This window comes from Oncorhynchus clarkii, chromosome 20, assembly GCF_045791955.1.
Source record: "Oncorhynchus clarkii lewisi isolate Uvic-CL-2024 chromosome 20, UVic_Ocla_1.0, whole genome shotgun sequence".
Classification (NCBI taxonomy): domain Eukaryota; kingdom Metazoa; phylum Chordata; class Actinopteri; order Salmoniformes; family Salmonidae; genus Oncorhynchus; species Oncorhynchus clarkii.
The window spans coordinates 61,246,598-61,307,545 of NC_092166.1; the positions used below are offsets into that span (position 1 = coordinate 61,246,598).

Sequence of the window (60,948 nt, forward strand, 5' to 3'; positions counted from 1 at the left end):
CAAGCATTTCTCTATACCCGCAATAGCATCTGCTAAATGTGTGTCTGTGACCAATACAATTTGAGAGACTATGTCTACCTGATATTGAACTTCTATCAGTGTCAGTAAGACCTATCTCCCAAGAGAGTTCCCCCTAATATTTATCCTGGTTGTTTACATTCAGACCAATGCGAAGAAGGCTGCTGATCTTATTTATTCTTTGACACAGAAACTGCAATCTGTGTCTCCTGATACCCTAATATTATTTTACGAGATTTTAATCACTGTAACACAAAGAAAACTCTGAATAACATATTTCAGTATGTCACCTGCCCAACACACTTCAACAAGGACCTGGACTATGTTATGGCTCCATCAGAGGGGGCTACAAGTCTATAGCGAGAGTCCTGCTCGGCTCATCTGACCACAACACAGAACATCTTCTACCTCCCTACAGGACTGTGATGAAGAGCGAGAAAGCGCAAAAGCGGGAAGTGAAGATTTGGACCAATGAAAGCAATCTGGTGTTACAGGGCTGTTTTGACTGCACAGATGTGTTTCAAGACTCTCGCAACAACATCGATCAACTCACTGATGTGGTGTGCAGTTATATCTCCTTCTGTGAAAGTACAGTGATCCCTAGCAAAAATGTTACTATTTATCCCAACAAGCCTTGGGTTACCAAGTCATTGAAGGGCTTATTGTAAAAAAAATAATACTGTTTTCTATGAGGACAATGTGACTGCTAAAACGGAATCTAGAATTAAGGTGAGATCAGAAATCAAGAAGGCCAAACTGAAATATAAGGAGAAGATTTAGGGTGAATTCAGTAGCAATAATCTTAGGGCTGCCTGGAATGGAATGAGAACTATGGTTGGGCTACAAGACAAGGGAAACAAGATGATACACGATGGTTTTAACTCAAGCAAAGGACTGGCTGATGAGCTAAATGGTTTTAATCTCTAATTTGACAATCAGAACAGTCAGAAATTACTGAGATGCGTATGAGGACAATTGCTACTCCCAAGATGGAATTTAGCACCCAGTGTCACCAGCCTATTCAGACACACCAAAGTTAAAAAGCCCAGGACCAGACAACATTGGAGGACAGGTACTTAAGTAATGTGCAGAAAAACTCATTGCCATTTTTCATCACATTTTCATGCTGTCAGTACTTTAGGCTAGTGGCACTGACATCCTTGGTGATGAAATCCTTTGAGAAGCTAATCAAGAAGGATGTACTGATGCTGAGAATTCCATGGACCCCCTGCCGTTTGCTTACAGGGCCAAGCGGTGGGTGGAGGACGCCACTCTAACGCTTCTCAACTTCCTCCTTAAGCACCTGGACAGCCCAAAATCCCATGTGAGGCTTCTGTTCATCATCTGCCATTAATACTATCCAGCCTCACATACTAGCAGAGAAGCTCCTCTCCCACTTCAAGCTGAACATGAGTGTTGGATTGGCTGGATAGTGACTTCCTTACCGACCGGTCCCAGCCAGTTCATGTAAATGGTGTCATGTCAAAGCAGCTATGCTCCTCCACCAGATCCCCACAAGGGTGTGTGCTCTCTCCTGTACATACTATACACTAATGACTGGCGTAGCGAATATGAAAACATGCACATCATCACGTTTTCTGATGACTCTGTCATCGCCAGTCTACTACAACTACAGGATGGAGAGTCTGAGCATGGGCCTCTGGTAGATGACTTTGTGTCATGGTGTGACAACTGCTTCCTCCACTGAATGTCTTCAAAACTAAAGACATGGCCGTTGACTTCAGAAGGCAGCCACTGAACCCCACAGCCACTGTGGTCATGGGAAATTACATTGAGCTGGTGGTACTCGTACCTACGAGTACCTGGGAACAGTGACGGACAACAGGTTGACATTTGAGCAGAACACAGTTAAAAAGGGACAGCAGCTGCTTTTTTTTTTTTGGACTCTTTTAATTTCAGCAAGACAAAGATGACACTGTTTTACGGGAGTTTTATTGAATGTGTATTGATGTTCTCAATGGTGGCGTGGTTTGGCAATCTTAATGTTTGCAACAAAAATAGGTCGGACAGGTTGGTTAAGGTGGCCAGCGACGTCATCGGAGTGCAACAGGCACAGCTCTCAGTGACATTCAGAAAGCAAGTGGTGAGGAGAGCTAACACTATCCTAGACTCTCCGGATCACCCCCTCTTCAACAATTTTGCTCTTCTCCCCTCAGGTTGTCATAGACTTCCCAAACTCAATAGCAACAGATACAACAACTCTGCACTTTCGCACAATAATTACTCCCTTTTATCGATCTCATTGTTTCATGTTATGTGTATATCGGTTGTATGGTTGTCACTGTTTTTAATGTTGTTATTTTATATTGTTGAACCCTGACTGCACAACACATTTCCCAATTGGGACAATAAAGATAACTTGAAAAAATGGCTTCCCACAACAAGTCAAAAACCTCTGGTGGAAAAAAATGGGATTAATAGATACAACAGCTAGAACTTTACAGACGTTTAGTAAAGGCTGGTCAGGTGCAGCCAACGGACATCTCCAAGTGTTCCCTCAACCTCTTCAAATTGTCCTAAGTATGTAGATGAGGTAATTCCACTGCTATTACACATTGAATAAACCTAAAGTTATGAGTCATGATAACACAATTTCTACAATATCAACCGCTCTCAAACATTGTGGTGGTGTCAGGGGACATCCAAGTGTCCCTTCAACCTCTCCAAAGTGTCAGAATTTGGCAATTCCACTGCTAATACACATTGGATAAGCCTAAAAGTTATTGGTCCCACATTAATAAGAACTATTTGCAAGACATTTATAAAAACAGATATATATTAGCAATGTAACCCAGACTCTTGCGAGACGTGGAAGCCATCGTACCCTGCAGTCTCTTTCTTGTCATTCTCCTCATCCTTTTGTGGGTCATGTCGCAATCCCCCCCCCTCCCTCCTGCTTTTTCTAAGCCCGAGTCATCTTGGCTCAGGTCGCTCCCAGCATCTGTGTCTGACTCACTAAGAATTTCCTCCAAAGCCTCTTTCTCAGGATATCTGGATTTTGTCATCTTTTTACCCCCCTGTTGGTTAGTTTGCTTGGTTTTTCGATATCTTTTAACATCCCTGTTAAGCCATTTTTATCCCAAAGCGATGAAAGAATGGTAAGAATACTATGATGCGTTCTGAGTGTGTGCTTTCACAATGCAGGTAGCAATGGACCACATTATGTAAAAAAGCTACTCAAGTCCCAGTTAGTCCCACTTGAGGTGACTGTAAATCTTATCTTATTGACACTTAAGTAAATGCAATATTTGAAGGGTAAACAGTGTGCTTCATACATTATTTTCTCAGGGCGAACATTACATTTTTTTCCAAATCAGAATCCCAGTCACACATTCCAGTCACAAATATCTCCTCTTATCATTACCATTTCATAATAGATTTCAAAGCCAATTAGAAGCCAATGCACAGAATCCCCACAAATATTTTGCCAATGTTTAACAAAATCCAGTAACAAAACACTGTCAGAAAAGAGAAAGGAAGAAAGAAAAGCATTTATCCATCCTATTTGCATGTAGCCTAATTGCATGAAGCCTAATTGATGTAATAAGCGTTTATGAATGGAATTCATGCCCAACAAAACACACAAAATGTCCTGTTTATTTGATTTCATGAGTGTTGGAGGAAAAGAAACATGGTTAAATAGATTCCTAATATCTTTCCCCAGGGCTTTTGTTTGCCTGTTTACTGCTATTTGTTTGTGTGTACAAACAAACCAACACGCACGCGCAACACAGAGACACGTGCGCACACGCGTGCACACACAGAGACACGTGCGCACACGCGTGCTCACATGCAGACAAGCTGGGTTCGCTCCTGGAAGCGTACCATGGAAGCATCCCTGATGCTAATTCCAACCTTCGGGCATTTTGTCTGCATAGTTCTGTAAGAAATGCCACTGTATTTTTCTCCGTATGTCTGTAAGAAGTTGCATCATCTTTCGGTAATGATACACTAAGGTCATGAAAGGTGCGTGGTCTGACGGGAATGGGGTAAAATTATGAAAAGAAAGTACATGCCTTACAAGATCTTTTAATGAAAGCTGGTGTCACAGCAACAAGGTTTTGACCATGACAACCGACCATCATTTTAATCATCTTTAAATCCTTTCATTTCAGTCTTAATGACCCATGTTCACCTCTTCATTGGTCACCAGCCCACCAGATCAAGAAGGGGTGTCGTAGCTCTGCCTGTGTAATCTGTTACGGCTTCTTGATCATGGGTGGGTGGGTGGGATGAAGAGATGGGAATTATTTTGTACCTCACTCCAGTCTCATTGTTATTATCACAGAGTAGGAACCACTGCTTTCGGATTAAACTGTAATTAATGGAGATGACATTAAAAAATATATATTGTGTATCATACTTTTAGAGGCAGAATTACTGTATAAGTAAATGCTTAGCAGGGGCTGGCGTTTGGCTCCACTTGCAGAGATGCCTTTACTTGCCAGCTTGAACTTTGCAACACGCACCACATTATATGTTCTATTTCTAGGCTAACGTGTGAATACGTGGAGATTGCGAATGCACGACATGAAGCATGTTTGCAAACTACTGTGAACAAAATCTGATCTACTAGTCAATTATAATTGACAACCAGAAGAGAAAGCCAGAGTGAGCTCTCACTGTTTAATACCATAGCTTCTCACATTGTCAGTTTCCCCCCAGCAGTCAAACAAGCAATGTATAGATACAGATCTCTGAGGTAACAGTATACCACCAGTACACCAGGATTACAAAGTTACCAGTAATTTACCAAAGTTACCGGAATCTTTGGTCATTTTCGTAGTTAACAGTTCATCAATGTTATCTTGGGTAATAAATATTTCAATACCTTTTTGAAATACATTGCATTCGGATGGTATTCAGACCCCTTGACTTTTTCCACATTTTGTTATTTTACAGACTTATTCTAAAATGAATTACGATGTTTTTTTCCTCATTAATCTACACACAATGCCCCATAATGACAAAGCAAAAACTGGTTTTTAGATATTTTTGCAAATTTATAAAAAAAAATAAAAACATTTACATAAGTATTCAGACCCTTTACTCAGTACTTTGTTGAAGCACCTTTGGCAGTGACTACAGCCTCTAGTCTTCTTGGGTATGACGCTATAAGCTTGGCACACCTGTATTTGGGGAGTTTCTCCAATTCTTCTCTGCAGATCCTCTCTGCACAGCTATCTAAAGGTCTCTCCGGAGATGTTAGATCGGGTTTAAATCAAATTGTATTTGTCACATGCGCCGAATACAACAGGTGTAGACCTTACAGTGAAATGCTTACTTACAAGCCCTTAAAACCTCTTCAGGATTTGCCCCTTTTTTTCCACTTTCGCCTAAAATGACATACCCAAATCTAACTGCCTGTAGCTCAGGCCCTGAAGCAAGGATATGCATATTCTTGATATCATTTGAAAGGAAGCACTTTGAAGTTTGTGGAAATTTTATATTAATGTAGGAGAATATAGCACATTAGATCTGGTAAAAGATAATACAAAGAAAAAAACGTGTTTTTTTTTGTACCATCATCTTTGAAATGCAAGAGAAAGGCCATAATGTGTAATGCCAGCCCACACGCAATTTAGATTTTGGCCACTAGATGGCAACATTTTAGACTGATCCAATTAACCATTGCACGTTTGTTCAAAATGTTCTATCAAGACTGCCCAAATGTGCCTGTTTTAAAGTCACCATTGTCCTCGTGAAATCCCTGAGCGGTTTCCTTCCTCTTTGGCAACTGAGTTGCTGTATCTTTGTAGTGAACGGGTGTATTGATACACCATCCAAAGTGTAATTAATAATGTCACCATACTCAAAGAGAAATTCAATGTCTGCTTTTACATTTTTACCCATCTACCAATAGGTGCCCTTCGTTGCAAGACATTCAAAAACCTTGCTGATCTTTGTGGTTGAATGTTTGCAATTCACTGCTTGACTGATAGACCTTACAGATAATTGTATTTGTGGGCTACAGAGATGAGGTAGTCATTCAAACATCATGTTACTGTAGCATAAAGTAATGAAATGCTATTGTGTTATTTGAAAGAATACATTTTAGGGATTCTAATTATACCCTAGACCTTCATAAACATAAAGGATCATTTTTTCAATAGCATGTATTATATATTATATATTTATTAGACTGTTAAAATGTTGGAGTCAAATGTTTGGGTCCAACGCGGCCAGGCCATCCTAGTGTTAAGGGGGTAAATGCAAAACGAACCTTAGATCAGTCCATAGGAGCAGCTCCATCCTAAAGTATGATGCAAATAGCTGTGCAAACTGCCTCCAGCCTCCCTGTGAGGAGAATAGAATTAGCAGTGGTGTTAATGTGATTGATGTATCCCTGCGAACAGACTGTTCCCCCGGTGTGGACTGTTAAAGTGATTACCTAATACACCTGCTGACCAGGCAGAACATCACCAAGGAGACAGGACCCCGCATGACTCGGGATATAGGGATGGAGAGAGGGAGGGAGGGCTGAGAAGAGAGAGGAGAGAGAGAGTTGACAAGGAGGAATATGAGGTAGATGGTAAGAGAAAGAAAACTAAAGTAGATGAAGAAGAGGAGGAAGTGATAGTGGAAAACAGATTAAGAAAGAGGAACACGTTATTTGTGTGATGAACTTCAAAGTACAGAAGGAATATTTCCAACCCACTGCAGAGCAAATTCATACACACAGAGTACAGTAGAGAAGGATGAAGGTATTTAAATCAACAGCTCACCCACTGTACAGCAACCACTGCTCGCCCGCTATTAAAATAATCGCCTTCATTCCATCTCCATATGTAAGCATTTGAAAAATATAAAATATACATGCTGTACTTGTACTGCTTCACAATGTGGAGCACTTTGAAGCCGGACCTTGTTTGAAGCCTGACCTTGCTCAGTCCTTATCCTACTCTCCTCCTTCCCAAGCTAAAAGTTCAGTCATTAAATGTCAGTTGATTATTTCAACGCATGGCAGAAACTACTCATTACCCATTGAGACAAGTCTCATGTGGAGTGATTATGCAAAAATAATCTTACAACTTCCGTTTGTAGAGCTCCCATTATAGGCCCCGACTTGTTTTCGGACTCACAATAGTTTTCTAGTGTTTAAACTTTTTAAAGCCAGCAGCAGCAAATAATACATACTGAGTTTCTAAAAAAAGAGGCAAAAAAAGTCACTATCTCCCATTGATTTGCTGCCCGAAGCAATGTGTTCACACGATGTGAGAGGTTGAGTCAACACATTGAAGAACTTGTTCAGAAATCCATAGTCTAATCGTCCACTGGAAAGAGATGAATGGTCACCTTAATCATCCAGGCGAATATAACACTTTATGTGACAGTAATAGTGCCATTGAAAGTTGACAGGCATAAGGATTAGATCTAGTCAATTTCACATTAGTTCCACATACTGTGCATCCAGGCTCAGACCAACAGACTCCTAAACAGCTTCTATCCGCTGGCCATAAGACTGTTAAATGGCTAACAACTACAGCTCTCCCTCTCCCACAGACTATTCACACTGACATACCCATCCACATGTCTCTACCCACTCTGACACATACACACACACACACACACACAAACCTTCACTGTCACTCTTACTCACACACACACAGAGACACACACATACTCACATACACACTCATTACTGATGCCACACACTTACACCCACAAACACACACCCTAATGATTATTGATTAGATGTATTACTACCATTATGCTGCTGTTCACTGACTATTGATTGCCATCACCATTACTGTCTATTTATCCTGCTACTGGTCACCATTACTCCTGTTTACATGTATATATTACATTAGTATATTACCATAAGTATTTATATATTCCTGCTACTAGTCATTATCAGCCCTGTTTACATGTATATCCTACTACCTGCACATTGAATAAGGTAATGGCACTGACCTGTATTGTAGCGTATACGCTTGGAGTCAGAAAGCAGGTGCAGAAGGTAAGTTTAATGATAAGAAAAGGCAGATAAACAAAACAGGAGAAGTGTACTGAACGTGAACAAAATCAATGCTGCCTGATGACTGACGCTACTGAGGGCTAAATAAAGGGAGAATAATCAAGGTGATAATGAGGTCCAGGTGTGCGTAATGAAGATTGCCAGGACCGGTGGTTAGTAAACCAGCGACGTGGAACGCAGACCGGGGGAGTAGGTGTGACAGCTCCAGCCGCAGGACGACACCGGCTAGGGGGACGGCCACGAGGTTGAAGAGCGGGCTGGTCCGGACGGCTGGGATGGAAATCCTGGATGATGTTGGGGTCCAGGAATTGACATAGCAGGCAACGTCCTGCGCCAAGGTGGGCCACCAGTACTTTGCGGATATGGATTGAATGGTGCGGGTGATACCTGGGTGTCCAGTGGCAAGGGATGTGTGCGCCCAGGTCAACAACCGATCCCTTACATCCGTGGGGATGTAGGTGCGCTCCGGAGGGTAGGTAACAGGTGTGAGTACCCTCCAGAGTCTGGCCAATGTCCACGTCTACGTCGCAAAGCACGGGGGCAATGATTCGGGAGGGCGGAATAATGGGCGCACTCAGGACAGGATCCTCTCCCGAATTGTGAAGACAGGACAGGGCATCGGCTGTGATATCCTTTGAACCTGGGCGATTTGATACGGTGAAGTTGAATCTGGCGAAGAAAAGGGCCCTGTCCGTATGTACTCCAGTTTCCGATGGTCAGTGAAGATGAGAAATGGATCCTTGGCACCCTCCAGCCAGTGTCTCCACTCCTCTAATGCCAAATTCACCGCCAGGAGCTCCCAGTCACCAACATCATAGTTCCTCTCTGCAGGATACAGTTTCTTAGAGTAGTATGCACATGGATATCATTTATGTGGGTTACCTTGGTGTTGGGACAGGACGGCCCCCATGCCCACTTCTGAGGCGTCCACCTCCACCATGAAGTGCAGCGTAGTATCTTGGTGTTTCAGCATCAAGGCGGAGGTGAAATGCCCCTTCAGTAGGCGGAAGGAGCAAAGTATGAAAACCTGCTCCAGAGCACTCGGGACCTCAGACTGGGACGAAAGTTAATCTTCCAACAGGACAACGACCCTGAGCACACCGCCAAGTCAACACAGGAGTGGCTTCGGAACAAGTCTCTGAATGTCCTTGAGTAGCCCAGCCAAAATCCAGACTTGAACCCTGTGCAGCGACGCTCCCCATCCAACCTGACGGGGCTTCAGAGGATCTGCAGAGAAGAATGGGAGAAACTCTCTCAGATAAAGATGTGCCAAGCTTGTAACGTCATACCCAAGAAGACTCGATGCTGTAATCATTGCAAAAGGTGCTTCAACAAAGTACTGAGTAAAGGGTCTGAATAAACTCAGCAAAAAAGAAACATCCTCTCACTGTCAACTGCATTTACTTTCAGAAAATGTAACGTGTGAATATTTGTATGAACAACACAAGACTCAACCACTGAGATGTAAACTGAACAAGTTCCACAGACATGTGACTAACAGAAATGGAATAATGTGTCCCTGAACAAAGAGGAGGTGTCAAAATCAAAAATAACAGTGTGGCCACCAGCTGCATTAAGTGCTGCAGTGCATCTCCTCCTTATGGACTACACCAGATTTGCCAGTTCTTGCTGTAAGATGTTACCTCACTCATCCACCAAGGCACCTGCAAGTTCCCAGACATTTATGGGGGGAATGGCCCTAGCTCTCACCCTCCAATCCAACAGGTCCCAGACGTGCTCAATGGGATTCAGATCCAGGCTCTTCGCTGGCCATGGCAGAACACTGACATTCCTGTCTTGCAGGAAATCACCCACAGAAGAAGCAGTATGGCTGGTGGCATGGTCATGCTGGAGGGTCATGTCAGGATGAGCCTGCAGGAAGGGTACCACATGAGGGAGAAGGATGTTTTCCCTGTAACGCACAGCATTGAGATTGCCTGCAATGACAAAAAGCTCAGTCCGATGATGCTGTGACACACTGCCCCAGAACATGACGGACCCTCCACCTCCAAATTGATCCGGCTCCAGAGTACAGGCCTCGGTATAATGCTCATTACTTTGACGAGAAACGCGAATCCGACCATCACCCCTGGTGAGACAAAACTGCGACTCGTCAGTGAAGAGCACTTTTTGCCAGTCCTGTCTGGTCCAGCGAGGGTGGGTTTGTGCACATAGGTGACGTTGTTGCCGGTGATGTCTGGTGAAGACCTGCCTTACAACAGGCCTACAAGCCCTCAGTCCAGCCTCTCTCAGCCTATTGCGGAGAGTCTGAGCACTGATGGAGGGATTGTGCGTTCCTGGTGTAACTCAGGCAGCTGTTGTTGCCATCCTGTACCTGTCCCGCAGGTGTGATGTTCGGATGTACCGATCCTGTGCAGGTGTTGTTACACGTCTGCCACTGCGAGGATGATCAGCTGTCCGTCCTGTCTCCCTGTAGCGCTGTCTTAGGCATCTCACAGTACGGACATTGCAATTTATTTCCCTGGCCACATCTGCAGTCCTCATGCCTCCTTGCAGCATGCCTAAGGCACGTTCACGCAGGTGAGCAGGGACCCTGGGCATCTTTCTTTTGGTGCTTTTCAGAGTCAGTAGAAAGGCCTCTTTAGTGTCCTAATTTTTCATAACTGTGACCTTAATTGCCTACCGTCTGTAAGCTGTTAATGTCTTTTTTTATTTTTTTGTCTTGTCTTCCGTCACACCTGGTTCCAATTCCATCAATTACATGTTGTGGATTTAACCCTCTGTTCTCCCCCCATGTCCTTGTCCGTAATTGTTTCTGGTAGTGCTTGTGCAACGGTATGCTGGTATTACCGGGTTTTGTTTGACCCATTTATTGTATTGTTCTGTTGACGGTGGTTTATGGATATTAAACGACACTGTTGTAAATGAGTTTCCGCTCTCCAGCGCCTGACTGCTCTGCCACCAGTATGCACCTCACTACAAAGACATTACAAATGTCCTATTATGTATATATACAGTGTTGTAATGATGTGCAAATGGTTAAAGTACAAAAGAGAAAATAAATCAACATAAATATGGGTTGTATTTACAATGGTGTTTGTTCTTCACTGGTTGCCCTTTTCTTGAGGCAACAGGTCACAAATCTTGCTGCTGTGATGGCACACAGTGGTATCTCTCTCTCTCTCACTCTCTCTCTAACTCCAAAATGTAATTCCTTCATGCGGACAGGATAGAAGAGAGAAGGTCTTCAGGTCCTCTTCAGCTAAGCCCACTGGGCTACAGTATATTGTATGAATCAGAAGGGAGAAGAACGCACTTCATGCACTTGCATTTTTTTTCTTTGAAATGTCGCCTTGAAGAATAATGAAATAAATCTCTAAACTGTCAGGAACAGGAGATCTTGCATGTGTATGTGTGTACAAAAACAGTGTGTGTGAAAACTATGTGGAGTATGATAAAACGTACAGCAAGCACCTCTACTCTCCTCCTTACTTTCCTTCTCGCCTGAATTCCCAAAACAGTCCTAAGCTATGTCATTGTGCTGTCCTTACATCACCCCTACTATCGGCCCTTCATGTATATTAGGGCTACTCAATTGCAGTACTGCGGTTGTCAGTCTCTGGGTTTGTACAACTCTGATTTTTCTACACCCCTAAGTAGTGGTTCCCAAACTTTGTATAGTCCCGTACCCCTTCAATCAACCTCCAGCTGCGTACCCCCTCTAGCACCAGGGTCAGCTCACTCTCAAATGTTTGTTTTTTTGCCATTGTAAGCCTGCCACACACACACTATACAATGCATTTATTAAACATAAGAATGAGTGTGAGTTTTTGTCACAACCCGGCTCATGAGAAGTGACAAAGAGCTCTTATAGGACCAGGGCACAAATAATAACATAATAATAATCAATCATTTTGCTCTTTATTTAACCATCTTACATATTACATATTTTTATCATTGAAAATGTTGAATAACTCACCATAGTTTAATGAGAAAGGTGTGCTTGAAAGGATGCACATAACTCTGCAACACATCTTGACCACCAAAGCCTATTTGATGTCACAAAGCTGTCCAGCACTTTAAAAATATCCTCTCCTGTTGTCCTGGTTTCCAGTGGTTTGCAGAAGAGGATGTCTTCCTTAATTGACCCCTATAAACGTAACGTACATATACCAGGAGCTGTGCCCGGCTGCCACGTCTGTTGACGCATCCAGCTGTAACGCATAGAATTCACTGGCTTGTAGGCGAAGCAAAAATTGTTTCAAAACATCTCCTGCCATGTCACTGATGCGTCGTGAAACAGTGTTGTTTAATGAAGGAATTGTATGTATAGTTTTTTGGCCTTTTCCCCCAGCACGGTCCCAGCCGTATCCACGGCAGCAGGAAGTCCTCCAAAATAGTATGGGGCTTGTCTGTCCTAGCCACTCGGTAGCTCACCATATAAGACGCTTCTAGCCCCTTCTAATTAATGGTATCTGTTGCTTTTATACATGTCTTACTACTCGAAAGTCGTCTTAATTCTCGCTCAAAAAACTCCCATGGCTTATTTTTCAAATTGGCTTGTTTTGTTTTCTAAATGTCTCCACAAGGTTTCATTGAGTTATGAGACAGTACTTTTTCACAGACATGTATAACACACTGTGGCTGAGGAAAGGCACTACTCACAATATAGGTGAACCCCAAATCAATGTAGTTCTCATCATATTGGTGCCTCTTCGATGGTCCAACGTCCCTGTCTGTTGTTCGGTGCTTTCCTGTGTAAGGGGGCAGTAGCTCTTCGGCTGCATCAGATTCACAACTGTCAGTGTCAATGCTTTCTGGGCTAACCACACATGTAGAATTACTGTTGCTAGCATTGGATGTGCTCGTGGAGGTAGAAGAACTTGTGTCATGACAGGTGCCGGTGTAGTACTGCTGGTAGTAGCATTACAACCAATAGAGCTGGTATGTGTTTCTATGGATGTGGGCCTTACTTTTTTAAAACAATTTATAAATTTTCGAATCATTGGAATGAGCAGCAGCTACGTTTGGCTACACATGGACTGTTAGTGGAATTTCTGTGATAGAGTAACGGTTAATGTGATTGGATGTTAATTATTTGACCAGGTTACCTGTATTTGACTTCGCTGAACCCAAATGTATTCCGCTGAACCCAAAAGTATAGCCCTGTTGGAAAATATAAATGGACTGCATGAAAATGTGAAGAATTGTATTTTTATTTTTAAACATGACTCACATTTTTTTCCTACCTGCTGTAGAATAAAAACATTCTGAATGTTCTTTTCAATCTCTGCAAAAAGCTCCCTAGGTTGAAGAGCTGTTATTTCAAAGGTCATGATTTTCAGTAAGAAGTTTAGATTTGTAAAGGCAGGTGAGAAACTTCCTGGGAAGCCTCAGGTGAGAAACTTCCTGGGAAGCCTCAGGTGAGAAACTTCCTGGGAAGCCTCAGGTGAGAAACTTCCTGGGAAGCCTCAGGTGAGAAACTTCCTGGAAAGCCTCAGGTGAGAAACTTCCTGGGAAGCCTCAGGTGAGAAACTTCCTGGAAAGCCTCAGGTGAGAAACTTCCTGGGAAGCCTCAGGTGAGAAACTTCCTGGGAAGCCTCAGGTGAGAAACTTCCTGAGAGAACACGACATGTCCTCCAGCACAGTACAACTAACAGAGTTGTACTATAAGCTCTCTCCACCGCTAGTTTGTAATATCGCAGTTGGAGCTTTCCAACTGGTACCTTTTTTGTATAGCTCAATCGGTTCGCACGTTGTCAAAGAGGGCGTTCACGTGTGTTGTGAAGCAGAGGATCACTGGTTTGAGCCAGGTATGGGGACAGGGACAGTGGAGGAAGTTAAACTGTTAGCAGCACACTAACATCGATTGCACAAGCACTTGACATTCAGATTGTAAAAGGCAGGAAGGCAGCCATGCCAGGCCTCTGCCTGTCTGCGTGTTGTGCTCCTGTAACTGGCTAAGCCTGCCTGATCTCTGGTTTACTGCTAATGATCTTCACAAAGGGTTTCCAACAGGTCGATGGAGATGCTCTCAGCCCACCTAAGAGTAGCTTGCCAAACAGCATGTATTTTTCACGTGTTCCACCACAAACTGACATAAACCAATCTCGCAGGTATCAGACAACTCAAGCTCCCGTCTACTATCCATTCAAATCCACATTGACATTATCCCACCACTAGTTGGGCACAATTGGCTTCAAACGTCAAACGTACCACAATACCTGCCATTTCATTTCCAGCTAAATTGGCACTTTATCTCTGTGTGGTACCGGCATTTGTCTATCATTCACTTTGTGTAGCCAGTTAGCTACACACATTTGTATTTACATTTCAAAATGTTAACTTCAAAGTAGGCTTTGCTGGCAGAATTATATCATGATTATTTATCAATTAAGGTAGGCTTTGTTTAGCAAACTCTGTAATGACGGCAGCAAAAACATCGCTCGCACAAAAGAGATATTACACAAAAAAAGATAAATGTTATAGATATTTTTCTTCCAGCCCTCAAAAATTGTCTTCTGATGTCATTTAAGCATTGACACGGATTCAGAACATCCAAATTCATTGTTTCTCTATGAATAATTGTAATTTAGTAAATACATTCCATAAATAAATCTGGGAAAATAAAACTGAGAACCAGATTTCGGGAAAATACAAAGAGTGCCTATTTGAAAGCTGGGGGGGGGGGGGGTGAGTATGAGAATTTAAAAGTAGCTCTCATGCTAGAAAAGGTTGGAAACCTCTGATCTACACCATGGCTACCTGGTGATTCTGAAAAGGCATTTGCACTTAGTAAAAGCTAGAAGGTTAGATATGAGACATTTCAGTGAATTTTAAAACTCACGCACAGGTACGCGTTCCCACACATGCACACGCACACACTCACACATTCTAGGGTTCCCGAGTGGCGCAGCGGTCTAAGGCACTGCATCTCAGTGCCATAGGCATCCCTACTACTACCCTGGTTTGATCCTGGGCTGTATCCCAACCGGCCGTGATTGGGAGTCCCATAGGGCGGCGCACAATTGTCCCAGCGTCGTTAGGATTTGGCCGGGGTAGACCGTCATAAATAAGAATTTGTTCTTAACTGACTTGCCTAGTTAAATAAAGGTAAAATAAAAATCACAGAACATTTATTCTGAGACTGTTATCATTAAGCTGATTTCATCTTCATCTCCCCTCTCTCCCTCCCTATCCTTTTTTCTTACCACTTTAGTAGCGAGAAACCGTGAGGACTGTGCAAATTTAAATGTAATTATCTCTATTATGAAGATCAGTAAGGTCGCTTAGTCATTTTCCATATTGCATATTAATGGAGGCAGATGTAACAGTGCATTTTGGGAAAAAATGGCATACAACCATAGGAAAAGCATAGCGTTAAAATGTAAAAACAAATCAATTAGGTAAATGTTCATTCCAGTCTGACCGCTGCATGTGGTTGATAACAGATCTCCATAACATCCACAGGCTTCATATACTGTAGGTATCACGTACCTGATATACAAAAGTGGAGGCTGTTATAGCAGCAAAGGGAGACCAACTCCATAATAATGCCCATGACTTTGGAATGAGATGTTTGATGAGTAGGTATTCACGTCATATAGTAAGCCTTTTAGCTACGTCAAAAACTTCAAAGAACACAACAAAAAAACAACACTCAGGTAACCTTGACTCTCTGTCTGACTCATCTCATTTCAACATCTAGATGAATAAATACAAAACAATGCCCACAAACCATGTGTAAGCGAAATACATCTGACAACTCTAGGGGCATAGGAAGATGAAAAGAAACTGCTCGATATGCACCAATAACAACACGTGCGGACACGTGAGTAAACTAGATGAGAACACAGAGGGGGAGTGCAAAGCATGCTCTGTACAAGTCACTGCTCCTCAATATTCCTGAACAGTCAGCTAGCTACATGCAGAACTGATAGAGAATCAGAAAATGACAGATCATATACACTGGGTGTAAAAAAAAAGCACCTTCCTAATATTGAGTTGTACCCCCTTTTGCCCTCAGTACCGCCTCAATTCGTCGGGGCACGGGAAACTGTTGAGCGTGAAAAACCTAGCAACATTGGAGTTCTTGACACACTCAAACCTTACCCAATTGAAGGGCACTAAAATATTTTGTCTTGCCCATTCGCTCTCTGTAAGGCACACATACACAATCCATGTCTCTCTCAATTGTCTCAAGGCTTACACGTTGTTCGTTAACTGGTCTCTTCCCCTTCATCTACACTGATTGAAGTGGATTTAACAAGTGACATCAAGAAAGGATCATAGACTTACCAGGTGAAAGCTATGTCATGGAAAGTTTTGTACACTCAGTGTATAATAGGTATATCACGACTGAGGATATGACCCAGTCAGACACAAGAGGCGGACAGTATGATTCTCAGATTTATTATAACAAAGGGGCCCGGCAAAGGGCAGGTCGAGAGCAGGCAGAGGTTCGTAATCCAAGGGAGAGTCAATCAGGGACAGAACGGAAGGCGAGCTCAGGGTCAGGACAGGCAGAAAGAGCAAAACCGGGAAGACTAGAAAATAAAACTTGAGAACATGGAAACACACTGGTAAGACCTGACATTACTAGACGAACTGGCAACAGACAAACAGAAAACACAGGTATAAATACACAGGGGATAATGGGGAAAACTAGGAGACACCTGGTGGGGGGTGGAGACAAGCACAAGACAGGTGAAACAGATCCGGGTGAGACACGTAGACCTTTGATGTTATTTAACTGTTTTGCAGAACATTTAATTGCTTTTTGCTTTTAAGATGATGTTAGTATTATGTTCTGTTTCTATTCATTTAAACTCAATAATTGATCTTGGGGGGGATTTGTTTTCATGAATATGGTTTTCATATTTTCAAGGCAAACTTCCTCCCAGAGGGGAGAGGCTTTTTCAATTCAACTTTCTGTCTTTCTCAAAGAGTGTAGTTTTAATTATGCATTTCATGGCCTTTTATTCCATTTTATATCCATCGGATTCATACTTGGTAAACATTGAGGATACCATTGATCAGACCAGCCAATCTGACTAACCAAAGTCAAACAGTGACTTGTAACTCTTGACTATAATAATGTTTCATCAAGTGTTGAGAACTGATCTTCCTGCCATTAACAAATAATAATGTTTTGTTGAGCTTGGTTGAAGGAATGTGTACCTAGCAACATTTGCATGTCAAAAGCACATTGTCAACGCTCCCCGGAAGACACTCCTGATGTCATGGGACCAAGAACTAGAAGTTGGGTTCCATTAGTTGGACTGAAGACTCAAGAAGGAACTCTCTTATGGTAGGGGCTGTTTCTTCCTATATTGGACACAGGCTGTCCATGTACAGCTTCTGTCCAGGGGGGATTTGTAGGCTCAGCCCTAATTTATGTGCTCTCTGACACCTGAAGCTGCATGGCAAATGGTCCAGGAATAAAGAACAATGCCCATGGACTAGTCAGCCCTTCCTCCTCTGAGGGGCCGAAATGTATCTCTGTTACAGTATGCAGAGGACTGACTATTGTGGAATAATGCCTTGTGAACTGGCATTGTGGTGTCGTGACAACAATCGCTCCCTCAACGTGAGCAAGAGGGCACAATAGTGTCTCTACTTCCTAAGGCGGCTGATGAAATGTGTCATGCCGCCCTGAGTCCTCTCCAAATACTACCGCTGCATCATCAAGAACATCCTGACCGTTTGATTCACAGCCTGGCATGGGAATTGCTCCATAAACAAACGCAAGGCCCTCCAGCGGGTGGTGAAAATGTACTGGGACCGTGCACCCACCCATCTGGGACAGACATCGCCTCGAAACGGTGCCTGAGGAAGGCACACAGCATCATCAAGGACCCCACACACCCCAGCATCTAGCTGTTCTCTCCCTTACTGTCGGGCAGACGGTATCGGAGCATGAGGTCTGATACCAACAGGGTCAGAGAATGTTTCAATCTACAAGCTATCAGACTGCTGAAACCCTTGAACTGGACTGACCACTTGCTCTGATTCTCCACAACTTAGCACACATGCACTCACTCATGCACACCCCCACAGAGACACACACGCATACATATACACTCATGCACACCCCCACAGAGACACACACACACACATACAGTGGGGCAAAAAAGTATTTAGTCAGCCACCAATTGTGAAAGTTCTCCCACTTAAAAAGATGAGAGAGGCCTGTAATTTTCATCATAGGTACACTTCAACTATGACAGACAAAATGAGAAAAAAAATCCAGAAAATCACATTGTAGAATTTTTTATGAATTTATTTGCAAATTATGGTGGAAAATAACAAAAGTTCATCTCAATACTTTTATATACCCTTTGTTGGCAATGACAGAGGTCAAACATTTTCTGTAAGTCTTCACAAGGTTTTCACACACTGTTGCTGGTATTTTGGCCCATTCCTCCATGCAGCTCTCTAGAGCAGTGATGTTTTGGGGCTGTTGCTGGGCAACACAGACTTTAAACTCCCTCCAAAGATTTTCTATGGGGTTGAGATCTGGAGACTGGCTAGGCCACTCCAGGACCTTGAAATGCTTCTTACGAAGCCACTCCTTCGTTGCCCAGGCGGTGTGTTTGGGATCATTGTCATGCTGAAAGACCCAGTCACGTTTCATCTTCAATGCCTTTGCTGATGGAAAGAGGTTTTCACTCAAAATCTCACGATACATGGTCCCATTCATTCTTTCCTTTACACGGATCAGTCGTCCTGGTCCCTTTGCAGAAAACAGCCCCATTCTCCCAATCTTCTTCTGGATCATCCAAATGCTCTCTAGCAAACTTCAGACGGGCCTGGACATGTACTGGCTTAAGCAGGGGGACACGTCTGGCACTGCAGGATTTGAGTCCCTGGCGGCGTAGTGTGTTACGGAAGGTGATGGTAGGCTTTGTTACTTTGGTCCCAGCTCTCTGCAGGTCATTCACTAGGTCCCCCCGTGTGGTTCTGGGATTTTTGCTCACCGTTCTTGTGATCATTTTGACCCCACGGGGTGAGATCTTGCGTGGACTCCTAGATCGAGGGAGATTATCAGTGGTCTTGTATGTCTTCCATTTCCTAATAATTGCTCCCACATATGATTTCTTCAAACCAATCTGCTTGCCTATTGCAGATTCAGTCTTCCCAGCCTGGTGCAGGTCTACAATTTTGTTTCTGGTGTCCTTTGACAGCTCTTTGGTCTTGGCCATAGTGGAGTTTGGAGTGTGACTGTTTGAGGTTGTGGACAGGTGTCTTTTATACTGATAACAAGTTCAAACAGGTGCCATTAATACAGGTAACGAGTGGAGGACAGAGGAGCTTCTTAAAGAAGAAGTTACAGGTCTGTGAGAGCCAGAAATCTTGCTTGTTTGTAGGTGAATTTTAGAATAGGGCTGTAACGTAACAAAATGTAGAAAATGTTAAGGGGTCTGAATACTTTCTGAATGCACTGTATACTGTATTCTAGTCAAGGCTCATCCTATATAACTACTGCTGTACACAACTTTCCTATTCATATACTGTCCCTACTGTCTATACACATCATTATATATATGTGTGTATATACTGTACCAGTCAAAAGTTTGGACACACCTACTCATTCAAGGGTTTTTCTTTATTTTTACTATTTTCTACATTGTAGAATAATAGTGAAGACATCAAAACTATGAAATAACACATATGGGATCATGTAGTAACCAACAACAACAAAAAGTGTTCAACAAATCCAAATATGTTTTATATTTGAGATTCTTCAATACATATGCACTCACTACTTTTAAAAATGTCAGTATTTTTCTTTCATTTCACTTCACCAATTTTGACTATTTTGTGTATGTGCATTACATGAAATCCAATTAAAAATCTATTTAAATTACAGGTTGTAATGCAACAAAATAGGAAAATGCTTCCTCTATTCTGTTCCCCTCCCATCTTGCAGACATATTTTATCTCACATAACACAGTGTGTTTTCTCTTAACACACACATACATACACACACACACCTCCTGTGCACTTGTTATTGCACTCTCTATCCCGGAAAACAGCATAGCCCCCTCTCATCAGAAGAATGACCCATACAGATACCTGGCCTGTCTGCCCTTTCCTGAAGGAGCTTTTAAAAGAGGGCACTACTTGGACATGTAATAATAACAATTTATCAATTTATCAAATCTATACTTTGGGACTGGAATAAAGACGTTACACCTGTGCTTCTCCAATGGGGCTGTAACTGCACACACTTTTTTCCGTAAATTGCTCACTTAATCTATTTCTCAAACCTCAACAACTTCTTTATGCACAAAATCGAGTGAGTGGTATATTATTATATGGCCTGTGTAGCGTCATTAGTCTAAACGTTTTTGAGGAAATGGAAAATATATTTTCACCTCTTAGATTATAAAAGGGAATTAAATCGAACGTTTTTTTTTTGTGCCAGAAGCAGGGACGTTTGATTTTTCCTAATACCTACGCGTGTGTAGGTCCAGGTGAGAAAGATGAATATCACAATACCCTTTTTATGAGATTCTATGCGTAAAAGTGTCCCGCTCTCTTTCCTTGAAATAACGGGAATTCTACCATTTTTAAATTAACATATTAATCTGTAGGAAATCCATACTCAATCTTTGTTCATTTTTTTGCAAGCAAAGTCAATTATTTATGTAAGAAACGCACCTTCTTATTTCTCTCAGTCCCTCTTGTTTGGCATGTGACTTATTTTGTCACAGCTCAAAATTAATGAGTTCATGAATACATTCAGAATTAATTAAATATAGTGTACTATATATAGTGTTATGTTTGTATATGTTATGCAAGATCCATGAGAGTGTGACTGGGGAAGAGTTCAGTGACTGACGTCAGGAGAAGCGGAGAGGAGCAGCGGCAGCGCGCGCAGACAGATATCGCTAAAGTCAACACACAACCTGCACTGGTGCGCTTCACTGACCAGTGACCAACTAAACCTAGCTGCATCTTTTAGAACTTCTTCACCATAAACAATACATCGGAACAAAAACGGAACGACACCAGAGAGGCTCCACACAGACAGTGCGATGAACCACAACAAGACTGTTAACCATAATGTCAGTCCGCCAGCTCCAAACAGCGGCTCCGGGAGCAGCGTGGACGAGCTGGTTATCACCTCCACTTTCGGGACCTTGTTGTCGGTCGTCTACATAGTCGGCGTGTCGGGGAATGTGTACACTCTAGTAGTGATGTGTCATTCTATCCGCTTCGCCACCTCCATGTACATCTCCATCATTAACCTAGCGCTAGCGGACCTCTTGTACCTCTCCACAATCCCGTTCGTGGTGTGCACCTACTTCCTCAAGGATTGGTACTTCGGAGATGTGGGCTGCCGCATCCTCCTCAGCCTGGACCTGCTCACCATGCACGCCAGCATATTTACCCTCACTGTGATGTGCACGGAGCGCTACCTGGCCGTCACCAAGCCCCTTGACACGGTACGGCGCTCCAAGAGCTACCGAAAAGCCCTGGCCTGGGGGGTATGGCTGCTCTCTCTGGTCCTCACCTTACCCATGATGGTCATGGTCACAGAGACCACTAAGAGCGCGCCCAACGGGGGGGTGAAGAGGATGTGCGCGCCCATCTGGGCGCCCCGGGCGTATAAGATCTACCTGACCGTTTTGTTTGGCACGAGCATCATGGCACCTGGGTTGATTATCGGCTATTTGTATACGAAGTTAGCCCGGACTTATTTAGAGTCCCAGAAGAACTCGGTCATCAACAAAAGGAACAAGCGCTCCCCGAAGCAGAAAGTCTTGGTAATGATTTTCACTATAGTTCTGGTGTTCTGGGCGTGTTTCCTTCCGTTCTGGATATGGCAACTGTTCCCGTTGTACCAGCACAAACCGTTAGGCCTGGCATCTCACACACACACCTGTATTAACTACCTGGTGGCCTGTCTCACCTACAGCAACAGCTGCATTAACCCCTTCCTCTACACCCTCCTCACCAAGAACTACAGGGAATACCTGAAGAACAGACACAAGAGTTTCTACCGCTACACCTCGTCTTTTAAGCAGCGCGCTCCCAGCTTGTATTCCTGCGGGAAGTCGGCTTCCTCCTCGAATCAGTTTGAGTTTAACTCGGAGACGCTGGTGATGGGGACTCTGCAGGGACAGTGAGCCCGTGCAAAGAGAGAGTGATTTTGGAACTGCAACAGGTAACAGGTAATCATTATCCCTTTTACGCATCTGTCAAATGCACAAAAGTAGTTTGCTAAGATATGCATTTGTCATATGGCTGGGTATATTATTCTTGTATTATCCTTCCTTCCTTCCTTCTTCCTATCCCTCAAATTAGATATGACTTGACAGTGTACAGGTCAATCGGGGCTAGTTTCAATTCATGGCAGAGCAATGAAGTGTGTGGAGGAGAAACTGGTTTTACTTCTGTTTGACTCCGAGTCTCCTGTGCTATATTCTACTACACTTGTATAATCTGACTCCCACCTGCTGTCTTTCAGTGTTTAGCATCCGTGGCTACAGTGAATGGCAGGTAGACTCTAATAACGACGTCCACTGAATACCACAGAAGGTGGGAGGAAGATTCGCCATGGAGGTGGAAAATATAGCAGACAGATGTGAAAGTTACACAGTAAAAGCATATCTTCCCTCTGCCCTGGTTTGTCACCATCTGGATGAGAAGAATGGGTTATCTCAATAGTCAAAAATATACTTTCCTCTCCTTCATTTGCACTGCGGTGAGGAAACTGTGTAGGCCTTCCTGTCTTTATCCTCAGAGTGCAGAGTTACTTCATTCAGTATATGCACCTGAGTGATGGTCGCTATCTACTCTCATGTGGTGCTGACGGTCGGAACTTTGGAACACTAGTATGACCGCTGGCCATGGTGCTGAAATCTCTGCTATTAGCTTGGCTTGTTTACATCGGGCCTTCTACAAGTGACAAAGTCACCACAATTCTCATTAATCCTGATCATATATCAGTGTTTCATTGATCATCAATGGAAACCTATCAGTGTGTGATCCATAATTGATCAGACTGGATCAATATCATAGTTTGATACAGATAAAATTATCTATTTGTTATTTTGGACAGGAATGTCTGTTCCGGTTGTGCTGTCCTCTTGGCGGCTAATGAACAATTGCTAAATCAGCCCTCATGTTTTATGTAGAGTCTATAACGGTGATTAAGATGGCCTCCTGTGCTGGGCAGAAGCTTGTTTAGTCTAATCTGCTCCAACGGGAACCGTTTCAGTGTCACGTCAGACCACCATCTGCCTTCACATCTCCACCTCCTCAAACTCACCTCTCACCCACGCAGATAAAACACAGCCAAATGGCAGGAAATTGGTTTTATACACTTCCTTTCACACACACCAAGTCCCAGGTGGCCTGCGCATATGCGTAACATTGACATTTGCCGGTGAAAAAGCTTAGACGATGTACCTCGCTCTCTCTCCTAATTAGTCCCAGATAATAATAAATTACTCCAGCAGATAACACCGGAGCCTAGTTGAATATTTCACATTCTCTCTGATGTTCATCATACTCTCAGATTGCATTCTGGGTCTAAAATAGCACACTTCTCCCAATATAGTGCACTACTTTTGACCAGGGCCTATAGGATGCCATTTGGAATGCACAGCTTGTGTGGAGCTGAGCAGAGCCGAGCGGATTCCTATCCCCATCTGTTTTTTTCAAGGCGGAGGATGGTAAATAGGCAGTTTAAGGAAATTATAACGCAACGCAGCCTCTTCAAGTGTAAACACTGGGCTGCGGTTTATCAGCCAATGAAGGCTTGTATTACTCAGAGCGCTCCAACAGGCGCTGGGCTATGCCCATTACGTACGTGGAGCAGGAATGAGAGACAATTGGAGGTTTAACCGTTTGAAGTTTGTTTTAACGAGGGAGGACATGTTAGGAAAATTAAGTGAATGGCACTGGACCTTGACTTTCCATTTGCATCAAGTAACCGCAAGAAAGTCTTCATGTGCCGTTTTTAACTACAGAACTTCTTTAACAGTGAGGAAGCAGAAGACAGTGTTCAGCTAAATCTACCAATTCATTTGATATTTTACAATGGAAAAATGATGTGATCAGAAGAGATCAGCAATGTGGACAACTGATATAGAAGGGTGATCGTGCTAGTAGGCGAGTGTCGCTTTGGAGTTGAGACTTGTTCCTACAAGGTCCTCTTTGAATGGTCAGAACTTGTTCAAGGCACTCTTATCTAAAGGAGGTGAAAAAAAAGTTTGTTTATCGAGCCTGTATTTTCTTGGTGTTGATCAGAGTCCCTGTGACACATTGAACTATTTCTGAAGAAATCTCAAATGATTTTCAATACACACAAACAAGAGTGCCTCGAATCCCACAGGTTTCCTGCGTTTCAACGGTTTTTGTTACCCAAAAGATCGGTCCAACAGCTTTGAATTAAACACTTCCCCTAGTGTGAACCAGAACTCTAGTGTGCACAGCACTCCACCAACACGTGTAACAGACTTTCCACCGTTTCTTGCACAGTTAATTTTACATGTGTGCTCCATCGTGTGTGTTCCATTCTGTTGTTTCTACCTCCCCTCTCATAATTTCACACTCTTCCATCCTCCCACCCACTCCTCGTCTCATCCCTTTCTTCTCCTCCTCCTCCTCATCCTTCTCTCTTTAGTGCCTGAGGAGGAGATCTAGGTAACACACTTGTACTCACATGCACTTCTGAAAAGTTCATTTCTATCCTCACTAAAGATAAGCTATTGGGCTCACTCACAACTAATATTCCCCCTCCAGACAGAACTGAAGGGAGGGATTTAGTTCTGCGTGTAACAGATACTGAAGCTAAAACAAATGAACGGAACATACACAGACTCTAACAAGACTTGTCATGCATCACAATAGCTCAAGGCATGCTGTTCTCGTCAATCATCACTTTATTGATGTTTTCAACATGACTTCCTGACAACAGACTCGGTTATTAATATGCATCCGATGTCCAAAAAAAGACTGATCTGATTGAGGGTGAAATAAACTGACCGACATGGAGCTGACTGAGGCTTTAAAGATCAGGTAAAGACATAATAGGATTTAAACTCTGCCAACTCACTGGCATGGATTACAGGGCCAGACGTCTGATATCCAACCCAACAGATAACAGCCCCTAGGGCTACCTCTCCTCGTGTCCTTTCCTTCGCCAGCACTGGAAAAAGTAGCACAGGTGAAAGCCATATGGCGATGCCTTATTTTGAATTGGTGTGTACAAAGGAGAAGAAGCCACTTTTGACTATTGTGATGCAACCCCTGCTCCAATATGTCATGTGGTTCCCTCCCACAACCACAGAATCTAACCAACTCAATTGTCATTGTGACAAAAGTCAGTTGATAATCAATGCATTGGCAATTGAAATATACACGGAGTGTACAAAACATTATGAACACCTCTTTCCATAGCATAGACTGACCAGGTGAATCCAGGTGAAAGCTATGATCCCTTAGTGATTTCACCTGTTAAATGCACCATCAGAGTAGATGAAGGGGAGGAGATGAAGGGGAGGTAAAATAAGGATTCTGAAGCCTTGAGACAGTTGAGACATGGATTGTGTATGTGTGACATTCAGAGGGTGAATGGGCAAGACAAAATATTGCAGTGCCTTTGAACAGGGTATGGTAGTAGGTGACAAGTGCACCGGTTTGTGTCAAGATGTGCAACGCTACTGGGTTTTTCACACGCAACAGTTTCCTGTGTGTCAAGTTGGCTGGATGTCCTTTGGGTGGTGGACCATTCTTGATACACATGGGAAACTGTTGACATGAAAAACCCAGCAGCGCTGCAGTTCTTTACACACTCAAACCGGTGAGCCTGGCTCATACTACCATACCCCGTTCAAAGGCACTTACTGTAAATCTTTTGTCTTGCCCATTCACCCTCTGAATGGCACACATACACAATCCATGTCTCAATTGTCTCGGGGTTTAAAAATCCTTCTTTAACCCGTCTCCTCCCCTTCATCTAAACGTTTGTCTCGCCCATTCACCCTTTAAATGTGCATTGGAGTCAACATGGGCCAGCATCCCTGTGAAACACTTTCAACACCTTGTAGAGTCCATGCCCCGACAAATTGAGGCTGCGCTGAGGGCAACAGGGTGCAACTCAATATTAGGAAGGTGTTCTTAATGTTTTGTACAAAATAAACACTGTACTTGCTGCATGGGGGAACACGCTCATTCATTTTCTACCAATAATATTTTATTTACAATTGTTTGGGAGTAAGTGGGTAGAGAGGTTAAGAATAAAAATGCATTTGTCACGGTATGGATGCCATGAGCATCCTCCCGATTCGTTTAGGGAAGCAGGCTTCATAAGCAGACGCATGGACCATGTCCTTAGCTAGAAATTGCAAACACCATGCTTTATCCTGAGTATCAGGGCGTAAAATGGCTGAAGGCTCGTACAATGACTTCCTGAGGGGCTTAGTGTGTTTCAGACAGCCAGAGGTGGTGAGGTGATGCCACAACTTTCTAAGTCATAAGCCCAATTCTGCACTCGTTCTCTCCCCCCCCCCCCTTCAATGATTTTGTTGTCCAAAACTAGGTTACTTCGGGTTCTTTTATTTCTTCCAAATCCCACAGACAATCTTCAAATAATATCCCATTTGATCAAATGATAAAGCTTGACACATAAAAATACTAATTACTTTTCAACTGTGGGGTTTCTTCTCAGAAGAAAACACATTGTCACATTCCCTATGTAAGTGAGAGTGAATGGCATGGAAGTGCCCTTTGGTGCTTCGACAGGTTGATACTTTCACATGAGGGAATAGGAAAGTTGTCAAGAGGTGTACAAATACCACTACTCCACCTCTCCAAAGCCCATTTCTCTGAGACCCGTTTGTGCTTTGAGCCATTCCGTTTCTAGTGGGGCAGAAACCATTGGCGCACAAATATTGAAAGAGAAACAAACAGAGGAATAAACAAGGCAAAGTTGAAATTAGATAGAAATAGAGGGCACAGGCATTTGACCTAGCCTAAGTACCGGTCTCTTTCGCTAACATTCCACACCTTGACACTCTTTGTCATTGCCAAGGAGGAGTGGCAAGGAGTGGAATGGTAGCTGAAGAGACTGGTACCCGGACTACATTTGACCCCTTCTGCAACACAATCAGTATAGAGACAACCATGGAATGGAAATGTGACAAAGAAAATAAAAAAAGGCAAAACATTGTATCAAAACAATTCACTTTTAAATCACTTAATTTATATTGTGAAGAACACACTGTGTAGTAAGTGGAATCCTATTGTCAGAAAGCAGTACACCCTGTTTACTTTGGCACTGATAAAACTGATCTTAGACCAGTGTGTATTATCCTTTGTCCTTCTCCTTGCCTCTACCATCAGTGATGTCATCAGCACCACATAGAAAAGTAAAAAGCATTCATTTCTGTTTAAGTATAAGATGCTGATATAGAAAATATTATTTCAGGTGTTGCTGAATTATCAGGGAAAATCACATATCTGCCCCCTCTTTTCTCTCCTCACCACCTTTTTCTCTCCTTCCCTTTCCTCTCCCGTCTCTGGGTTGCAGGAGTCCTCCAGGCGACACTGTCACACAGAGGTAATGGGCATGGCGGGGTCTGAAATGGCGTGGGCGGGGTCACAGGTGAAGGAGACTGTGATGGCGTAGCGCGTTCCCCACGAGACCTGCTCTACGCGGTGAAGGTTTTCCGACCCTGAGGAAAAGAACGACACTCGCCCTGGAAGAGAAGAGAAAGAGGGTTCAGAAGATAGGTTGACGTCTCTCTGACCCTGTAGGGGAAGAGAGGTTAGGAATGAGGGGATCGATATGGGGTGGTGATCATCATGGACCTTGGAGGGAGAGAAGAGAAGATTGGGGGTTAAAAAGAGGGAGAGCACAGAGAATGTACAAGTGTTCAAATCTCGGTGTTGAGGTAAAAAAAAGTGTTGAGTGTTATAATCGGAGTGTTGATTCTAGTGGGGTTAACACCAGTGGGATTGAAATTGAAGCTATCTGCAGTGTTATTTGAATCACAGTGGAATCAACACAGCATGGTGTTGTTACTCAACTGTGTGGAGTTACTTTCCGTTAACTCTGAGTGCTTTGTTTGTTGCTGGTGGATTTTCAGAATAGATTGTTTTAACATGTTTCTGCACGAACATTGATTGATGAATTGATCTTATGCTATACAAAGATAAATAACTGAAATTGTTCTAAACTTATCCAAAATGGAAGTGGTTGGACTCATTGCATCTATTACTGAGATGGTTTAGGTAGTCTTATTTATCAAGTTCTTTACCATAGCAGTCATTTTGAACGCAGGTTGTAGGTGATACAATTGTTGAATATCCTCCCTTTGGCTGGATTCCAATAGGAATTGCAAATCACTTTGGGGCGGCAGGTAGCCTAGTGGTTGGAGCGTTGGGCCAGTAACCAGAAAGGTTGCTAGATCGAATCCCTGAGCCGACAAGGTAAAAAAAAATAGGTTGTTCTAATAAAGTGTTACTTTAAGTCAGAATTTGAAACAACCACGGTTTTAGGGACCCAACACTCTGGGGGTGTTAGTTTAACACTTTTTCTTTCTTCGGTGGGTCACATATACACACTAAGAAAGTGTTACATTTAACACTGTGGTTGTTAAAAATCTGATTTCAAAATTGCTGTGAGGAAAGAAGAATGGAAGAAGTAATGAGTTATAAGGGAAGGGAGAGAAATCGAGATAAGGGTTGAGAGGACAAGGAGACATGGGCTAGGTAAAAGATGGTATAGGAAAAGAGTTCGAGAAAGACGCAGCGGAGCCAGATATATACAAAAGAACCGACAAGGTGAGAGCAAGAGAGAGAATGAGAGATAGAGAAGTGAGGGGAAGAGACGAGGTGACACGGAGTAACAGAGAGGAGAGAAAACAATCAAGGGACAGTAACACAGTGGCAGTATGGAGACAGAAGAGCTGGTGCAGAAGTGAGCTCCAAAGCCAACAGACAGATGTTATTGAGATATCGGAACAAAACAAATATTAATAGGCAGTCACACAAACTGGTTTAAACCAATGAAGTATACAAACCCTGGATTTCTGATGCTAAGCATTGGCCAATAAGATCAAATCAAATTTATTTATATAGCCCTTCGTACATCAGCTGATATCTCAAAGTGCTGTACAGAAACCCAGCCTAAAACCCCAAACAGCAAGCAATGCAGGTGAGGCTTTGAAGCCACCAGTCAGCCATGTTGGCACTCCCCAGAAGGAGCAGTTCTCCATAGGAATGAATGGAGTGCAGTGGGGACAGTAACAATAGAACTTTAAATGATACTTTAAGGATAATCTTTGTGTACATACATACATACATACATATAAAGATTAATGTTTAGCGCACATAATATCATTACAAAATATTATGGTGTCTGTAATCAAATTACTGTGGCAAAAACAAAATGTTGACATTAATAAATGCATTTCTATAGCTACCAAAATATTTGTTACAACAGTGGGGGTGCCAATATGGAGGTGCGGTGGCTTCAAAGCACCGCCACATAGTGTATATATGAATCATTGGTTGTAACCCCAAGTTCTTTGCCTGACGACTCAACCCGAATGAAATTCCGTTGCTGCTATCGATCGCTACATCCATTCGGTCTGAAACTGCCATCCTTAGAAGTTGTTTGTGTGACTTCAAAATGAGGGGCATTGTGCAAAACAAAACTCATCAGCGATTCGATCGATAAGGATGGGTAGCCAGGCAACCAGGTTCTAGCGTCTAAGGCCAACTGTTTTACTTAGACATGACTGTTGAGATTGGCTAGGTCATCTAAGAAAAAGTAGCTGCAGGATAAAGTAAAAGGATTCAAAAGCTCCTTAAAAAAAGTATATCCACTTCTACACCATTTCTGCTACACACTGCTGTTCCAATAAGCCTTCAGTATTACGCTCAACTGCAATAGCAACGTGTCTTTCTGTGGCAGATCCCCCCCCCCCTTTTTTTTTTCCTGTGAGTGTTTTTGTCATACCATTTAAATATACAACTGGAGGAGTTGTCTGTTTTTTTATAGAGCATTATCTGGGAGGAAAGTTGTGTGTGATTTATATAAGTCCCCCTAGCTGTCTGCTAGCAGAGGATGGCAGGGGAAATCAGAGTGAGGCGGTAATAGAATTTACACTTTGAAAAACTAGACAATGGGGGGGGGGGGGGGGGGAGAAACAGTAAGGTGACAGCTAAACAAAAAGACAGAGAGAGCGCTAGTGGGAATGACAAGAGCTATAATAGACAAAAGATTGCTTTTCCCTTCACTGAAAAGGAGGGTAATTCAGGTATTAATAAATTAATGGTATTAGTCATAGGTAACGGTAAAGAACACTTCATTGGAGAATAATTCTTCTCGAGCCTGAGAAATGTGAAACGTTTATTGTGAAAAGGCACATCATGTGAATGTCAGCTACTACAGTCAAGTTCAAATTTATTGACACCCTTGATAAAGATGAGCAAAAAAGACACACAAAAAAAGAATACAAATACTGAGCTATATTGTATGCAACAAAAAAAAAGCAAATTATATTATTTTATACTAATAGAATTGCCCAGAGAAAGAGATTTAATATTTTCTACTCAAAAAGATAGGGGTCAAAATTATTGCCCGTGTTTTCAATACCTCACAAGTATAAAGACACAGCCTTTTTCTCAAATGTTTTATGAGACTTGAAGAACACTTTGGGAGGGATCTTAGGCCATTCCTCCAAAAATAATCTTTCCAGATTCTTGGTTTCCTTTGTCTGAGCTTAAGGACTTCCCTCTTCAATTTAAACCATGTATTCAATGGGGTTCAAGTTCAGAGACAGATGGCCATTGCAAAATAATGATTTTGTGTTTAACTAACCACTTTTTTGTGGATTTTTGGGCCTCAGGACCAGCGTGAGCAAAATAACCACATAACAAAGATCCACCACCATATTTTACAGTGGATATGGGGTTCTCATCCACCATCTTTCTCACCACTGGTGTGCATGGCCAAAGAGCTCTATTTTCATGTTATCTGACCATTGGTTCAAATCCATGCACCGGTTTGAATCCAAGTGCCAATTAGGGCTGTTAATGGTGACCGTATTACCACCACACCGATGGTTACGAGTCATGACTGCACTCAAATTCTACGTGAACGTTCAGTAACTAGGCTTCTCCAAGCTCTGATGCTGTTGATGGTCATTAAGCTTCTCCAAGCTCTGATGCTGTTGATGGTCATTAGGCTTCTCCAAGCTCTGATGCTGTTGATGGTAACTAGGCTTCTCCAAGCTCTGATGCTGTTGATGGTAATTAGGCTTCTCCAAGCTCTGATGCTGTTGATGGTAACTAGGCTTCTCCAAGCTCTGATGCTGTTGATGGTAACTAGGCTTCTCCAAGCTCTGATGCTGTTGATGGTAACTAGGCTTCTCCAAGCTCTGATGCTGTTGATGGTAACTAGGCTTCTCCAAGCTCTGATGCTGTTGATGGTAACTAGGCTTCTCCAAGCTCTGATGCTGTTGATGGTAATTAGTAGCCTACCAAACTTGCTAACTGCCTGGTACTCCGCTCTCTATTGTCCCTCTAATCACTCAGACATTAATGCAAATATAATCGAAAATCAAATCAAACACTGAGTGCCCATGAGCTCATGTTGCGCAACATTTCAATAGGCTATGCAATTGCGTGAGAAAGTTGATTGCCTGTATTACAAAGAGGATCCCATCCACTTTCTATAGGCTAGGTCTACTATATTTATTTCTCACCTTTTCTAATAGACCATTCCTTCGCGTCACACATTGCTTCGCTTTACAACAGGAGTATAGCCTACCTGGCTAGAATGAAAATTAACCTTGGCAAAAGCATCCTCCATTCGCTATTTAACGTGAACTCACCCCATTCCGTACAAATGTGCGCAACCGCAACATTCAAACGAGGCTGTAAAGAAAACTAATGGGACTGTAGCGACTGTGTTGACGTCAAAATCTGGGCTGTGAACTACATTTCTATTCAAGCGTTGATCGACATGGTAATGACTCTATAGTATTGGAGAGAAAAAAACGGACCCTCCGTTACATTGTGACGTGTCATGTCGTAGCGTACAGCACGCATAAAGCAACTACTTCTGTCTTACAATCTCTCTCCACCAGGTGTAGCACTTCTATCAACGTTTAAAAACAAGAACTGGACAGTGACGGGGGTAAGGGGGGGATACCTAGTCATTTTTTGCATCATCACTGCAAGCGATCATCATTCTCAAAGCCGCTGTTTACTTCTAAGTTCACTTTAGCACCGCCCTAAAAACCTGATTCAAATTCAACACAAACCTTCAAATAGGTATGTAATGACACATTTTATAAACTCTTTAGTGTTTTATTTACATTTTAGAGGCAATAAGTTGATAAATTGGATAGATTGAGTGAAAAAAAGCAGTTCCCCCACACAACATCTCTCCTTCTCACTATCACGTATTAGTTTCACTTCCCCACCCGCCATTTTTAAAAAGACCCGCCGGAGCTCATTGCCTTGTTGAATTATGCAGAAACGGGCAGCGTGGAGATCTCGGCATGGATTTTGGTGGAAAGTGGAGAAAATGTGCTTTACATTGGTAATGACATTACAGTTGATCTGGAAGTATTACGTTTTTGGGGCGTTAAAATAAGGTCAATTGTACAGACCAAGGCGATGTGCAAAAGTGAGTGAGTTTACATTAAGTGCATAGATGACATGTATTGTTTCCCCTGCCCCTGTTCTGAGACAGATGCATGATAATGGTCCAAACTAATTTCACACATATAATATTTAGTACATGTAAAGACAACATTAAATTAAAATAGTCTAAAGGGTGGCAATATTAGCCTATCACTTGTGAATGATGCCCGATGTGTGCAGTAAGGCAAGAAACAGCACATGCCTTTTCTTTGCACCTTTTTAAAATCATAGTCGTAGCCTAGCCCATAGGCCTATATATTTTGATAAGGCTTGTATCACAACTAAATTGGCCAAATCTACTCCTGTTGACCAGAAGGGGGGTTTGAGGAGGCACAAGCGAACAGTGGTGCAAGTCCACCATTTTGAGCACAGTTGCTCCGGCCCGCCATCGCTGACATTCAATGGAAGTGTATTGGTGCTTGCAAAGGACTCCTTGTCCTCCAAGTATCCGATGCTACGAAATCTCTACTGAGCCAACAACAGCTCTCCCTGACCCAGCACAATCCCAAACACTGCAGGATCTGATCACCGCCACCAACCAGACCTCAGATGGGGTGGATTCCTACCCACCTCCCTCACTGCAGAGACACTCCTCCTGCAGTATGCCCAAGCAGTCAGCTTCCCTGAGGAGCTAAAACCTCTGAAAGCCAGTAAGGAAGTGGCTAAGGACAGCCGTCTTCTCTCACTTGCCCCAGAGTACGACCAAATACCCGGAATGATCAGAGTTGGAGGGAGGCTGCGCCAAGCATAAGTCTTGATGCTATCCATCCAATTATCCGAGACTCCAGACACCCTCTCACCAGCCTCCTCATAAAGAGTTACGAGAAGCTTCTCCACTGGGCCAGAGAGAGTATATGGGGAGATGAGGTGGAAGTACTAGATACTTGGAGAATGAGGAGCCCTCGCAAGCACCAATACGCCTGCAGGGAATGTCAGAAATGGCGGCCGGAGCAACTGTGCCCAAAATTGGGGACTTGGCCCGTGCTCGCTTGGCCTCTTAGCTGACCATTTCTAGGCCCAATTCATTTGGGATTACTTACCAATCCTACAGCACAGAGGGAAATGGAGGAGGGAAATGGCCAGCCTGGACACTGGCTAAGTAGTAATGATAATGGACCCTCTACTCCCTTGAGCCTCCTGGGTGGTGGGCCATATCACCAAGACCATGCCTGAGACCGATGGTCGTGTTCGATCAGGGGAGATCCAGGTAAAGAACCTGACGTATATCTGGCCATTTGCCCAGATAATTCCTCTCCCTGAGATGACAGAGGATGTGGAGGGGTGAACTTTATGAGGAGTGTGGAAGTCAACAAGATCCCGAGGTGGCTGTGGAAAAGGCCAATGGAGTTGGTGGAATCGCCCTTTAATTCATGGCCGCTTGCGCAGCTGGGCAAGAGTTCTTTAATTAGGTCGGGTGGAAATGTCAGACAGATCTCAACTCATTAAAAGGAGGAAACGGCCACCGCCCCGACCTCGCTGCTTTCTCTCCCCCAACTCCTTCTAATCCAGACATTGTGTGTGTTGACAAATCAACATAACAGATTTGGTGGATTTATCTTTCATCTGAACTATCTGTTGCGCTCGGGAGAGCGGGCCATCAGATATTGTTTATAGTTATTATCGCGGAGCGCAGATTGCCGAGCACGCGTCAAACCTATTGTGTTATACCAATGGACAATGATCATGGCCGTACAGATCCTCACGGCACAATTAAACCATTGATATAGGATAAAATGTAACAAAGTGATACGTACATAAGACATCTGGAAGTATGAAATATGAAATGTAATTATTATTTGCAAAATTGATCATCCTGAGATCAAATTGATTAAGATTATTGATTGAGTAATTGATCGATTTATTTGCATTATGATGAACGGTTACGATCCTAAATGACTCAATCATGCTTCATATTGAACTGAATTGCTGAACTAATTCATTATGTTAATAATGAGAATGATTGTTATTATGATTTGACTATGATACATGTTCTGTTTCCTTTGTTATGCAGCAAACAAAAAACTAATCATTAAATATACCACTTTGTGGTTAAAGTCCTTTCTGCTTCAGTCTCCTCAATTCCTCTCAGTCATCTGACCCGTGACCACCTGTTCACCTTCACTATTGTCAGCCATCCTACCTGTCGGCTACACACACAGATTCCAATCATCTTTCAAACTTCTTCAATTTAAGCACATTAAGCCACTTTACAACCGGTGTATAGCCTAACTGGCATACATACAGTGCTGTGAAAAAGTATTTGCCCCCTTCCTCATTTCTTATTTTTCTGCACATTTGTCACACTTAAATGTTTCAGATCATCAAACAAATTGAAATATTACACAAAGATAACCCAAGTAAACAAAAAATGCAGTTTTTAAGTGATGATTTTATTTATTAAAGGGGAAAAAAAAGCTATCCGAACCTTCATGGCCCTAAAAAATAAGAAATCAGGAAGGGGGCAAATACTTTTTCACAGCACTGTAGGTGGCGCGTGAGCTTCCAGTTTGGCGAAGATCATTTGCACCATAAAAAAAGGCACCTTTATAATAAAAGCATTATATGCATAACATTCGCGTGAAGAAATATCCTAATAGTTTATCAACATTTTAAGAAAAACATTCTGATCGGTTGCATCAGCCTAATTGCTTTTAAAATGTTGTTGTTTTTATGCGAGTGGTTGTATTCATTTGGGATCTATCGCATCCCACAACTGTCCCAGAGTATGTTTGGAATATTTATTTATTGCACAGAAGGACAAGTTGGCCAATAAAATGTCAACTTTTGTACTATGGGGGATAGTAGATTGACAGAGGCCTTTGCTGTTCGTTAGTCCTATTCATCTTGTTGGCTGACAAAAAGTAGGAGAAATGTGGAGAGTTCTTCTAACTGCTTCCCGGATGCATTTGTCTTCACTTGTAGCCTACTTCGGAACTGAGATTCCTGTGAGAGAGACCCGATCACCTGACAGGCATTTGCTAATAACAATTGAGATATCTGAGAGAGCCATGTGAGTGAGAAGCGCTTCGGAACACAGCAGCCAGGAGAAGTGAATTCTAATTATTATATTCAGCCCAAGGGCCCAGCGGCCACTTTGGTCGCAAAAGGCTCCGAATTCTAAGCAAATCTTGTCTGCTAAATTAACTAGTGTAGCCCACAGCCATATGGCATAGCCATATCAGGGCCTAACATAAGAGAACACTATTCTGTCCTTCTGAAAAATACTACATTTTCTTCATATCATGTTTATTTAGAGCAGTCTTAAATAAATAATGGGTTTATTGTGATAGTGTAGGCTATAGTAAACTTTTTAAATCGAATTTCGAAAGGTCTGCATCAATGGCTTGTAGGCTGTGCGTGGAAGCCAGGAGATACCAAATGTGTTTATATTAAATAGCAGTTATTTGCTTGACAATCACTGGCTGACAAAAAAAAAAAAAAAGACATGAAAATAGTTATTTGGCCACGCACACCAGTGGTGGGTTTGGCTTAGAAATCAAGGATCTGAAAATATTCTGTATGAAGAAATGGTCAAGGATCTCTCCCAATGTGTTCTCCAATCCCATAAAATATTTTTTTTAAAAGGCTCAGTGGTATTGAAAACAAGGTATTGGTATTGAAAACAGGGGAGCCAATAATTTTGTCCCCTATCTTTCTGAGAGAAAATCATTTTATAAGTACACATTTGTATTAAAATCTTACTCTGAGCAATTGTATTAGTATAAAATACACTTTGCAAAAAAAAAAATGTAAAATACAATATAGCTCAGTATTCGTATTATCGATTGTGTAGTTTTCTTTGCTCATCTTTATCAATGGTGCCAATAATTTTGGACCTGACTATATATCAAGCCAATGGATTAGTGATACAATAAGAGACGATAGAAAAAATATCTAATCTGAGACAGTTTTAATCAAATCAATTATAACATGGATAGTTCCAGTCTTGCCTCACAATTGGTCAATGAGTATTCCAACCATTCATGTTCTTCATGACACAGTCTCAGTTGAATGAATAGAATTCACATGCCCCTGCTCCTCCTCTTGCTTAGTGGCTTACAGATTTATGGAGCAGTGCCAACATTCAGGAGGATATACAGCAAGTTATCTTTGCATGCATAATCACGTCAGTGAAGCTCAAGCGTGGCTATGCACATTTCTCCATGAGACCAGATACAAAGCTAAGACGCTGCTAGTGAGCAAATCCAATCAGACTCCTATCAGCCAAACTCCAAACCAACCCACTGATATTGCTGTGCCCATGGCCCCACAGGCTATTGTATTTTATGAGGCTATTTAAACCTCGGCTGAGTTTCAGTTGGTAGAGGGGAAGGGAGGGAGAGAGTTAGGGTTAGTAGCTTTTGCTAGTCTGCCCTGGCTACAAAAGCAGGCCAATTGTGATCTTTTGCCAAATATTTGTCAAAGATCTGATCTGATTTGTCAAAAGACCAATAACTGGGCAAAATATCCGAATTGGGCTGCCTGTGAAAATGCAGCTATTGAACATAGATATAAGTGTTCTCTGTCTCCAAGTTAAAGTACATCTCAATAATGTTTGCAGCTCAATAGCGGCTGTAGTGGCATCCACTCCTTAGTTTCCTCTCCTTTATCTACACTCATATGAAAAAACAGGATAGACGAAAGCAGTGTGGTAGAAAAATAATGGATGAAGCTTAATCAATTCTTTGAAACAGATGTGCAGGGCTAGAACAAAAGCCTGCACACACAGTAGCTCTCCAGGATGTGAGTTGGAGACCATTGATGTAGAGAGAGACGAGGCAAGAAGGGAAGGAGGAAAGGAGGCTACCTCAGACTATTAATAGATGCAGGTGTATGACTCATCCAGCCCTGTAGACAGTAGAAGCTGCTTAGCCTACAAACTTTACACCACCCACACTCTCATCAGCAGAAAAGCATCCCTATCCTCCAGACAATTAATCTACTCCTCCCACACCACCATAATTAATGATCCACACTGTCACTTTCTTTCTCCCCAAACTGCCAGGTGTATTATGCATGAATTAGTAATCTGATTTTAAACTGTATATCTCGGAGTCTCATAAATATATTAAAGTGCCTGGGTTGATTTATGTGCAAACCCCTAGTGTTAAAGTAACGAACTCCTGCGTTGTGGATGTAAAGAACCCTTTGTGTCTGTAAATATTCCGTTTGTACATATTGATATATCTTTGTATGATCTGCTAATAGGAGAACAATGGGGATCGTCCACAGCAGGGGTAGGCTGAATCACATCCGATAGGGCGGCGCATAATTGGCCCAGCATCGTCCGGGTTTGGCCGGGGTAGGCCGCCATTGTAAATAGGAATTTGTTCTTAACTGACTTGCCTAGTTAAATAAAAGGTTAAAACATTTTTTTTAAAGATATTCACCTGGTCACCTGGGGGTCCGCAGCCCGCTTAGGGGTCCACATAGGTACTGCAGGGAGGTCCAAAAATATTGAACACAAAATTATTTAAAAGAAAAATAGTTTTATGTTTTTAGGAATATCGCTAGAAACAACATAAAATATTTTTTGATTTCATAAACTACCTACTGTAGAAAATATGAGAATATCTTGCGGCAAGTGCTGCTTGTAACCTTTCTTGACTTTGACATAAATATTTGCCAACACATGGCTAACCTTTGTTAAACCAGCTTAACAGCTGCTCTGAGCAAAAATGTGTTTCGAGTTACCTTCTAGCTAACAGTCTGTTAAAAATTACACTTCCTCTTCCTACTATAATGTAGAGAGGTCAAAATAATGAAAAACTATCTACCAAATCTATTAATTAATAAAAGTACAAAAAAAGATTACTTCTCCTTGCCAATATCATTCACACGAGGTTGGCTAATATATGATGGTGGTCCCTGGGTCACGGTTTGCCTGGGAAGGCATGCAGCCACAGAGGGACGACTGGGATTCGTGGTCTTAAAAGCACCAATCAGACGAGTCACCTGTATAGAATCCCCCTGGTCCTACAGGCCCATTAACTCCTGTGACTTGACAGACATGCCCTTTTCGCCACTTCCTCCGATCCCTAGATCTGCAGCTCTCCTCCTATGCCTCTGCCTCAATCTCTCCTTTCCTTCCTGATCGGTTTCTCCCCTTTCAATCTCTATCTCCCTCCCTCCCTTCTCCCTTCAAAATATTTGTCTCTCTCCCTCTCCCCACTGCTATCTCAAACAGCCCTAATTATCTCAGTGTGGGGTTCACTGCATCATTAGACCACAGAAGGGGGGTGATCTTCATTCAATGATACAGTGCACACGTCTCTCCCACGTCTCCCACTTGGCTGCAACCTGGAAATAACTTCTCCTGAATAATATCATGAATTATGCCGGAGTTTCTTTCACTCAATCTTCATAAGCAACAGCACACCGATACTCCAAACCCCAGCGGATCAGTTTTAAGCTCTGCTCTGTCTTCTCTCTCTCATATAATAATGTAATGTGGCTCAGCGGAGGACTCCGAGGGCTCTGAAAATGGACACATGTTATTCCCCGTTTTAAACCATTCAGGCTCACCCTCTCCTTCATTATTTTTTCATCGCCTGCCTCCCTGTCATATATACAGTACCAGTCAAATGTTAGGACACACCTACTCATTCAAGGGTCATTCTTTATTTTTACTACATAGAAGAAATAACACATATGGAATCATGTAGTAACCAAAAAAAGCGTTAAACAAATCAAAATATATTTTATATTTTAAATTCTTCAAAGTAGCTACCCTTTGCCTTGATGACAGCTTTGCACACTCTTGACATTCTCTCAACCAGCTTCATGAGGTAGTCACCTGGAATGCATTTCAATTAACAGGTGTGCCTTGTTAATTTGTGGAATTTCTTTCCTCCTCCCAGTTGCCCACTGCACTGAGGCTAGGAAACACTGTCACCACCGATAAATCTACAATTATCGAGAATTTCAATAAGCATTTTTCTACGGATGGCCTTGCTTTCCACCTGGCTACCCCTACCCTGGTCAACAGCTCTGCACCCCCCACAGCAGCTTGCTCAAGCCTCCCCATTTCTCCTTCACCCAAATCCAGATAGCTGATGTTCTGAAAGAGCTGCAAAATCTGGACCCCTACAAATCAGCTGGGCTAGACAATCTGGACCCTCTCTTTCGAAAATATTCAGCCGAAATTGTTGCAACCCCGATTACTAGCCTGTTCAACCTCTCTTTCGTATTGTCTGAGATCCCCAAAGATTGGAAAGCTGCCGCGGTCATCCCCCTCTTCAAAGGGGGAGACACTCTAGACCCAAACTGTTACAGAATTATATCCATCCTACCCTGCCTTTCTAAGGTCTTAGAAAGCCAATTTAACAAACATTTAGAATCCCACCGTACCTTCTCCGCTATGCAATCTGGTTTCCGAGCTGGTCATGGGTGTACTTCAGCCATGCTCAATGCCCTAAACGATATCATAATCGCAATCGACCTGGCCAAGGCTTTCGACTCTGTCAATCACTGCATTCTTATCGGCAGACTCAACATACTTGGTTTCTCAAATGACTGCCTCGCCTGGTTCACCAACTACTTCTCAGATAGAGTTCAGTGTGTCAAATCGAAGGGCCTGTTGTCCGGACCTCTGGCAGTCTTTATGGGGGTGCCACAGTGTTCAATTCTCGGGCCGACTCTTTTCTCTGTATACATCAATGATGTCGCTCTTGCGGCTGGTGATTCTCTGATCCACCTCTACGCAGACGACACCATTCTGTATACTTCTGGCCCTTCTTTGAACATTGTGTTAACTAACCTCCAGATGAGCTTCAATGCCATACAATTCTTCCTTGGCCTCCAACTGCTCTTAAATGCAAGTAAAACTAAATGCATGCTTTTCAACTGATCGCTGCCCGCACTTGCCCGCCCGCCTAGCAACACTACTCTGGACAGTTCTGACTTAGAATATGTGGACAACTACAAATGCCTAGGTGTCTGGTTAGACTGGTTAGACTGGTTAGACTGTAAACTCTCCTGTAGGTGATCAGGCTGCTGTGTCATCAGCAAACTTAATGATGGTGTCGTGCCTGGCCGTGCAGTCATGAGTGAACAGGGAGTACAGGAGGGGGCTGAGCACGCACCCTTGAGGGGCCCATGTGTTGAGGATCAGCGTGGCGGATGTGTTGTTACCTATCCTTTCCACCTGGGGGTGGCGCGTCAGGAAGTCCAGGATCCAGTCTGGTTAGACTGTAAACTCTCCTTCCAGACTCACATTAAACATCTCCAATCCAAATGTTTTATCTAGAATCGGCTTCTTATTTCACAACAAAGCATCCTTCACTCATTATGCCAAACATACCCTCGTAAAACTGACTATCCTACCGATCCTTGACTTCGGCGATGTCATTTACAAAATAGCATCCAAAACTCTACTCAGCAAATTGGATGCAGTCTATCACAGTGCCATCCGTTTCGTCACCAAAGCCCCATATACTACCCACCACTGCGACCTGTATGCTCTCGTTGGCTGGCCCTCGCTTCATATTCGTCGCCAAACCCACTGGCTCCAGGTCATCTATAAGTCCTTGCTAGGTAAAGCCCCGCATTAGCTCACTGGTCTCCATAGCAGCACCCACCCGTAGCACGTGCTGCAGAAGGTACAGTATATTTCACTGGTCATCCGCAAAGCCAGTTTCCCCTTTGGCCGCCTTTCCTTCCAGTTCTCTGCTGCCAATGACTGGAATGAATTGCAAAAATCACTGAAGCTGGAGACTCTTAAGCATCAGCTATCAGAGCCACTTACAAATCATTGTACCTGTACATAGCCCATCTGTAAATAGCCCATCCAACTACCGCATCCCCATATTGTTACTTATTTATTTATATTTTTTTTTTTATATACACACACATATATACAAACACATAATTGATTTGTATTTGTTTTGCTCCTTTGCCCCCCAGTATCTCTACTTGCACATCATCTTCTGCACATCTATCACTCCAGTGTTAATTTGCGAAATTGTAATTATTTTGCCACTATGGCCCAATTATTGGCTTACCTCCCTAATCTTACCTCATTTGCACACACTGTATATAGTCTTTTCTATTGTGTTATTGACTGTATGTTTGTTTATTTCTTGTGATTGTTTATTCCATGTGTAACTGTGTTGTTGTTTGTGTCATACTGCTTTGCTTTATCTTGGCCTGGTGGCAGTTGTAAATGAGAACTTGTTCTCAACTGGCTTACCTGGTTAAATAAAGGTGAAATAAAATACAAATGTATTAATTAATGCATTTGAGACAATCAGTTGTGTGACAAGGTAGGGGTGGTATACAGAAGATGGTTTTTTACCAAATAGGGCTGTGTCCATATTATGGCAAGAACAGCTCAAATAGGCAAAGAGAAATGACAGTCCATCATTACTTTGAGACATGAAGGTCAGTCAATCCGGAACATTTCAAGAACTTTGAAAGTTTCAAGTGCAGTCGCAAAAAACATCAAGCACTATGATGAAACTGGCTCTCAGGAGGACCGTCACAGGAAAGGAAGACCCAGACTTAGCTCTGCTGCAGAGGATAAGTTCATTAGAGTTCCAGTCCTCAGAAATTGCAGCCTAAATAAAAGTAACATACACATCCACTGCTCAGAGGTGACTGTGAAATCAGACCTTCATGGTTGAATTGCTTCCAATGAACCACTACTAAAGGACACCAACAATATAGACTTTCTTGGGTCAAGACACATGAGCAATGGACATTAGACCGTTGGAAATCTGTCCTTTGGTCTGATAAGTCCATGTCTTCGAGAGACGCAGAGTAGGTGAAAGGATGATCTACGCATGTGTGGTTCCCACCGTGAAGCATGGAGGAGGAGGTGTGATGGTGTGGGGGTGCTTTGCTGGTGACACCGTCAGTGATGTATTTAGAATTCAAGGTACACTTACCAGCATGGCTACTACAGCATTCTGCAACGATACGCCATCCCATCTGGTTTGCACTTAGTGGGACTATCATTTTTCAACAGGACAATGACCCAACACACCTCCAGGCTGTGTAAGGGCTATTTGACCAAAAGGAGAGTGATGGAGTGCTAGTTCAGATGACCTGGCCTCCACAATCACCCGACATCAACTCAATTGAGATGGTTTGGGAAGAGTTGGACTGCAGAGTGAAGGAAAAGTAGCCAACAAGTGCTCAGCATATGTGGGAACTCCTTCAAGAGTGTTGGAAAAGCATTCCAGGAGAAGCTGGTTGAGAGAATGCCAACAGTGTGCAAAGTGGTCGTCATGGCTACTTTGAAGAATCTAAAATATATTGAAATTTGTTAAACACTTTTTTGGTTACAACGTGATTCCATATGTGTTATTTCATAGTTTTGATGTCTTCACTATTATTCTATAATGTAGAAATGGTAAAAATAAAGAAAAACCATTGAATGAGTAGGCATGTCCAAACATTTGACAGGTACTGTATATTCCCTATTTTAAAAATAAAGGGCTTCGGTCATGTGCCGAGAAGATTCACAGCAGTCCATCTTCAAAAGCCTTTACGGTCTTTCCTTTTTTTCTTCCCCATTCTTTCTCTCAGCAGTCCCATACAGTCATACGTGTCATTTGCATATCTTTGGTCATGTGTATTCTGAAGGTCTGTCAGATGAAACATTGAACTCACTGTCATGAGACCACAGAACTCAATTCCATGAGACGAGAAAGAAAAATACATAGTAGAAGAGAGAGAGAGAGAAGGCCACAAAATAGATAGTTTCTGAAACTACAAGAGGCGGATAAATCCATAGCCAGAGAGCCAGAACAGAGAAAAAGTGAGAAAGGGTGAGAGAAAGCAAGCCCAGAGTCTCATGTGGAGAGGACTGAGTATGGACATCATACACTTCCACTCAACCAGTGGTGTCAAACACAAGGCACAGAGAGATAATATGGAATCCCATCACGTTTCTCTTGAAACTAAACCGTTTACACATAATCACCATACTTTACAATTATCTAGAAATACATGCAGACTATTAATTACCAAGAGGATAAGAGTGAGAGCTAACATGATCAACAGTGTTACCTAATACAGCGACTGACAACAGCATTAGCCGAGGCCCCCCCAAGGACGATCACGGCTAATCCTGCAGCATTTACGGCCTTACTTCCACACAGTCACCCATTTACAGGGGATTAGAGCTCATTTAGACTACACATAAACACTACTTTAACCAGAAAGAGAGTGGACACTTAAAAAGCACTACTAACACTGCTAAACGCTGATTACAATGTACAGCCAAAAGCGATAGTAATAATGTTATAAATAATAATAATAATAATAATAATAATAATAATAATAATAATAAAGGGATAGATGAAATGAATAGCATTTACAAAGAGTTTTAAACTAGATTTTGAACTGTTTTACATTGTATGGAGACGTACCCGCTCGCGGTTCCACAGTGCGGTTGCCATTGGAGTCCATGAAGATGAACCTCCCTCCGGTGAAGTCTGTTCCGTAGTCAGAAAGGTAGAGCAGAGAGGTGTAGTCAAAGGATCCGTAGGTTACCTGTTATGTTGGTAAACACACAACAGGTTTTTAAATCTCTGCAGACAAACAATACACTCACTTGTTGGCAGTAATACCGAGTGGGATTCTTTTTTTGTTCATAACTATATGCCTTAATTTTCTTAGCACCAGATGATAATTTGGGAAGTTTTGTCTTATTCAAGTATTTTCATCAAAGAACATGTCACGAAAAGGAATAATGCCAGCAAGGGAGGTGTAGAAGCTAAAAATCAATACATCTAATTGGGTGATGTTTGATTAGGCTATATGAAAGATTAACTGTTGCGAGTTGTCATGTCAAGTCTACAATAGTGCTTGTTTAGCCAGGGGGTTTGATAAATAAGTTTAAAAAAGATTTAAAAAATAATAATAAATATATATCCTTTATGTATTAACTAGGTAAGTCAGTTAAGAACAAATTCTTATTTACAATGACGGCCTACCAGGGAACAGTGGGTTAACTGCCTTGTTCAGGGGCAGAATGACTGATTTTTACCTTGCCAGCTCGGGGATTCGATCCAGCAACCTTTTGGTTACTGTCCCAACGCTCTAACCACTAGGCTAACTGCCGCCCCGAAACACAAATAAAATATCTAAATCAAACCAAAATACATCAGGGACATAACTAAAATGTTCTTATTCAATTTGGGAACATACTCCCATAATAGTGTTTCAGTCCTCACTGGGTGAGCATGGCCATGGCAAGGTTATTTTGCACTGTTTTACATGGCAGTTTTTCCCCTTATATGCATTTAACAGTGGCACACTAGCGCTGCAAAACAATATATATAAAAATATAAAACTTTATTCGGATAGTTCATCTGTAGATTGTCATACTATCAACAAACCAGCAACTGCTTGCTAAGGTTACGGTTAGGTTTAGAATATGGGTTAGGCTAAGGGTTAGGGTTAAGTTAAGGGTTAGGATAAGGGATAGGGCTAGCAGAAATGTTACTGGTAGTCTGTAGAGCATCTACAGATGGACTACCCAAATAAAGTTACCAAAGAATCCTAGGGGAAACTGCATTAGTTTCCCACGTCTTCATGCCAGACATTATGCCGATTTGTCCTGGGCGGTACAGAGAACAGACACGTTGCAGCAGAGGCCAATTGTGTATGAAACCATCTCAGCAGTATGATTGATGGGGTGGAAACCAGCCCCAGACACTTAAAACAATTTACATTTAAATGGAGGGCCTGGTTGGGCCAATTAATCCTGGTGGATGGGGAAGGGGCAGGCTGGAGAGGACAGATGGGGGAGAGAGCTGGTGTTTTTGGATTACATTTTCCCAGCTGTCGAGGAACCGAGAGACAGAGGATAAGGTGACATTCATTTATATTGCGGAAGACTCAGAGGAGATATGATGAGCTTTTGGGGCACTGTAAAATAAATCATGATCAGAGATACCCAGAATATCTAATATGCGCACAGGCACAGGCAGAAGGCAAACACACACACACACACACACCCCCAATGGAGCATCAGCAAATGAACAATGCTCAAAGATACGAGAACACACACACCTCAGCGAACAGATAAGATTCCGACATATCCTTTGGGACCTTTGTCTGTAGTGTTCAATGTGTACAAACATCTCTTACAGTCCTATCAATTGAATAACCCAATTAATTTCAAAAAGTTTGCTTTGCCGAGGTCCACAGTCGAGACATCACAGGAAGATGGAATGGGAGGAATCATAGTCTGGTATGAAATAATCACTTAATTCTATTGCCCTTCTGGCTAAACAATAATGAGATATATTAATGTGTGATCAAAGCTGCATTCAATCTCACAGAAAATACGTAACTTTCAATTAACCATGAACTTACCCTCAAGACTATTTCAAATCACTTTTTGGAGAGAAAAAAATAAAGTTTTACTTGCCCCAAAGTACATTCAATAGGTTTTCCTGTTCCATACTGTACTTTTTATGGAGTCATTGATGTATAACTACTGTACAAAAGTTTCATACTTGAATATGAAATCTGTTTCATAAATATTAAAGGGGATATTTAAACACAGATGGGAGGAAGTGTATGCTTTACACGAGTCAGACTACAGTCAGAGGGTCAGAGGGTCTGCTGTACAGTGAAACAGGAGAAGGGGATATTCATTGCATTTTGGTAAGCTAGGAGGCTTCAAAACTTCTTGACTACACAACTAAAGTGAGGTGAGTAAGACCTTTAAAAACAGGTAAACATTCACAAGGCCGCAGGGCCAGACGGATTACCAGGACATGTACTCCGAGCATGCGCTGACCAACTGGCAAGTGTCTTCACTGACATTTTCAACCTCTCCCTGTCTGATTCTAACCAACATGTTTCATACAGACCACCATAGTCCCTGTGCCCAAGAACACTAAGGTAACCTGTCTAAATGACTACCATGAAATGCTTTGAAAGGATGGTCATGGCTCACATCAACACCATTATCCCAGAAACCCTAGACCCACTCCAACTTGCATACCGCAGTAACAGATCCACAAATGAGGCACTCTATTGCACTCCACACTGCCCTTTCCCACCCGGACAAAAGGAACACCTATGTGAGAATGCTATTCTTTGACTACAGCTCAGCATTCAACACCATAGTGCCCTCAAAGCTCATCACTAAGCTAAGGACCCTGGGACTAAACACCTCCCTCTTCAAATGGATCCTGGACTTCCTAACGGGCCGCCCCCAGGTGGAAAGGGTAGGTAACAACACATCCGCCACGCTGATCCTCAACACAGGGGCCCCTCAGGGGTGCGTGCTCAGCCCCCTCCTGTACTCCCTGTTCACTCATGACTGCACGGCCAGGCACGACACCATCATTAAGTTTGCCGATGACAACAGTGGTAGGCCTGATCACCGACAAGACAGCCGATAGGGAGGAGGTCAGAAACCTGGCCGTGTGGTGCAAGGACAACAACCTCTCCCTCAACATGATCAAGACAAAGGAGATGATTGTGAACTACAGGAAAAGGAGGACCAAGCATGCCCCCATTCTCATTGACAGGGCTGCAGTGGAGCAGGTTGAGAGCTTCAAGTTCCTTGGCGTTCACATCACCAGAAAACTAACATGGTCCAAGCACACCAAGACAGAAGTGAAGAGGGCACAACAAAACCTATTTCCCCTTAGGAGAATGGAAAGATTTGGCATGGGTCCTGAGATCCTCAAAAGGTTCTGCAGCTGGACCATCGACAGCATCCTGACTGGTTGCATCACTGCCTGGTATTGCAACTGCTTGGTTTCCGACCACAAGGCACTACAGAGAGGGTAGTGCGTATGGCCCAGTACATTACTGGGGCTAAGCTTCCTTCCATCCAGGACCTCTATACCAGGCGGTGTAAGAGGAAGGCCCTAAAAATTGTCAAAGACTCCAGCCACCCTAGTCATAGACTTTTCTCTCTGCTACCCCATGGCAAGCGGTACCGGAGTCAGTCTAGGTCCAAGAGGCTTTTAAACAGCTTCTAACCCATGGCAAGCGGTACCGGAGTCAGTCTAGGTCCAAGAGGCTTCTAAACAGCTTCTAACCCCAAGCCATAAGACTCCTGAAGATCTAATCAAATGGCTACCCAGACTATTTGCATTGCCACCCCCATCCTAACCGGTGCCCCAACACATTGATTCTGTCCCTGTACCCCCTTGTATATGGTCTCGCTATTGTTATTTTACTGTTACTCTTTAATTACTTGTTACTTAATTCTTATTTTTTAAATGCATTATTGGTAAAGGGCTTGTATGTAAGCATTTCACTGTAAAGTGTACCTGTTGTATTCGGCGCATGTGACATAACGTTTGATTTAATTTAAAGGTAATCTCGGTGCCCCTGTAAAATGTATCACACAGGATAATGCAGAAAGAGGCAAAGTTTAAACGTTTGTGTTTGTTTGTGTGTGTATACTCTGTGTATATGTACGGGATAATCAACGAGAGGCTATGCGTTCTATAGAAAAAAGTTAACGAGGTGGAAGGTATGTTCCGCGACGCGCTAGTGCAGTGGAACTGACCTTCCACCTAGTTGCATTATTTTCCAGAGAACGAATAGAGCCCCGAGTTGATTATCCCTTTTATGCTATGGCTATAATTTAACAGATTTGCCACTAGAAATGTGTTCATTTGCTGGTAGAAATGTGTTCAACATCCACTGAAGTAGCTAGGAAGTTTACTAGATAAATACAGTAGTTGCCGTGGTAACCACAAACATACTTGCTAGTTTAGCTAACCAAACCATCAGTCCTAGCTTGCTATTATGAAAATCGAATTCAACAATACCAATACTGTTTTCAATTTGACTGTTGCTTTCAAAAGCATCTGAAAACACAGCATGTAAAAATGAACTATAGCCATTGAATTCAACCGTGCAAATATACCATGCGTTATAGGGAAATAATGCACGCTCTAGAATGCCCTTCAAGCCAATCAGAAAGCAGTATTCAACACCATAGCATAAAACATATGACACCTTTCTTGATGTAATATTAGATGCTGACTGGCCGAAAGCCGTGGTATATCAGACCGTATACCACGGGCATGACAAAACATGTATTTTTATTTTTACTGCTCTAATTACGTTGGTAACCAGTTTATAATAGCAATAAGGCAGCTTGGGGGGGGGGTTGTGGTATATTGCTAATATACCACGGGTAAGGACTGTTTCCAGGCACTCCACGTTGTGTCGTGCATGAGGGGCCTTTTTGCTTAATTATATTATGGCACCTTATCTTTAATAAAATAATCTTACCTTGTCTATGTGAGGGTGCCAGTACTCATCATGCTGCGTCTTGGCCAGTGTGCTGTTGATGCGTGAGAAGAAGGTGGGCTTGGTGAGGTACAGAAGAGATGGGTCCAGGTCAAATGTCTCCGCGATCACTGCCTGAATACGACCACGCACCTCCCTGGAGGGTGGAAGTAATCAATCAACCAATTAAACAATTCATCAACCACTCCATTATTAATGAATGAAAATTGAGTCATACAGGGCATCTTACAATTGTACATAACATTAATTTGGGCCTGTAAATATAATTCACACAGAGAGAGAGACACACACACACACACACACACACAAAATATCAAATAGCGATTTTTTGGGGGGCCAGATATTGCGATTACGAAGTGAAAACTTGGTAATTCCATCAGACATGGTTAAAACATCTGTCAGGGTAGAGAACATCACTTCTAAAATTAGATTGTATGAATTATTACATACTGTGCTAACTGAATACAAAACCAAGTGAAAATCTTTTTCAAAATTGTTATATATATATATATATATATATATATATATATATATATATATATATATATATATATATATATATATATATATATATATATATATATATATATGATTATTACACCTACATATTAACAAGATCTTCAAAATATAGTGTGCTATAAACGCAACACCAATTAATTAACAACATTACTAGATCCTTTTTCCTATGTTACCATTATGAGTTGTTAAATAGCCTAAGTTAATTATGTATTCAGGCAGCCATGGACTGCAAATGGAATCGGAAGCTTATGATTGTGCAATTATGTATAGGTAGGTTCAACCCTTATTATAATTGAAATTAAAGTCAAAGTGCCTTAAAAACATGACATCTAGCCTACCGATTGCAAGGTGCAAACTGTTTCCAAAACATTGGAGTCTGGTCCAGTCAATCAACGCGTTTGCACCATTATCGTTATGCACACTTGCTGCTCCTCATTCAGGATTTGCACTAGTTACTACAGTCACAATTGGATATATCGTAAAAAATTAATGGTCGTCATTTAAAGTAAGGGTTAGGTATAAAGTAAGGAGTTAAGTTTAGGGTTAAGTTTAAAAATCACATTTTAAAGAAGATAAAATTGTAGAAATATGTGGGGTTTATGACTTTGTGTCTGTGGTAACTAGTGACGACCCTAGTTTCATCAGACCAGAGAATCCGGTGGCGCCGTTATGATGGTTATGTGCATAATGGTAGTACCGGCGTCTCCTGATAACAGAGGGAGGCTCAGTCTGTGGCCTTGTACGTGGGCCAAAGCTCATCCCTGCTGCCTGCTCCAAAGGGGGCTGGTAGTGGGTCGGAGCCCTTTTTGTCTTCTCTGATGACACGTGACACGTGAGCCAGAGATATGCGAGTCTGACATTACGCGCTTGAAAAGGGCCGATACACCTCTGGACAGAGAGCAACCTGAGAGATCATATGTTTGTCATGGAAAAGGGTCTCCTCCAACAGGAGCGTGGGGAATCGAGGTAAAACTGCACAGAGTCTGTTCCCCTATCTGCTCCCCCGCGTTGTGTCAAACACGGCGTCGCATCTGGGTCAGCTGGCGGCGTAGGGGTAGCTGGGACAGCAGGAGTGTTGGTTGGAGCCTGGCGCCGAGCTCGGTAATGGACTGTAGACCCTGGTCTCTGAGATGAGGATGACAAGATGGCCATCAATGCTGTAAGGCTGATGTCGCCAAGGGCAGATGTTTGGCCAGTTGCTTCCTCCCCTCCACCGATTTCCCAATGCGCTCCATCGCCTCCACCACAGCAGCTCCGAAAGGAGCCTTCTTGGAGATAGGTGCGGTGAGCAACTCGTTCCGCTCTAGCTCCTTCATGGCAGTGAGAGAGAGCCACAGGTGCCGGTGAGCCACAGGTGCCGCCCAGCACATATTGCAGAGACTTGAGTCAAATGAAGGACAGCGCCAGAAATCCAAGCCACTTAATCCACCTTCCCTGTGAGAGCATCCTTCCCCGTCAATGACTTGGACAGCAACGCTGCAAGGAGTGCCACATTGCCGGGCCTTTGGACTCGGTAGTGTGGGTTTTTATTATAGGGTCAGGAGCCCAGAACAAGATGAACATGGTGTCATTGAGCTTAGGAATCTCCATTGAGAGTGTCTGTTGGAGCGGACACTCTTGTGAATGGCAGGAACAATTACAAAAGGGCGTGTGGCGAAGCTATGACGTGTCCCTCTCCAGAAAACATATACCTCCTCTCTTCAGAATGCGCTCAGCCGTCTCACGTCAATTCTTGCCCATTCCTTTTTACATTGTGTGAATTGTTTGCCCTTTGATGGTTTCATTTTGTATGAATTCCACATTACATAGATCCCCAGTAGGCCTAGTAAATGTACCGTTAATCCCTCGTCATTTGGTTACGTAGCTTTCTGTTAATACATGTATTAATTACAGTCATTTTACCATTCTCGGAGTGGAAGAGTTGTTCGCGGAGTTCACTACCTGCTAAAATTGTGAGAAACAAGTTTTGGCTTGTTTCGTAACCATTACGAGTTGTCAATCTTTTCATTGTATTTTCTTTGGAGTGCTCCACGAGCAATGAGCATGTGTCTGGTTTCTCGGTCTTGAAAACGTTGAGGGAGCGCGTAGGCCTGAGCATGCATGGAAGTAGGCCTACCTACTGTGGCCCAAGTCCACAACTATTAAGCTGAGCTTCTGAGTCATTATTTCTTCCACTCAAACATTGTAAACGAAGTCTGTTTTTTTAACATCCATTGCAAATGATAGTTCCTCAGTATTTGAAAAATCTTTCCAACACTCCCGGCCTTGATAATCACCAAGCCTCTGTGTGAAATAACAAAATATCATGATCTGATGATCCCATCTATCCGGTGGAACGGTCATAAAAAAAAAAAAACAGCTGTCTGACAGGGAACCCTGACACGGAACACCGAGGGCCCGAACTCCCATCGTACTCATGACGACGTAGGGTGACTTGATATCCTACGACGGTTTCATCAACTTCTTTTCTTCTATGGCTCTACAGCATCAAGTCGCGCTAAAAATAACTGAGAGGCTGACTGAAGGGAAGTAGCCTCAATATACATAGAGTATATAAAACTTTAAGAACACCTGCTCTTCCATGACAGACTGACCAGATGAATCCAAGGGAAAGCTATGATTCCTTATTGGCGTCACTTGTTAAATTCACTTCAAATCAGTGTAGATGAGAGGTTAAAGAAGGATTTTTAAGCCTCGAGACAATTGAGGCATGGATTGTGTACATGTGCCATTCAGAGGGTGAATGGGCAAGACAAAATATTTTATTGTCTTTGAATGGGGTATGGTAGTAGGTGCCAGGCTCACTGGTTTGTGTCAAGAACTGCAACGCTGCTGGGCTGTTCACACTCAACAATTTCCTGTGTGTATCAAGAATGGTCCACCACCCAAAGGACATCCAACTAGCTTGAAAACTGTGGGAAGAATTGGAGTCAACATGGGCCAGCATCCCTGTGGAACGCTTTCGACACCTTTCAGAATCCATTGGGAATGCAACTCAGTATTAGGAAGGTGTTCCTAATGTTTGCTATACTCAGTGTATAGGGGCACATGTACTCTCATAGTCTGAAAGTGTGTGCATAATGACATTTTCTCAGGCGATGCTGCCTTGGCAGCACGGTAAACCAATAGGGGCGGAGCTCTACAATATAGAACTGAGCGCTCTAAGCAGGGACAGTTGTGATTAGCCAGTATGTGCATGCCATGCAGAGTGTGATTGGTCAGCTTCCTCTGTGAATGTAGAGAATGACTGAACGGCATCTAGCGCATCTCATTGGAAGAGGTACCATAGTGTAGTTTTTGTTGTATTAATGGAGTGTTAATGAAAGGAGAATATGGATATTGCACATGTCAATTTAGATCTGAAATTGACGAATCATGCAGCCCTAAAAACACGCACACAAGCACACACCTACCTGTAGAGTCGGAAGTCCTCTTCAGAGAATACATCTGTTATCTGCTCCCCAAAGTACCTGTCATCAGCCGCGCAGGCATAGAGAGCAGAACAGAACCGGGCCATTAGCATACATTACGGTCCAGCAACACACAGAGAGCACAGTACACTGCACAATTACCCAAGAGGCCATGACAGAGCAGCTTTCCAAAGAGGGCAGGATAAAGAAGCAGGCGGATTGCAGGAGATGCCACAGTTTCAGAAGACTGATGGAGCGAGTGAGTGAGATTAATGGTTCAGTTAGTAGTGAATGGGCTTTCTCTGTTCGGTTGGTTTTACACTCAACCAAACTAGGACAAAACTGACAGTGAAGTAATTACATTGGTAGAACTTCACATTTATTTAGCATTGTATCAAAATACCTTTATAGACGGTACATGGATCTGGTGAAGAGCTCAATGGAACTCAACCCAAAAATGTAAATGCCATGGAAACAGCAACGAATCTCCTCATTGCCCCCCCAGCAAAACTGTGCCCAAACATTTGGGCTACTGTTTAGTGTGAAATATACCTTGTTTTACCTCAACATATATGTAAGGCTTGTATGGATGTCAACCCCAACACATGATCATGTCATCGTCGCCAATCGGCTGCATTGCAGTTAAAAAACCACTTTGACAACCTCCACTGATTTCTGTACTCTAGCTATGCTACCAGCTTATAAGAAACGGGAGTTAGCATTTATCAGTCACTTCTTCTAAACCTGAAAAGTAACCACTTCTAAATGTTATGGAGCGAAAACAGCCAAATACTGTATATCCAAATTGGACTTTAGTGACCACATTGTGGGCCTGTTATAATACATCAATCACTACGGATTTTTACAAATATCCACTTTGTTCAATTAGATGTGTTGAATGTACGCCAATCCGGCGTCCTTCTTCTATTCCATTTACCTCTTTACCGCATATATACCAGTATGTGGATCCATACCGGTATACCCAGGGGTTCTGTGGTTGCCATGGCGCCATGAGGTCACCTGGGCAGAGAGCTCTGTAAATATTTCTGGAAAGATATGGACTGCGGTTTGAAGGAATGGCAGAGGCTCGCCAAATACGGGACTGTTCCAGACTACTGTCGAGGTGTGGTGGTCTTTTCTGGCACTTATACAGCCACCAAAGTATCAGCCAGGTGGGTGCTGCACTTTGATAGTGGATAATCCAGCGTGTCTATGGAGGAGGAGAAGGCATGCCTGATGAAGAGCTCTGGGCTTGTCTACTATCTGACTGACATTTCTCCCTGCCTGTCTGTATCATCGATACTCCCTCCGCTCAAGCTGCTGACTGCCTTTCCGAACTGCCTCACGACATCTGAAGCTGTGGAAGACGACCAACCATGAACTGCCAGATCTATACATTTGTTTCTGTTTTCAAAGTGACTTTGAAATTATTGTTTGTAATGAAAAGTGCTATTTCATTAGGATCATTATTATGAATTTTAAAAGGGAAAAAGACACGGGATCAGAGAGATAGCGAAAGGAGAGAGAGAACTGTTCACCCCTCCTCACCTGTAGATGTTGACAAACTGCTTCCCCATCGACAGAGCCCCAGAGTGCAGGTCCAGGATGGAAGCCTAGAGAGGACAAAAAAAAAATGAGAATAAGCAAATTATTAGAACTTATTTCAGTCTACTTCTCTGCCCTTCATTTGTTATTGTTGTTTATTGGTTTATTCGGTTCCCCGTTAGCTTTTGCAGAAGCTATTCTTCCTGAGGACCCCAACAAGCCCGCGCACTTCCCCCAGTTCTCTTACTCCGCCAGCATACGAGAGTGACAGTCTCCACCATACACACACTGGAGAGACACATACCGCATCAGCTCACACACTCGCGTATAAAAAAACACAAAACATGACAAGCAACAACACACTGATAGACAAGGACAGTCAGACAAGGACAGTCACACTACATTAAAATACAATGAGATACATATATAAAAACAACAACCAAAAAAATGTCATGGACCTGGCAGGAACTGTGAGGAGCCTCTATATAATACTGTGAGTTGCAGTAAATTCGTTTTTGGACTTGGGGAGTGTGAAGAGACCCCTGGTGGCATGTCATGAGGGGTATGTCTGGGTGTCTGAGCTGAATGTTATTTGATTATGCACACAATCTGGAACTTTCATTACAGTAAAAATGTCATCATAAAAACTAGGAGAAGAAGTTCATTTCTCATCAACCTTCAACCAGGAAAGACTGGCATGCATGTTGCTGATGTTAGTTCTGCATGTGCAGTTAAAGGTAAGATGTGCTACTCTGTTTTGAGCCAGCTGCAGCTTTGCTAGGTCTTTCTTTGCTGCACTTGACCATGTTACTGGACAGTAATAAAGATGGAACAAGACCAGATCCTGAACAACTAGTACAGTAGATGTGTCAAAAAAAGCAGAACATATTTTTATAATATACATACCGCTCCCCATCCTCACAACAGCTTTGTCAATAGGACTTGCCCATGATAATTGACCATCCATTGTTATACCTAGGAGTTCAGCTTCCTCAACTTGCTCAATGTTCACACCCTTTATGTACAACTCCAGTTGACGTTTAGGTCTTTAGAGAATGTTTTGAACCAAATACAATGCTATTAGTAGATGTGTTTAAGACCAGTTTATTATTAATCACCCATTCTGATTGAACTGTAACTCCCTATTTAGAATTTCAGTGAGCTCACTGACTTTGGGTGGTGACATGTAGTGTGGAATTATCTGCATACGTAGTCGTTCTAATTTTGTGTAAGACCAGTGGCAAAGCATTTGTAACAATAGAGAAGAGTAAACGGCCCAAGGACACTGCCCTGGGGGACACCGCACTGTACACATCGGATGTTAAAGAAGCTTCCACTGAATAACACTCTCTGGGTTCTATTGGATAAATAACTCTCCAACCATGTGATGGCAGATGATGTAAAGCCATAGCAAGGGAGTTTCTTCAATAACAATTTATGATTAATAACATCAAAGGCTATACTGAAATCTAACAATTACAACTCCAACTGTCATCTTATTATCCATTTATTTTAACCAATCATCTGTCTTCGGAATCAGTGCAGTACAAGTTGAGTGCCCTTCACTATATGCATGCTGAAAGTCAGTAGTTTTTTTTATACTGTTATTTTACCAGGTAAGTTGACTGAGAACACATTCTCATTTACAGCAACGACCTGGGGAATAGTTAGCGGGGAGAAGAGGGGGATGAATGAGCCAATTGTAAGCTGGGGATGATTAGGTGGCCATGATAGTTTGAGGGCCAGATTGGGAATTTAGCCAGGACACCGGGGTTAACACCCCTACTCTTACGATAAGTGCCATGGGATCTTTAATGACCTCAGAGAGTCAGGACACCCGTTTAACGTCCCATCCGAAAGACGGCACCCTACACAGAGTAGTGTCCCCAATCACTGCCCTGGGGAATTTGAATATTTTTTTAGACCAGAGGAAAGAGTGCCTCCTACTGGCCCTCCAACACCACTTCCAACAGCATCTGGTCTCCCATCCAGGGACCAACCCTGCTTAGCTTCAGAAACAAGCCAGCCGTGGGATACAGCAGCATACCATCCTGGCATTGTATTTGGTCAAACACAATTCTCCCAGCAAACTGATTGGGTGGCTGTTAGAGACAGCAAAGGGTGCTTTACTATTTTTAGGCAGTGGAATTACCTTAGCTTCCTTCCACGCCTGTCAACACACACATTCCTTTAGGCTTTGGTTAAAGATTTAGCAAATAGGGGTGGCAATAGTCTGCTACCATTCTTAATACTTTCCCATCAAGGCTGTCTATACCTGCTGGCCTATCATTATTGATGGGTAACAATAGTTCTTCCACCTCTCCCGCACAAACTTGACCAGATTGAAAACAGCAATCCTTTTCTTTCATATTAGATCTTACATACAAAAATATGATGTTTCACCGTTGTCATTTCACTTCTGAGTTTGCTTGGAAATATCAAAAGGTTTTGTTAGGCTAGACTTTTAGGGTATGGCAGTATCCCAGGACAGATAGTAGCAGTCCCAGCAACTGAGGCTAACCACATCGCGGGATACAAATTAAACAGTTGTGTCAGCTACCCAGGGATACTCTGCTCTCTCTTAGCCAGTAAATAAATAATGTTAATTTTTTCAGATGTCCCCTGTTTCTTCCACTACAGTATCTTAACAGGCCATAAACAATCATTTATTATGGCTGTGGACCCGATCTACAGGAAGTGGAGGGAAGACTCAATGGTGAGGGGTCAACTAAACAGCCATGGACGATAGCATTACACACTAATAACTGTATCAGCCTGTCTGAACTTAACTTTGGATGTTGTACCCATAGAATTAGGAATTAGAATTTAATAAGATATCTGTGTTGTACCACCCTGACCTCTAGTGGAGACAGAGGGAAGCTACAACTGAAATCTGAGCAACAGTCTTCATGCTAGCTTTAGGTCCTGTTTAAGTTCAAATATGCATTACTAAAAGTAGATACTCACCCCTCCATCTGAACCAGCTAGGGCCAGACCCCTCTCTGCCAACCTGCAGGAGTAGAGAAATAAGTTACAGAGAAATGGAAAGAGGGGGGGGGGGGGGGGGGGGGGGGGTAGGAGCTAGAGACAGAGACGAAAGATAGTATAGAATCCCTCACCGCCTGAGGGCCATGGCCTCCTCCCTGGTCACCGAGTTGTCTGTGACGGCTCGGCCACATGTTTTGGGAGTGCATCCTGGGGGAAAAAAAGAGTCTCTCACATCATCTGCAACATCACAGTAGAAACTTCAGCCTACCTCCTGCCTACTTCCTGGATCATGTCCTATACTGTATTTAAATGGGATTCAAGATTAAAATGTACTTTGACCCAATGGCTTTTATAAAGGTTTCCAATTACAAAAAAGCAATCTAAAACATTCATGAAAGGCATCAGGTAAAAGTAAACTAATCCACGAATACAAATATAATATTAAAATGACCATGTTCTCATGAATTTCATTATATAATCTTAAAAACACATTCAAAAACAGTATGGGACATGATCCAGGAAGTATGCGGGAGTTTCACAGGGTATTCCCCAACTAGGGAAAGGAAGTGTGCAGGCTTTTATTCTAACCGTGCACTAACGCATCTAATTCAACTAAATACAAATACAAATATGTGTTGTTTTAAACCCACCTGGGTAGCGTTTGTAGTTCTCATAGTCCTCTGAACAATCCACAGTGTAGACCCTGGTCTGAGCAACCACCTCAGCCTGTCTGACCAGGGTCTCTGTGGTGTAAGGGTCCCCTGAGGCCAGGTAGAGCCAGGTGAGGGTTCCTACCACAGCCAGGGCCACCACCACTACGAGCAGAGAGCCACGGGACACCCGCCATGCAGACGCCTGCCTCAGAGCATTACCCCTGGGAGAGGACAGGAGAGAGGAAGTTTGGTTTGATTGTCCTGCAGTGAAAGGAGAACAGAAAAAAAGACTTCCCTCTTCCACCCACTATCACACATATATAGGTCTGCCGAACGAATAGCCAATAAAACTAATTTTACCTCGGTGCCGAACGGAACCAAAACCTACTGGCTCTCTAGGAAGTTGGGTAAACAATATAGTACTTTCCTGGGGATATTTTGTCTCAAATTTAGAACCTACCGCACAGACAACCGGTAGAGTAAATTCAAATGTAATTTTATTCAATATTCTGGTGTGTAAGGAACATTTACACGATTTTGCACTCCAATGAGTCAGGATGTGTATATATACCAATTAATTGTGTATTACACAGCCTGTTTAATCAGACTAGCACTGGCCATGCATGTCGTTGACGTTACCTTTTGATCTTTTTCTCAATCCCGTTGGCGTCTGGGACTTTTGGATTTCCTCGCCGTTGTATCGTCATTGTATAATGCAAAGCCTTTTTCAGTGGACATTCATAAAGCTGTATAGCTAGCTACTTCTTTTCATGCAGAAATAGTAGAGGATTTCAGATTACCACTACTCGGCATTGCTTCCTGGTCAATGCGTAACAGTCCATCTGGTTGGCTCCTGAAGAATGAAACCTGCGTTTTAATTGGACCACATCACGAAAGTCTATTGCTCTGCAGGCCAAGTCAAAGTCAATCAACTGACTATCAGCACCTCAATCTGTTTACATTGATGGGTGTGTAGTCGCTGGTGCGATGTAGCCTGGGTGCGTTCATCGTTTGCTATGTTGCGCGACGGTTTGTACTGAACAACACGTTTCCCCAAAACGGTGCACACTCTTCAACAACTTTTGAGGACGTTTGCTCCCGTTTCGTGGGTGTGGTCAAATACGAACTATTATATTGACAAGATAGTCGAGTGACCGCTCTAACAATGCAAATACATGTCCTCAAAGATGGAAGGCAGGCGGGAGGAGAAAAGATCAGGTGGGACCATTCTAGCCAATGAGAGGGCAGATACCACGGACGCAAGACTGCTCAGAATTTTAATTTGATGGCAGATCAAGGTACTGTAAGCATTACTTCAAGAACACGATCCCCCATGATAGAGAATCGAACCCAGTCATGGTACCAGTAGTTGCATATTTTCCACCATATGTATATCATTGAACTGATGACTTTAAAATAACACACAGACGAAGTTAAAAGCATAATTAAGTTGCTAATGGAAGCCTGCAGTACCTCGGTCGGCCTTCAATTTGAGATACTCAATGAGAGGGAGTGGCACCGCTATGTTCTGACTGGGTCAGAGATGGTAATGGAGAAGAAATTGAAGGAAGTATGGAGCATAGCGGTAAAAAAAATAAAGTGGGGAGTAGGAAAAAGAAAGGGAGTAGGGGTTTGAAGGGGAGCGAGAAGCCTATGGAGGCAGAGATTAAGAAAAAAGGAAGTTTGAGGAGAGCAATATAGTTGAGGTAGAGAGTGCCAAAGAAGGAAAAGATCAATCGCGAGAGGAGCATGGGATGAGGAAGATCATAAAGTGATTCTGAAGTTTAGGGAGAACGGGAGAGTTTGGGTGATGAGGCTGATAAGGTTAACGGCTGTGATCAAATATTTGATTGGGGGAGTTGTCAATGCTAAAGTGTTAAGAGATGGGAGCTTGTTGGTGTTCTGTAAGCAGGGTTGGGTAGGTTAATTTCTAAATGTTAGTTACCTGTCAAATTGTAGTCAGTAATGTAACTTTTACCCAAACTCAGTAATGTAATCTGATTACATTATGTTACTTTTAGATTACTTTCCCCTTAAGATGCATTAGAAGAAGACACAAATGTATGTTCCCAATTGAATGACATCTATTGCAGGATAAATCAATGTTAAAGTTTACATAGCTGGCCATATATGGATGTTTGCGCTTAGTGGGACTATCATTTGTTTTTCAACAGGACAATGTCCCAACACAACTCTAGGCTGTGTAAGGGCTATTTTAACAAGAAGGAGAGTGATGGAGTGCTGCATCAGATGATCTGGCCTCCACAATCACCTGACCTCAACCCGATTGAGAAGGTTTGGGAGGAGTTGGACCGCAGAGTGAAGGAAAGCAGCCCACAAGTGCTCAGCATATGTTGGAACTCCTTCAAGACTGTTGGATAAGCATTCCAGGTGAAGCTGGTTGAGAGAATGCCGAGAGTATGCAAAGCTGTCATCAAGGCAAAGGGTGGCTACTTTGAAGAATCTAAAATCTATTATGATTATTTTAAAAAATTTTTTGGTTACTACATGATTCCATGTATTATTTCATAGTGTTGATGTCTTCACTATTATTATACAATGTAAAAATAAAAACTAGAATGAGTAGGTGGGTCCAAAAGTTTGACTGGTACTGTGTGTGTGTGTGTGTGTGTGTATATATATATATATATATATCTATATATATATATATATAAATGGATGTAGCAACTACGGATTGCCCCTTTTAAGTCTATGAAAGGTGTGTGAGTTTGAGCATATGTCCATTAGGCCTATGGCTTTTTTTTATCAGCATGAATTAGATTGAGCAATAAAGGGCCCACTTTTATTCCATAGGCTGTCCACTGGTTTCAAAAACAAAGATTGGTTGCCGACAGCAGTCGCACCATTGGAAGACATAGCTTGGTCTGTAGCCTACGAAACCTATTCGTGATCTTTTCCCGCGATCAA

General features: G+C 42.6%; 2 protein-coding genes and 1 long non-coding RNA gene across 3 annotated transcripts; 2 read left to right on the forward strand and 1 right to left on the reverse strand.

Annotated features, from left to right (window-relative positions):
* Positions 1-21,022: 21,022 nt before the first annotated feature.
* On the forward strand, positions 21,023-22,117 carry LOC139375616 (urotensin-2 receptor). The gene has a single exon (XM_071117409.1). It carries the CDS (start codon positions 21,023-21,025, stop codon positions 22,115-22,117), a length of 1,095 nt encoding a protein of 364 aa, XP_070973510.1.
* Positions 22,118-26,175: 4,058 nt separating this feature from the next.
* Positions 26,176-59,220, reverse strand: LOC139376638 (2-oxoglutarate and iron dependent oxygenase domain containing 3). Its single transcript, XM_071119448.1, has 9 exons — positions 58,660-59,220; positions 58,018-58,241; positions 57,499-57,574; positions 57,347-57,389; positions 54,383-54,447; positions 52,838-52,894; positions 48,888-49,041; positions 44,036-44,159; positions 26,176-27,697 (listed from the first exon to the last, which is right to left on the reverse strand). The coding sequence occupies exons 1-9, from the start codon at positions 58,725-58,727 to the stop codon at positions 27,549-27,551; spliced, it is 960 nt and encodes a 319-aa protein (XP_070975549.1). The 5' UTR covers positions 58,728-59,220; the 3' UTR covers positions 26,176-27,548.
* LOC139376639 (uncharacterized) lies at positions 58,965-60,604 on the forward strand. The gene is made up of 2 exons (XR_011627953.1): positions 58,965-59,318; positions 60,195-60,604. It is a non-coding gene; the product is annotated as an uncharacterized lncRNA (long non-coding RNA).
* The last annotated feature ends 344 nt before the right edge of the window (positions 60,605-60,948 follow it).

Bases quoted from the DNA above. Each gene is read 5' to 3' on its own strand.
- LOC139375616 (XM_071117409.1), top strand. From the start codon at position 21,023: ATGAACCACAACAAGACTGTTAACCATAATGTCAGTCCGCCAGCTCCA.
- LOC139376638 (XM_071119448.1), bottom strand. From the start codon at position 58,727: ATGACGATACAACGGCGAGGAAATCCAAAAGTCCCAGACGCCAACGGG. The intron at 57,575-58,017 runs GTGGGTTTAAAA...TTTTTCCCCCAG, and splicing joins GAACTACAAACGCTACCCAG to GATGCACTCCCAAAACATGT. The intron at 52,895-54,382 runs GTGAGGAGGGGT...GGCTGATGACAG, and splicing joins CAGTTTGTCAACATCTACAG to GTACTTTGGGGAGCAGATAA.